Raw genomic sequence first — 72,089 nt, forward strand, 5'->3', positions numbered from 1 at the left:
ACTAACATGTCAATAGTTATTTACCAAAGCATGGATGAATCCATGGAAGGAGCTAGGCAATGGGAAGCCAAACTAAAGAACATAAAACTAAGAATATAGTAACTACTTCCCTTTTACATGCTATTTGGTTGATCTTTAATCATCTTGAAATACCTATCAATAAATTTTGCCAATAAACAATTCCAATAAAATGATTATTTCATTGAAAAATTAATGAAGTTATTCTCCACTGGCCTTCACAATTAGTGAGACTATAATAATGTCTAGCCCATACTTGAATATGAATATTTTCACTACTTATTTTAGAATTCAGAGTTAACAGCAAATAAGAACCTTAAAAATCTTTAAGGTATATCTCATAAAATATAACTATAATTTAGATACAATGATAAGATTTCACTATCAAATATAACTCATTTTAGTCTCATCATGGAGAGTTCATAACCTTGAAGCTAAATTCAGTTTGTTTTTACTATTTACAGAAATTAATAAATATAAATAAAGCTTTCGGGATTCTTTTATCAAATTAGGCTTTAATCTATTTTTGCATAAACACATGTCCTACAAAATCAAGACTTCTTATTCTAATCAGAATAATGTGAGTTAACATTTTAGTACACACACTAAATCAGGAGATATTTAACTAATTTCCCAATGTGGACAAAGGTTTATGGTGCTCTACATAGCTGTATAGCCAAGGATTTTACAATTAAAGAGATTAACATGTCATATCCTATTAGAAGACAGAATAGCAAAGATGCTTTTTTGCAGTTTACATGTAATAATGCCCTATGATAATTTTATTATTTTAACTAATAAGCTATACTACTTAATTGTAAAATGTACTGGTTTTCTTTGTGGGTAGAAGGTGGCCAGAATAATCCTAGTGATAATCATACTGTCCAATAACTTATTAGTGAAACCTATGGGGAATAATGAATGATTATAAGTATTAGTTTGAAAATTACAGAAACTTGGAACCTCAAGAAATTATCTTATCTAGTCGTCATTGTTAGGCTAGTGAGAGGCAAAGCATTCAGGACAAGTTGTTGAGTATTTTCCATGTTTTGAAAGATAATGTTTCCACATGCCCATGCATCTAGAACAAAAGTCTTAATTGAGATTGCTTTAGTTTAACTTAGGTCTTTTTTGAAGTATTTATGTGCATATATGATACATATGTACAGGTATTTCATAGTCCTTCAATAATTGTTTTTCATGGGACACTTGGGTGGCTCAGTGGTTGAGCATCTGCTTTTGGCTCAGAGTGTGATCCTCAGGCCTAGGGATGGAGCCCCGCATGGGGGTCCCTGCAAGGAGCCTGCTTCTTCCTCTGCCTATGTCTCTGCCTCTCTCTCTGTGTCTCTCATAAATAAATGAATAAAATCTTTTAAAAAAATAATGGGTTTTCATTATGTCTGTGGGAAAGTGGGTGTTAACTTTTACGTTTCTTCTAACTTCAGGAAAATTTGGAATTATAATTGTTTAAACATATATTCCATCATATAAGCAATATCTTCTGGGAGGCATAATTTTCTTCTGTGTCCCAGGGCTGTTTCAGCCTCATTATTTTCTCCTTCATCTGTGGACTGATTTCTCTTTCCTTTCCTTTGTGGCCCTTCCTTCCGTCATTACAGCCCTATTATTATAACCCTCCATCCCTCTAGGATAGGCCCGTTTTCATGATAGAGCCAGGTAAAAGTATTACCCCTACCTTACCATCATTCAAAACAGATACACACATCATGATGCCCCATAAGCTCTAATTAGGAGATGATTGTATAAATTCACGCTCACATAATAAAATCAAATAAAGTGATCCTAATTCAAAAGTTTTTTTTTCTGTACTTTTGTGTTATATTCACAAGTAAACCTGTGAATGAGGCAGAAATAATTTTAAGATCATTGTTTACAGAGCAGATCCCTACCTTTGTGAAAATGAAAATAACAACTATAGTAAAAACATATGGATCAGCAAATGTTCTCGTCTAAATATTCCTCTGGTGTTTATGCCACAAAATACCTCCCTGTTCTACTGTTCAGATTTTTTTTATAATAGCACATAGAGAAACCAGCTTGAAGAACCAAATAAGGCACCCATCCTGGAGGCAGCCCCAGTGGTTCAGCGGTTTAGCGCTGCCTTCAGCTCAGGGCATGATCCTGCAGACCGGGGACTGAGTCCCACATCAGGCTCCCTGCATGGAGCCTGCTTCTCCCTCTGCCTGTGTCTCTGCCCTCGCCCCTGTGTCTCCCATGCATAAATAAATAAAAATCTTAAAAAAAAAAAAAAAGTACCCATCCTGGGATCTAGTAGGAATCGAACAATGCCAGACCACTGGGTACCACACAGAGTTGTGTTAGTACTAATATCTTGATGTATAACTCTGGGGAAATCCAAAAGCCAAGGTTTCTGGCTCTACAAAAGTGCCTTTCCAGGATGCTTTTTGACTAGTGGGGAGTATTTCAAGTATAGGAAAGTGCTATAGTAAGTGTAAGAGAGCAGATTTTTTTTTCTATAAAATTTAATAATTCAAAAGGCAAAACGAAGTTTAGGGACCAATGTTTGAAATAAAGCAAAGATATCTAATAAAAGCAAATTACATTATTTAGAAGGATATATGAGGGAGCTCTAAATATTTTACAGGTTGAAATAAAACTTCAAGGCTATGCCAGTTTTTCCCCATCTCAATATAATTGCTAAAATTCTCTAAATATTAGTAAAAATAATGAAGCAATCAGATATGCCCTTTGAAACAAGTTCCATTGCCTTTGTAGAGTGGTTCTCTCCTGTGTCTCCATCTCCCTGCTGCTATGATTCTTCCTTCACAACTGGTACTTATACTGCCTGGTTTCAGTAGCATCAGACTGCCATTCCCATGGATGCAGATTTTTCACAGTCTCTGCTTCATAGGTTATCCTTCATAGGTTATCCAGGGGAAAAGGGGAATTGCTAAGACAGTGGAAAGAGGTAGGGAATGAAATAAGTGGCACCTTCCATTCTACTGAGACCCTGTCAGCCAGCCTCAGAACACATTGTTAAGTCCTACAATGATGACAGAGGCCATGATTCTCAATGAGATGCAAAACAGAGGTTCTGACCTCACACACCTGAACAGATTCCCAGCACTTTTTGACAAAGAAATGATTCTGTTATATTGGCCAGAATCCAGTATGGTAATTGCATTTCTGTTCACCTCTCTTCTCTCCCAACAGTTTTTTCTGTTATTGGAAATTCTTCTAATATATTGCAAAATAACCCAGAAAAATTTAGCTACCACATCCCAGGGAGAGTATGTTTCTAAAATAGGAACGGGGAAATTAACAATAATTTTTTGTTCTCGATATGTACCCATCTTTTTATGTTCCTGATGTTCTTTATTGTTACTAAGAAAAAATCTAAATAGGAAGTAAAGGTATTTACTCAAAGTGAAATGTGCAATCAGTAAAAAAAACCTCCAAATTAAGGTCATTTCAGAGGACTGAAAAAAATGAGAGTGCCTCTGCTTTAAGTTATTTGGAGAAAATGGATTATTTATCTAAAAGTATTATTTAATATCTAATATTTTAATTAGCTTTTGATTACATGAGAAATGCACAAATCCATTTTCCCTATTAAAAATAGCATACTATTACTTCTATTCTAATTCTCAGAGGAAACCAAAGCTATTAGTTTTATTTGTTTTAGAAAACATACATGTGGCATGATCCTATGTATACAAATATATAAAATATCACTTGTACGCATATAATTTTTCTTTGCACAAATGACACAAGATTTTATCTGGGTTCTATGTATTTTTCTTATTTAACAACATTTCTTTAAAATCCACTACATCCTGTGCATGTGCATTTGTTCTTCTCAGGCTAGTTACTGAAACAGAATTGCTGAATCAATAGACATGCAAAAGTTCACTCTATCTTTCAAACTATCTTTGGATGCACATTTGTTTTGATTCTTGTAAATTCCTGGGCCAATTGCCTTTACACCTTCATAGCTCTTGATATAGAGCACCCTGCCCAACTAATGCTACAAACTCACTTCACTCTTCAAAGGCACCTTCTATTGGAGGCATCCTATCTCCCAACTCTATTAGACCTTTCTCTCAGGTGAAATTGGACAGCAGTTTGTCTATTACAGACATAACACTTACTATGTGGATTATTGTATTTTAGCTATTTATATGCAGAACTTGTCCTACACCTTGTTCCTCACTGTAGCTCAGTTCTAAGGGTAGAAGTCATGCCATCATTTTTATATTTTAATACCTATGTCCAAAAAAAATTGATACCTATGTCCTGTGACTGTGTGGCTTGCATAGGTCATTCTTCTATAAATCTTTATTAAGGGAGAAGAAATGTGTGGGAAATATCAGAAAGGGAGACAGAACGTAAAGACTGCTAACTCTGGGAAACGAACTAGGGGTGGTAGAAGGGGAGGAGGGCGGGGGGTGGGAGTGAATGGGTGACGGGCACTGGGTGTTATTCTGTATGTTAGTAAATTGAACACCAATAAAAAAAAAAAAGAAAAAAAAAACAAAAACAAAAAAAAATAAATCTTTATTAAACAGATGAAAGGATGAATACATGGATGCATGATGTAGCACTTCATGTCAGGTCAGTGCCTAAAAAATCCTAGGCCATGTCTGTTGCATTACCTATTGCCTATTCCATGGAAGCTTTGGCTGCATTCTAGTTGACTTGTTTTATCTAAATACTTGCCCCCATAATGCATCAGATATTTCATCACTGATAATGGAAATGATCCTGTATACTTACAGGGTAGTCTTTGTTTTATTTGGATAAGAACCTTTGTAAACCTGTTCTGAATTGTCCCTTTCACTAGCACTCATCTTAGCTACAGTGAGAAATTAATTTGTTGTAGGTATCCCAAGTACTTATATTCCACCTGGTGACATGTCATCACAACACCTTGCTCTCTGCCCCCAACCCAATCCAGTTAGCAACTGTGACAATGAAAACCACTCACCATTTGGGTATCAAGAAGATATAGGCCTTGGCAAATGCATAGGAGCTCTTGCTCCTTTCTTCTTTCCCTTTCTCCTTTCCTTTATTCCTTCCTTTTTCTTCCCACCTTTCTTTTAACTCATTCTCTTTCTGTCTGAAACTAGAGCCTGTAGAAAAGGGTATGAATTTAGAATCCATTAAAATGTTATCATACTTACATTAAACCTAATGTATTATGGGCAACTTATATGATTTTTAAGGGAAAAACATTCTACCATTCAAAAACTCATGTATTGTACATATATAGCTATTAGCTAAAAATTTTATATACATATAAAGTATTTAAAACTAACTCAAATTAGTTTTAAGCAGACTAGCATCTTCCCATCTGTAATCTCTACTGAACCTTTCATTTCAAGGTTTTTAAATGACTTCTTGAAATAACTCTCACTAGTCTATCTATGGAAATGACAATAACTTATTTTTATTATGAAGCAGTCGATATTTGTTTAAGGACCTGTCTTAATTCTAGTTTTTATCCTTAAAGAAATTTCTACAATGTAATTTCAATAATATGTTTTAAATCTTAAAACTCTAATACTAAACCTTGCTTAAATGGTCCGTACATAATGGTGGCATTAATGCAGATCAAATTAGTTATTCTAGATCCCATTCTCTTCTCTAAATTTATTGCTGTCATTAAAACTCATTCAAATGAAATAGTTTTTCTATAGTGAGTATCTTAATTATGAAATTGTGCTAAAATGTTCTGCAGATAGGGACCACTCACAGACATGATCCTGAAGCATACATTAATTGAAGATTAGAATAAGCATTCTCTTATGTAAGAGATTTTCAAATGTTTTCTTCAATAGTTTTACAATTTTTATTAATAATAAGACTTTAAAGTGACAATAGTATTTCTGCTTTTTGTGGTGCTATTTTTTAAAAATAAAACATTTAATTTTTGAGATTCATTTCTTTCTTGTTTATGTACCAATTTCTCCAATTTATTTTTACTTTCCTAAAGAAATTTTGAAACATTCTCAACTAATGACAACATTGGCATTAAAACATCTTGTTACAAAAAACTTTCCTGTGTATTATGATAATTAGATCTTCAATTAGATTGGCTTAAAATTAATATTGTGCCAGTTTTCCACATTGCTAGTTTTAGAATCACAATATTCTACAACAATTCTGCCTAAGCATAAGTTAAAAGCTAGACATACATTATTTACAGAATGCTGCAATATATAAAAATTTTGAGTATATCAAAAGGGAAAAAAAGAGAAAAGAAACCACTTATTGCTTCAGGAGACTGGCCTTGCTCTTTCAAATATCTCTAGATATTTCTTGTTGTGAAATAATAGGTACGTATATACTGATATATACTGATATATATACGTATATATGATATCATATATATATATATATATATATATATATAATAGTAACATACATAGGAAATAATAGGAAATAGATATATATTCCCAGTTCCTGGCACAGGGCTCCTAAATCCCTTGAAATTTCCTGGGTGACAGGAATGTCTTTTGGTCTAATGTGGTGATTCTTGGTGGTAGTTTCATATTGGAGACTAGTCCCCAGAAAGACCAAGACATGATAAGAACTTTGGAACTTTCTACTTAATCCCACATCATCCAAGAGGAAGAGACTAGAAACTGAGTTAATGGTCGATCATGTCTGTATGAAGAAGTTTCCATTAAATTCCCGATGTACAGGATTCAGATTGCTTCTGGGTTGGTAAACACGTGGAAGTGCTTACAGAGAGGACATGGAAGCTACTTACACTATATATTTTGCCCTATATATCTCTTAATCTGGCTGTTCTTTTGTATCTGTTGTTATATCCTTATAATAAACTCATAAACATAAGCAAGAGTTTCCCTGAATTCTTTGAGTCATTTTAGTCAATTAGTTAAACCAAAGAGAGTGTTGTGGGAACTCTAATCTATAGCTAGTACAGGCAACAATCTGGGACTTGTGATCAGTTATCTGAAGTAGGAGCAGTCTTACATAACTAAGTCTGTAACTTGTGGGATCCCATGTTAATTTCATGTAGATTGTGTCAGAGTTGAACTGAATTATAGGATAGAGTCACAGCTAGTGCCACAAAAAATTGCTTGTGTGGGGAAAGCCCCTGACATATTGGGTATCCAGAGTGTCTGAAGTGAAATGGTCTTTGTGAGTAATAAAGGAGATAAACACGGGAATGTGTTTTTTCTTTGACCTGTGAAGTGTCTTATAGGAGGTAAGAGGAGTCTTCAAGTCAGGCCTCAAGCTAGTTTTTTTCAAGAACCTCATCTTTCAGACTCTTGACTTGGAAATTTGAGTAAGCACTAACCTTACTTAGCACAGGTCTCTGTTTATCTTAATAAAAACTTTCCTTTGAAATAAGGCCTGCCTTTACAGCAGCCAGAAATATTTTTCAAAAATATTTATTGACTGCTTTATAAGGTTAATTGAAATGGAAGGATGATATGCTTTCTCTTGAAAAATAGTGGGCTTTTGACCTCTGCTTGCAAAATAAATAATATATATTTTATGCTTTTTTGATTTATTAGACAGATGAAATGGTCTTCCCTTTCTTTTTAAAAGATATTTTTCCTCTTCTGGTGGAATCCCAAGTTTTAACCTGTATCTGCTTTTCATTGTTCATTGCCTTTGCAGGACAATTCTCTCTGCAACTGGTTGAATACTAGACTTTGTGTTACTGTTTAAAACAAAAGAGATTCTACTGTGGGGGCAATGTCTACAACTAAATTTAAACTTCTAGAGGAAGGAGCCAGAGTATATTATTCACTACTATAATGGCAACACAGACTTTGACTCATTCCAAAATACTAAACTATTTGCAACAACACTGGAGAAATATGGAGACTAAAAAAATAAATAAATAAGAGGTTATTATTGCAAGTGATACTGAAGGAAACAATTTGCATTTGGGATGGTTGGAAAAATCCTTGCCTTAGAAAATTTTGGAGAATGAGGAGAAATTGCAAGAATAAAGCATTCTTTCTACATCAAGTCTTAAATAAATTATCATATTTCCTTCCTCTTGGTTAGTTTTTCATCTATATAATGACTACTTTGGGTTAGTTATTACATGATATAGTTTCTCCCTCTTCCTTCCCATCACTTCATTTTGCTTCACCTTTTACCTCTCCTTCTTTCTAGCCATCCATTGTTCTCTGGTCCCATGTTAGGTAAAGTCTGACATCTTTACATGCTCTAGCTCGCTAAAACAACCACAGTGGTATAACATGACAAATACTTTATAAGAATTTACTTGCTCATTACTAGTGACAAAAATTAAACAAAACCCTGTGACAACATTTATTTTTTAAAAGGCAGGAATCCTATAATTCTACTTAGTTATAACTCCATTATTATATAATTAACTAAATATATTTATCTACTTTCTCATGTTTCCTGTCTTTCCAGCTATATCTTCTTATTCATGGGAAAAATAAAACATGATAGAGATATGAAACAGGGAAAACAATTATAGTTCCTGTATCCACTTATAATTTGTACGTTTTTCATATTTTTTTCAATGTACATTGACTTTTTGATTACATATTTTATGCAGTGTTTTGTCTAAATACATATCGAATATTTTGGATCACTATATATTGGGTGTTTTTGGATGAGTTCTAGTCTAATATAGTCAATGAGGTCATGGTTGTTGATTTAATTCAGTATGAGTAGCTCAAGTTTCAAAACCATATATATACTTAAGATTTTATTTATTTGACGGAGAGAGAAAGCACAAGCAGGGGGAGTGACAGGGAGAGGGAGAAACAGGCTCTGTCGGGAGCCTGATGTGGGACTTGATCCCAGGATCTGAGGATCATGATCTGAGCCTAAAGCAGACACTTAACTGAGCCACCTAGGTGTCCTGAAAACATATTTCTATCAAACGATTTGTAACTATCTGTATATAGATGACACATCTTATTTCCTTTTCAAGAAACTAATGTGAAGTACTATGTACTATACATTGGTATTAGGCACAATATTTTAAGGTTTTGGACATACATCTTTCATAGTTTTTCACTCAACTATAGATTTTCATATTTTATACCATAGGAAGTTGTCAACATTCTAATAATTTTTGTGAAAAGTTTGCAGACTGAAAGCATAAGTCTCATTGGGCTAAGTTTCTCATTTTGTTGCTGAATTTCTGTATCCTAGATATATGGTAGGGAATACATTGATATGTGAGGAAATTTCCAACCCATGATGTTAGTTCTGAGAAATCTAGCAACATGTGTTCTCTCCATACAAAGAATTTCATTGCCACAGCATTCCTTGAGGAAAAACAGAATTTGAGGTGTTTTTACCCAGCAACTTATAATAGTCACTACTGATTCACGTTATATTGCATCTTCTCTATAAAGTCACAGACTGCTCCCTCCCCCACTCCTACAGTCCTGTACACTGCTTGAGTTGGACACATGCTCAAGAACAATTTCAGTGCTGATTCTCAGTAACCTTTGTTATTTTTCTTTTTGTATCTAACTAATCGCTCCTTGAGCTGTGCTGTGAAACCATGAACTAATGTGTATAAAATGCTAATATTGTCAGGTGATATACCAACTGCTTGCATAAAATAAATAGTCTTTGACACATATGGTATGAAGGAGGAGGAAATACAAACAGAATTCAAAGACTAAATTATTAGAGAAAATTATATGCACTAGAACTTTTCTTCTGCTTCTTTTAATTTCATGCCATTGGCATCTCTGATATCATGACAATGCATTTGGAGCTGCATCCTCTTTAGAGTCCTTTACTGGACATTGCAGTTAAGTGATGTGGTCAGGTATTCCCACTTCAAGGGAACAGGACAGTTGAATTTATCAGGGCATGTCCTGGGAAGTAGGACAGGGAGAAGGTGGCATTGGGATGATTTCAGATAATCTGTTGTCTGGAAATCTATCTTCAAGGGTAATAATGTCTAAACCAATTTTAGAGACTAGAAATAACATGGGCATATTGACCAAATGACAAACCTTATACTGAATCACAAAGACGTATTTAATTAAAATAAAAGGAACCAATATATGTGTCAAAATATTTCAAAACCAATTGTTGGCTGTGAGACACCATTTTATCAATTAAAAGGGCCCACCTGACTTCCCACATGTAATGAACCTGTTGTCATCATCAAAAGAAAAGTAAACTAACTTCCTAAGAAATTGTTGCTGCTAGTTTCTCCATTTTGAGTTTTATAAACTATTTTTATTTATTATAATTTAACTAAACAGAAAAATATGACAACTATTAAAATTACTCTTGACTTCCATTTTAGTTGTGTAAGATTCCTTTGATTTATTGTGACTTTTATCTACTCTTATTAAATTCTAGATAAAACCTAGGAAATTATGACCACAAATCAGTTTCCTTACAAGGCCAGGTTGAAAATGCACTTGATTCATGGTGATCTCCACTTTTGTCAGCTCTCAAGGTTTTGATAAAATAGTTAATAGTTTGCCTTCTGAAGTGGGAAAAGTGTTACACATTTGAAAATAGGTTGAGTTCCTGGGGGGAAATTAGATCATGTTACAAAGCATTACTATATTATTTTTGGTAGTGGATTCATAACTGACACATTGCCATAAAAGATAATGAAGATTTTATATATATATATATATATATATATATATATATATATATATAGTATATATATAAAAGTAAAAGATAAAGTGAGACATGTGGCCTGAGATGATTTCTAATAACTAAAATGATAAATGACCAAGGAGGGATACTATTATTTTTCTCTTTCATTTCTTTCCTTACAATACTCAAATTCTTGCTTGAAAAGCAAGTCTCTTTCAACCCAATGAAGTTTATTATTAGCACTATATTTACCATAACTTTGTACCAAAAACCCTAAAGTAATTTTCTTTTTAAAAACCAGTAGCTGTGTTCCTGGAAACCTTTGGAGTGATTTTTAAAATATGTATATTATATTTGATCTTTAATCCCAAAGAGTTTAAGTAGTTTGTTGATAGTTATTTCATGAGAGTTCTACAGTGTAGCAGAATTGAATATTTAGAAAAAGCAAATGTGACTATCTTCATTGTATTTACTATTTTTACTTAATCTTTTTTCTCTCTCTTCAAGGACTTGCTGAGCTATCAAGACTTTACAATGTTGTTAGAAAACAGAGCTCACAGCCCTGGGACCTCATGATTTACTGGTGGATAAACAGTAACACAAATATATAGTTGACAATAAGCTTGGGATATACGTGTGTGTGTGTTTGTGTGTGTGTGTATGCTGTAAGGGGAAGTATTCTTCTACTCTACTGCCATGATGTCTGTTCAAGTCACTTTTCTCTGGACTCAATTGCTGCAACATGTTCTTACTGACTTTTTTGCTTTCCTCTCTTGCCTCTACCTCCATCATTTCTCCATTATTGCCATACAATCTTTCTAAAACACAACATATCTTACATATATTTACACTAATTGATCTCCAATTACTCCAATGTTAACTTTCCTTAACAAGAGTTGCAGGACCTTTCATTGTATGGCTCTCTCACATCTATCCCTTCTAAGCAGCTACCACCACTCCTCTTCTTTACTCCGCACACTTAATTCAATTACTCCTGAACATCTGAAGCCTTACCACATTCAGTCGCAGCATGAGTCATTCTCTGAGCAAAGTATTCTTCTTCTTCTCCAGCATTTGTCTAACTTAACGGGTATATTCTTAACATCTCAGCTTGTAGGAGTAGCCTTCCTTGAATATCACTGTTATACACACTCAAGCACACAAGGTAAATATTGGAGTGCTTCTCCCTTACGTGTCTTCTCATGGTATTCTCTATTACTCAGCAGTAGACCTCATTGCTTTATATTATTATTTCCTATTTACTCATCTGGATATGTCACTAGAGTATATGTCACTCAGTACAACGAGGTGAGAATAGCCTTGATCCTGTTTATCCTCATATATGTTATCTAGCACAGTACATAGCACATAGTAAAGTACAATAAATGTTTGTTAAATGAGTAAATGAAATATTTAGGCAGGTGTTATGTATAAGTCATATAATACTCATGGAAACAATTTGAGAAACTGTAATAGCATGATCCATTTTCTTAGTGAGAATTTTTAAGACAGAGAAGCTTGCAAGTGCAGGAGAATGAGGCCACATAAGTAATTCATGATTCTCAGGGCAAAGTTCATTATATGCCAACCTCTTCATGTAATTTGCATGGTAAAACTGTCTGCCAATAACTCCAAATCCAACCCTCCATTTCCTTACACCACAAGATACTATTATTTTGGTGTTCTGTTTTAGATATTTTGTGAAAATTTGCAGCATTCATATTTATAATGGCAAAACTAGATGGCACACTAACCTGTAATATTATCAATTAATGAAAGCTACAAATAAGCAGACACTGAAGAACTTAATAATGAAAGTGTTAATCTACAATTGCCTTGGAAAGTGCCTGTAAAATTTTCTCCTTCAAATTTTGCTACCAACAATATTATGAGAGAAATAACATGGTGTTACAATAAGAAAGGTTGTAAAATGTTATAGCCCTATATTTTAGAGTGTCCTGGGTTGTAAAAAGATACAAGGAATTTTCAAAACTTTTACTGCAATATACTGGGAGCTCTGTGTGAAATTGGTGAAGTATTACTGATAGAAAAGAAGATAGTTTCATTTTTTGTATGATGTTTGTGTAATTCTACCTGGCATTGATATTTAACTACATAACTCAGACTTATAAATATAATAGATGAATTATAAAAAGAACCACATTTCATTTTCCAGTTAGATTTGTTTTCCAAGATTTTGTAGTAGATTATCACATATCCTTCAGACTCAGAGTCTGTCATGTTTACCTCTTAGATCTCATAGCCTTGTGTATATTTCATGCACAATATATTTGTTCAATTAGGTTGAAATCAAATATACAATAAGAATTAAAAATGTTTCTACAATGATTTGGAATCTTTTAAAAATATATTTACAAAAATATTAAGAAAACATGACGTATGTGGTCTATACAACCCAGCAATTAAAACAGAGAAAATGGCCATCTGAAACAATGCACAAGTCTAGAGGATACATAAACCTAACTTGCAGCTTCCTCAAATGAAAAAGGGTAAATGTATTGATGTAGTTTGGATCATGGATACTGGAGTCTGATGACCTGGTTCTAATCCAAGCTCTGCCACTTAATAGGCAACTTTATAGTTTGTAAGTATCAGCTGCTTCATTTAAAATAAAAGTAAGGGGATCCCTGGGTGGCTCAGCAGTTTAGCACCTGCCTTTGGCCCAGGGCGCAATCCTGGGTTCCTGGGATCGAGTCCCACGTCAGGCTCCCGGCATGGAGCCTGCTTCTCCCTCTGCCTGTGTCTCTGCCTCTCTCTCTCTCTCTCTGTCTATCATGAATAAATAAATAAAATATTTTAAAAAAGATAAAAGTAAGTGTCCATCAATAGATAAACGGATAAAGAAGATGTGGTGTATATATATTCAATAGAATATTATTCAGCCATAAAAAGAATGAAATATTGTCATTTGTGACAAGACTTAGAGGGAATCATGCTAATGAAATACGTCAGACAGAGAAAGACAAATACTATATAATCTCACTTATATTTGGAATAAAAAACCAAACCAAAAAACCACCAACCAAGAAAAAGCAGAAACAGACTCATAAATATAGAGAACAAACTGGGCCAGAGGGGAAGAGGGTGGGAGAGATGGGCAAATGGGTTAAGGAGAGTGGGAGTTACAGGCTTCCAGTTATGCAATGAATAATGCATGGGAATGGGAGGTATATAGGCATAGGGAATATATAGTCAATGGTATTTTTTAAAAAATAATAGTACATGAACCCGACCCCATCCCATAGGTTTGTTCTGAGTAAAAATATAGTAATGAATGCAGTATGTTTAGCATAAGAAGTTGCTAGATATACTTGCTACTCAAGAAGTTGTTAGATATACTTGCTTTACTTCTTTCTTTTTCAACTTGTAGAAGGAAAGATGTCCATAAATATCAGAGGTAACAAAGGTATTGTGTAGCATGCAACATAATTTTGAGAGACAGGTGTCCTCATTAACATAAGTATTAATATCAGAATTTTTGAAGTCCAAACAAACAAAGAGACCTAAAATAAGTCACTTAAAGATTGTAATTTCCGTTATTTGGGTCAAAATAGCTATTTTGCCTAATTTAAGTAATTGCCATTAGAATTTTAAAGTATAAAGTATTAAACAAATGAAATGGACACAAAGCCCACTCTAGATTGTGCCAGTTTGTACTCAGTGACTTGCAATTTTAAATCACTATGATACCACAGGATATTGAAAATATGGAAGGTAAGAGCCAGATAAGTGGAAAATTAGTTCTTGAAATAATGTTTGTTCAGGTTGTTAAAGCAAGTTCATTTTTTCCCCTCAGGCAGATATTTTGAAGGTTGTACCAGCCTCATTTTCTAGAAACTGGTAGAGAACAGGAAGTTAATCATATCTGTTCATGTGTCATGTACCTTAGGAGCTGCTCAATAAATATTAATTGAGGAAAATGATATTGCAAGGACTACACTTTGTGCAATTGATTCATAGCACTCAGCCCTAGGTAGCTGTACCAATGTGATTGGATGTTTCTAGGATCTTTTATTTAGTTCTCTTTTTGCGAGATCATGTCAAAAGGCACATTTTCGATTGGGATCCTGAGCATTTTTTCCCTTCCTTCCTTTTCTCCTTCTGTTCCACTTTCCTTCCTACTTTCCCTCTCTTCTTCTTGCAATCTCCCATTCTCTTTCTGTCTCCATTCATTAACTGTTTATATAATGTAGAATGAAACCATAGTCCTAGAGGATGGAGAGAACAATTAAATCAGGTTTAAAACCTGTTGTCTCTTTATAATTAGCCCTTAAAATTCTTACCTCAAAAACCTAGAAAGTAGATGAAGAGACCTGAGCTAATGTTCTCTCATTCACAGTGACACCTAGCATTAACAGAAACTCAAGGTTCCAACAATCTTTCCAAAAATCTTACTTTGTGGGAAGTTACATGAATGTTACTACTTACAGACACCAGCAGTAGACACTCAGTCAGCATGGAGATAAGCTGGCCTAGAGGCTGGTCAGAACCTTTATTTCTTAAAAAAGTAGCCTGACTCCCTGGAACATCATCTCAGCCCAATCTGTGCTTGAACCACAGCCTGGAATAAATCCCTGCCTTATTTGGCTGCTTCATTATTCCATACCCCTTAGGCTCACACAAAAGGAATACTGATCTGAATAACTGCTTTTTAAACTTTTTTCTTTATCCCAAAGTTTTCTGTTTCATGAAATACAATTAATTAGAGAGGCCAGTCATAGAATTCCAGAGTAAAATGTCTACCATGAGGCTGTGGCCTTGGGTAGTGGACAAAATAAACCCTGGCTAGTAACATTATATTTAATTTTTATATAATTTTATACTGATTTTTGCTCATGTTTTTTCCTAAAAGCCTAGGTTTTTGCAGGTTTCTTGAATTATCAGCCATTTTTTGGAGCCCCAGATTTTTGCAATCACAAATATAAATCAACTCAGCAGACAGATTTGAGCCCAGTCTGAGTGCAAGGGATCAGCATGAAGAATGTAGCCTGAGAAGGGAGCTCAGGTGTGGAAAAGGAAGTCAGGTTCACAACTAACTATGATACCTAACAAAATGCTTCAGACCACAGGAACACTCCAAGTTTTCTAGAAGACCAAAAAAGAAGCATATACTGTTTTTAGTTTAGTCTAGTTTTCTCAGTAGTTCTTAGTAATAGAACTACTATCACTTTTTGTGGAGTATCTACTTGAAAATTTCTTTATTCACTCTATGGTAGTTTATCTTAGATTTTCTAGCTTGCTCTCTTCCAGCATGGAGTTTTTATGTGTGTAGATGTTGAGAATAGCCTATTTTTATTTCTTCCTGGATATGCAAGAATCTGTCTCTCTAGCTCTCTATGTCTGTCTGTCTGTCTCTCACACAGACATCTTCAAAATCGTAACTGTTTTACCAGGAAATATCTTGAAATTTATTATTTTGTATCAATTGTTCTGAAGACTGTTATATTCCTTCCTTCAAAGTTGGATTCAAATTTTCTTTACTTCTAGACAGCTTTCTCAATTACACATTAAAATATCGGTTGGTTTTTTCCAAACCATCATCTTTGTTGGGGGCCACATCTTTCATTTTATGCATTTTTAACTTCTTATTTGTTTTCAGTTATTTTGTTAAGTTTTTCTTAGTCTTGCTCTCTCTGGTGCTTAATATTCATTCAGTTGTGTAGTAGTCCTCTCTTTTTATATCTCAAAGAAATCTTCATTTCTGTGCCATTTTACTTTCTTCTTCACCTTCTTTTTAAGCAATGCCAGCTTATTTTTCATGTCATGAAAATGACATGCCATGTCAGTTTTGCTTTTTCTTTGTATGCTTGTTTGTGGTGTGTGTGTGTGTGTGTGTGTGTGTGTGTGTGTGTGTATGAGAGACAGAGATGGGGACAAAGAAAGAGGGAAGGTAGAGGAGCATGAGTGCTTTGGTTTGACTTTTCCTTATTCTAGAGATGTAGGAATTATTCATAGCTCCATCTCTTTTCCAGTTGGCTTCATCTTTGGATAAGCCCTTCAATGATGAGATGTCTGTAAATTCTTTATTTACCTTTAACCTGTAATATCTAATAGGATTCAGAGAACTTCACTCTACAGCCCATGTCCCTTGATATCATTGTTCCTAACAATGGTGTTGTTTCTGTCCCTCAAGGTAAAGCCCCTCATCTGGAACTCTTTGGGTTCTTCTAGTCTGTCTGTACTTGCACCATGTCTGGTCTAAGATGATCTAACAACTTGCCTCATACGTTGGGCCTATGGTTATAGTGAGTCCTAGTTTGATTGAAGTATTCATGTAAACATCTCGTGCTCCCTCTAAGTTCAGAGATGACAAGAGGATACACATCCTTATCCTGTCATCATAAAATGTAAAGACCCAAATATCTTTCCTTAAAGTTCTACCTATAATTTTGGGATAAAATGATAAAAACAGTTGTCAGTCTCTTTAGACAAAACTCTTCCCTAGGATTATTCATTTGTCTTGCATACTCTGCATGACACAAACACAATGCAATTAAAAATAATAGCAGCCATGGTGTCAGTGTGTTTAAAATACATCAAGGATTGTCCAAAGCCTTTACTTACTGAACTCATTCATTTTCACTTTCATCCTATCAAATAGATAAGATTTTAGGTTGAACTATCATTTAAGATTAAGAGAATAGATGGGTACTTGCAATGTGCAATGTAACAGAGATTGTGCTGTACTCAGAAACATAACTTGAGGGATGCCTGGGTGGCTCAGCGGTTGAGCACCTGCCTTCTGCCCAGGGAGTGATCCTGGAGTCCTGGGACTGAGTCCCATATCGGGCTCCCTGCATAGAGCCTGCTTCTCTCTCTGCCTCTCTCTCTCTATCTACCATGAATAAATAAATAAACATCTTTTAAAAAATAACTTGGTCAAAATTATGATTTAACTTTTATTATTGCTAAATATGTTTCTTTGAGTCAGATAAAGTGGTGGGATCAATAAAAAAATACACTTTCTCTTAGCAACTATTTTTTTTTAATAAACATGCCAATAAGTACCAGGCAAACTTGAAAATGGAGAGACCAGGGAATAGCTAGCGCTTTTGTAATTGACAGGAGCTACAGGGGTGAAGTTGTATGGGTCAGGCAAGTGCCTGTTGAATGTGTGCTTTGCTTTATCAGATAAATCTTTGGTGTACAACTCAGCTACTCATGATCTCCTTGATGGGAAAAAAACTACACAACTAAAACAGAGGCCTAGATCAGCATATTTCTGGTTTAATATATATTAATAACATCTAATATACCAACCATATCCCAATGGTCTCAGGATGATATTCTTCTACCTTGCGGTGAAAAATGAGCAATAAAGCAAAGAAGAGACTGGGTCTTTATTATGTATTCTTTTAAAATATTTCCATTTATTCACTGTAGCTGGTATAGAAGACTCCCCTCCTCTTTTAAATTAGATGCCTGGTGATTATAGGTGTTCAATTTGGTTGAAATTTTCAGGAAGTCCAGGAAAAATTAAAATTGACTCTCTGCACATGAAGTTAGCCCAGAAGCTATTCTGCAATATTTCTTTTCTGTGTTACTTTTAATATCAGATTCATGCTGATTCACGTGGTGCTTAGTGCAACTACTCTTACATAGTAGAAAAATCAATAAATGTGTAGTTATTTGATTGAATGCAAGTGACAGTATGGGATAATTTAAAGTACTGCTCTCTTTGTGGTATGCTGCCTAATCAGAATTTTTGAGAAAGGTAAGTATAAGACATCACCATTATATGGCAAGAGAAATGAAAACTTATTGAGGAAAGACCACAAATAACTTCTTAGACTTCTTGCTATAAGATCTAATGCAGATCTTAAGCTCATAGGCTTTAATATCAAGCTGACCATTGTTTAAATTCCAGATCTCCCATGCCTTATTGTGAGAATTTAGATGTGTTACCAAATTCTTATAGTCATTTTCTTCATCTCCATAGTAAGGTTAATAATATTCATCTCCAAGAACTTTATAAGGAGCATCAGTGGGAAAATGAACTAAAACACCTTTCACTGAGGTTATACATTTGCTAAGGGAATAAGAGAGAGGAATACTATCTAAAAGAACTTGAAGTTCAAATGTCTGAGCAGTTTAAGCTGAGAACAGAGTCAATGAACTTCTGCTAATGTCATTTTGCTTTTTATTGGGCTAGAAGCACTTTTTAATGGGTAAATCTAAGATCTCTTGCTATACCTTAAGTCATATATACCTGTTTGGTATAGGATAGGATGACCTATTTCAGTAGTAAAACACATACTACATCTATAAGGCAAATCAAAGTGTGTTCTTATAATAACCAAGGTATTGAGTAGATATATACTAGTGAGTGGGAGGGGAAAATGAAATATTAGACAAAATACAGAATTCATAGCCCTAGGTCTTAAGATAAAATATCCTCATAATCTCAGATATGATAGGCAATGCAAGTGGTCCTCTTATCTTCTCTTGGATCATGAACAGGCCTCTCTGGAGCTTAATCTAGAAGTTTCCAGGCCTTTATCTCCAAGAAAGCTGAAGAACATCTCCAACATCGATATATTGAGAGCTAGAGCTCTAATCCATAACAGATTAGTTCTTTCAGATCTGGTTCAGATCTGGTTCTTTCCATATCTGTTTTCTATTGCTGTTAGCAGAAATGGAATCTGTGAATCTCTAGTCCACCCAGCACAAGATTTCTTCAAAGAAAGTATAAATTTATTTTTTTTGAAAGTATAAACTTATTAATAATTAGCTTGTTAATACTTTTTTGTATATATTTTTAATTTTTTATTTATTTATGATAGTCACAGAGAGAGAGAGAGAGAGAGGCAGAGACATAGGCAGAGGGAGAAGCAGGCTCCAAGCACCGAGAGCCCGACGTGGGATTCGATCCCGGATCTCCAGGATTGCGCTCCGGGCCAAAGGCAGGCGCTAAACCGCTGCGCCACCCAGGGTTCCCACTTTTTTTGTATATTTTTTTATTGGAGTTCAATTTGTCAACATATAGCATAACACCCAGTGCTCATCCTGTCAAGTGCCCCCCTCAGTGCCTGTCATCCAATCACCCCAACCCCCTGCCCACCTCCCCTTCCACTACTCCTTGTTCATTTCCCAAACTTAGGAGTCTCCCATGTTCTGTCAACCTCACTGATATTTTCCACTCATAATCTCTCCTTTCCCCTTTATCTCCTTTCACTATTTTTTTTTATATTCCCCAAATGAATAAGACAATATAATGTTTGTCCTTCTCTGATTGACTTATTTCACTCAGCATAATACCCCCCAGTTCCATCCATGTCAAAGCAAATGACGGGTATTTGTCATTTCTAAGGCTGAGTAATATTCCATAGTATACATATACCACAGCTTCTTTATCCATTCATCTTTCGATGGGCACCGAGGCTCCTTCCACAGTTTGGCTATTGTGGACATTGCTGCTATGAACATTGGGGTGCAGGCGTCCTGCCATTTCACTGCATCTGTATCTTTGGGGTAAATCCCCAACAGTGCAATTGCTGGGTCGTAGGGCAGGTCTATTTTTAACTTTTTGAGGACCCTTCACACAGTTTTCCAGGGTGGCTGCACCAGTTCACATTCCCACCAACAGTGCAAGAAAGTTCATCTTTCGCCACATCCTCGCCAACATTTGTTATTTCCTGTCTTGTTAATTTTCACCATTCTCACCGGTATGAAGTGGTATCTCATTGTGGTTTTGATTTGTATTTCCCTGATGGCAAGTGATGCAGAGCATTTTCTCATGTGTTTGTTGGCCATGCCTATGTCTTCTTCTGTGAAATTTCTGTTCGTGTCTTTTGCTCACTTCATGATTGGATTGTTTGTTTCCTAGCTGTTGAGTTTAATAAGTTCTTTATAGATCTTGGATATTAGCCCTTTATCTGATACGTCATTCGCAAATATCTTCTCCCATTCTTTAGGTTGTCTTTCAGTTTTGTTGACTGTTTCTTTTGCTGTGCAGAAGTTTTTTATCTTGATTAAGTCCCAGTAGTTCATTTTTGCTTTTGTTTCTCTCGCCTTCATAGATGTATCTTGCAAAAAGTTGCTGTGGCCAAGTTCAAAAAGGGTCTTGCCTGTGTTCTCCTCTGGTTTCTGATGGAATCTGGTCTCACATTTAGATCTTTCATCCATTTTGAGTTTATCTTTGTGTAGTGTGTAAGGGAATGGTCTGGTTTCATTCTTCTGCACATGGATGTCCAATTTTCCCAGCACCATTTATTGAAGACTTTTTTCCAGTGGATAGTCTTTCCTGCTTTGTCGAATATTAGTTGACCATAAAGTTGAGGGTCCACTTCTGGATTCTCTATTTTGTTCCATTGATCTATGTGTCTGTTTTTGTGCCAGTACCACACTGTCTTGATGACCACAGCTTTGTAGTACAACCTGAAATCTGGCATTGTGATTCCCCTGGCTCTGGTTTTCTTTTTCAATATTCCCCGGGCTATTTGGGGTCTTTTCTGATTCCACATAAATCTCAAGATAATTTATTCCAACTCTCTGAAGAAAGTCCATAGTATTTTGATAGGGATTGCTTTAAATGTGTAAATTGCCCGGGTAGCATGGACATTTTCACAATATTGTTTCTTCCATTCCATGAGCATGGAATATTTTTCCATCTCTGTGTCTTCCTCAATTTCTTTCAGAAGTGTTCTGTAGTCTTTTGGGTATAGATCCTTTACCTCTTTGGTTAGGTTTATTCCTAGGTATCTTATGCTTTTGGGTGCAATTGTAAATGGGATTGACTCCTTAATTTCTCTTTCTTCAGTCTCATTGTTAGTGTATAGAAATGCCAGTGATTTCTGGGCATTGATTTTGTACCCTGCCACATTGCCGAATTGCTATATGAGTTCTAGCAATCTTGGGGAGGAGTCTTTTAGGTTTTCTATGTAGAGTATCATGTCATCTGCAAAGAAGGAGAGTTTGACTTCTTTGCCTGTTCGAATGCCTTTTATTTCTTTTTGCTGCCAGATTGCTGAGGCTAGGACTTCTAGTACTACGTTGAATAGCAGTGGTGAGAGTGGACTTTCTTGTCGTGTTCCTGATCTTCGGGGAAAAGCTCCCAGTGTTTCTCCATTGAGAATGATATTTGCTGTGGGCTTTTCATAGATGGCTTTTAAGATGCTGAGGAATGTTCCGTCTATCCCTGCACTCTGAAGAGTTTTGATCAGGAATGGATGTTGTATTTTGTCAAACGTTTTCTCTACATCTATTGAGAGGATTATATTGTTCTTGTTTTTTTTTTTTTTTCTTTCTCTGGTTGTTATGATCTATCACGTTGACTGTTTTACAAAAGTTGAATCATCCTTGCATCACAAGGATAAATCCCACTTGGTCATGATGAATAATCTTAATGTACCGTTAGATCCTATTGGCTAGTATCTTGTTGAGAATTTTCATGTCTGTGTTCATCAGGGATATTGGTCTATAATTCTTTTTGGTGGGGACTTTGTCGGGTTTTAGAATTAAGGTGATGCTGGCCTCCTAGAACGAGTTTGTAAGTATTCTTTCCCTTTCTATTTTCGGAACAGCTTTAGTGGAATAGGTATTGTTTCTTCTTTAAACGTTTGATAGAATTCCCCTGGGAAGCCATCTGGCCCTAGACTCTTGTGTTTTGGGAGGTTTTGGATGACTGCTTCAATTTCCTCCCTGGTTATTGGCTTGTTCAGGTTTTCTATTTCTTTCCTTTCCAGTTTTGGCAGTTTGTGCTTTTCTGGAAATGAGTCCATTTCTTCTAGATTGTCTAATTTATTGGTGTATAGTTCCTCATAATATGTTTTTAAAAGCATTTGTATTTCCTTGGTATTTGTGATGATCTCTCCTTTTTCATTCGTGATTTTATTAATTAGCGTCTTTTCTCTTTTGTTTTTAATAAGGCTGCCTAATGGTTTGTCTATCTTATTAATTCTTTCAAAAAACCAACTCCTGGTTTTGTTGATCTGTTCCACAGTACTTCTGGTCTCTATTTCACTGAATTGTGCTCGAATCTTTATTAACTTTCTTCTTCTGCTGGGTGTAGGATCTATTTCCTGTTATTTCTCCAGCCCCTTTAGATGCAAGGTTAGCTTTTGTATTTGAGTTCTTTCCAGTTTTTTGATGGATGCTTGTATTGTGATGTATTTCCCTCTCTGGACTGCTTTTGCTGTATCCAAAGATTTTGAACAGTTCTTTCTTCATTCTCATTAGTTTCCATGTGTCTTTTTAATTTTTCTGTAATTTCTGGTTGACCCTTTCATCTTTTAGCAGGATGCTCTTTAACCTCCATGTCTTTGAGTTTCTTCCAAATTTCTTCTTGTGATTGAGTTCATGTTCCAAAGCATTATGGTCTGAAAATAGGCAGGGGACAATCCCAATCTTTTGGTATCTTTTTTAAGACCTGATTTGTGACGCAGTATGTGCTCTATTCTGGAGAAAGTTCCATGTGCACTTGAGAAGAATATGTATTCAGTTGTGTTTGGCTGAAAAGTTCTGTAAATATCTGTGAAATCCATCTGGTCCAGTGTATCATTTAAAGCTATTGTTTCTTTGGAGATGTTGTGCTTAGAATATCTGTCATTTATAGAAAGTGTCGCGTTGAAGTCTCCCAGTATAAGTGTATTATTTTCTAAGTATGCCTCAACTTTGGTTTTTAATTGATTGATGTATCTGGCATCTCCCACATTAGGGACATAAATATTCATGATTGTTAGGTCCTCTTGTTGGATATATCCTTTAAGTATGATATAGTGTCCCTCTTCATCTCCTACTACAGTCTTTGGGATAAACTTTAATTTATCTGATATGAGGATGGCTACCCCTGCTTTCTTTTCAGGACCATTTGAATGGTAAATGGTTCTCCAACCTTTCATGTTCAGGCTATAGGTGTCCTTAAGTCTAAAATGAGTCTCTTGTAAACAGCAAATAGATGGGTCTGCTTTTTTATCCAGTCTGAATCCCTGCATCTTTTGATGGGATTATTAAGTCCTTTCACGTTCAGAGTTACTATTGAAAGATATGAATTTAGTGTCATCATAATACCTATTCAGTCCCTGTTTTTGTCGCATATTTCTTTGGGCTTCCTCTCTCTTTTACAGAGTCCCCCTTAATATTTCTTGCAAAGCTAGTTTGGTGGTCACATATTCTTTCAGTTTCTGCCTATCTTGGAAGCTCTTTATGTCTCCTTCTATTCTGAATGAGAGCCTTGCTGGATAGAGTATTCTTGGCTGCGGGTTCTTCTCATTTCTTCTCTTCTCTGAATATATCCTACCAGTCCTTTCTGGCCTGCCAGGTCTCTGTGGAAAGGTCTACTGTTAATTTAATACTTCTCACCATATAAGTTAGGGATCTCTGGTCTCTTGCTGCTTTAAGAATTTTCTCTTTATCTTTGGAAATTTCAAGTGTCACTATTAAATGTCAAGGTTTTGAATGGGTTTTATTGATTTGGGGGGGTCTCTCTATCTTCTGGATCTGAATGCCTGTTTCCTCCCTGTTAGGGAAGTTCTCAGCTCTTATTTGTTCAAATATGCTTTCTGGTCCTCTGTCCCTTTTGTCGTCCTCTGGGGCCCCAATTAAACATAGATTTATCCTTCGGAGGCTGTCATTTATTTCCCTTAACCTTATCTCATGGTCTTTATTTGCTTTTCTCTTTTTCCCTCAGCTTCCTTCCTTGCATTAACTTGTCGTCTATGTCACTCACTCTTTTTTTTACCACTTTAACCCTCATTGTTAGGACCTCCAGTTTGGATTGCAACTCATTTAATTGATTTTTAATTTTGACCTGATTAGATCTAAATTCTGCACTCATGAAGTCTCTTGAATCCTTTATGCTTTTTTTCCAGAGCCACCAGTAGCTTTATAATTGTGCTTCTGAATTGGATTTCTGACATCGAATTGTAATCCAAATTTTGTAACTCTGTGGCAGAGAGTACTGTTTCTGATTCTTTATTTTGTAGTGTGTTCTTCTTTCTAGTCATTTTGCTCAGTGCAGAGTGGCTAAAAACGAGTTGTACTTGTTAGAAGCACAAACTCTTCTCTCTATAGCATTCCAGCTGTTCTCTCTTTAAATCTCAGGTCGAATTTGTAGGTTTTCAGGATAATTTGAAAGTTGTCTAGGTAAGATGGTGGGGAGAGGTGACTTGGGGACCTTACTTCTTGGCCATATTGCCCCGCCCCCTCTAGCTTGTTTATTCTTAAGGAAAATTTATTATGGATACTTCATATGTTCACCATAGCTTTATCCTTTATTTTTTTTAAAAAACTTTATAATAAAAAACAAATATATATATATATATATATATATATATATATATATATATAATCCCTTGTTTCACAAGAGTATATTCTAAATATGTTTTTAGTCATCTCAAGAGTATCATTTCCTTTTTTTCTTTTGGTAGAATAATTATCATATACTCTTAAGATAGCTCTTTAATCCAAATCAAAATTTAATACCTGGCATTTAGGGCACCTTCAATTAAGAATAACTGTTTTTATTGTTACTTGGTGTTTTTAGTGATAGGGCATTAAATAGAAATGGTGCTCCTCTAACAGAAAACTAAGGTGATTTTTAAATCTTTTCCAAAATCACACTAAGAATAAACAAAGCAAAAAAGGAAAAGGAAAGAGGAAGAAGAGGAGGAGGAAGAGGAGGAGGAGGAGGAGGAGGAGGAGAAGAAGAAGAAGAAGAAGAAGAAAGAAGAAGAAGAAGAAGAAGAAGAAGAAGAAGAAGAAGAAGAAGAAGAAAGAAAGACAAAAAGAGAAAAAAAGGAAATCCCTAGATAAGTCACAGACAAGTTCAAAGTCAAGGTTTGTCACTTATCAGCACTTTGATCTTGGACAAGTGTCTTTACCAGTCTGAACTCCAATGGCCTCACCTAATGTGTCTGTAGACCAGGTATATTATAGTGATTAAATGAGATAGCCTATATGAGCCTTTATCACAGTGCTTAAGAAACACAGGCACACAACAAATCTTAGTTATTTTTATTTTGACCTCTCTCATCTTCTATAGCCATTGGCCATGACACTTGTAAAACTAGAAAAATATATCTATAAAAGCTTGGGACTCTTTTTACCCTAAATCCAAATAATCCATTTTAGATCTTGATGGGGGCAGGGGAGAGACATCTAAATGAGATGAGTCTAACTTAAAATTTCACCTATAATCATGGTGCCCAGAATGGATAATTTGATTGGATAGCATCAATTCAATGGGGACCAATTAAAGTCCCTTGCTGCTGAAATCATATACGTACACCAACAGTGTTGAACTTCCAGAAGGGAGGCAAGAAAACAACTGTGCTCCTCATCATAGGAAAAGAGAATATTAATAAGATTTCAGGGACTGTTTGAAAACAATTGTTACCAATGACTTTTAAATTTAATTCTATTGTTCTTTTTGTACCAAAGTTAATGATACATCTTATATTTATTCTGCATATCTTCTTACTGTGAAAAGCTGCTGGAAAATACCAGCTACCATAGACATCCAGATATTGGGAATAGAATGTCTTACAGAATTACTTGTATTGGGCTACTCTTGTCTTGAAACAATAGCCACAGACAAAGAAGTAAAAAAACCTTGGTCAATAAAAGCATACCAAGATCAACACTGATTTTAGCATCTCAGGCAGCTATAGAAAATATTACTCTTTAAAATATTACTCTTAAGAGTGCCATCCCTTTGACCTCAGGTATCATATGCCTGGATTTGGGAGAGCGGAACCAACCATGTCATTATATAACATCCCCAGTAGGTTCTGGAAAACTGATGGCAGGAAGTGACTGGGAAGAAAATGTCCTCAGGACAGTAATGTTGGCTCTTCTGTATCCTGACCATCAGCAACTTCACAAAAGGCAGTGCCATCAGCAAGAACAGTGACATCCTAAGGATCGGTAGCCCATCATTGCTTTAGATGTAGCATCACATAATTCTGAAGGAAAAGTAAAAAAAGTAGATTTCACACAATATACAAGAAAAGAATTTCACAGAGCAGTGAGGTGGTTTATGAAGGCTTTTAGTACATTTTAGAAAGAAGAATTTGATTGAGGCTGAACTTTTCACTCAGCATGAAGGGACAGACTTATGTCAATACCATTTAATATTCATTTTCATGCTTTCCTCTCAGATACATGTAGGAGAGGGAAACATTTTCTGAGAATATCTTAGGGTTCTTAGAGTAAACCTACAAAGGCAGATTAACAGAAAAGCACACACATTTATTTAATATATGTTTTATATGATAAGAAAGCCTTTATAAAAAAAAAATGAAGAACTAGAGAAGCAAGTGGACCTGAGTATTTTTATGCTAGGTTTGATGAAGAGTGAACATCATAGGAGAAGAGGAGACGTAAGGGAGTATGAGGTAAGCATAGTAAACTGGGTGAAACTTAGCAAGGCCTGTTTGTGAGGATTCTTCTGGGTGTCCCTTTGGATTCAAAGATAAGGAAGTTCCTCTGGGAATAGGTAGGGTACCTTTCCCAGGAAGAGTTTATGACCTGACTCAGGGAGGAAAGGCATGGAGGAAGGGTAAAAATGACCTGCCTGTTTCTACTATCTCCCCAAATTCCTTCAGCTTAAAATATTCAATTCAAAGGTGCCATATTTTGAGGTAGCATGTTCTGAATGCCATCACTTAAATCTACCCCTAGAACAACTTAAAAACAAAAAAACCCTTAAGTATGTTATAGTCTAAACTACCACATGATCTTTCAAGACTACATGTAGATGTACAAAAGTGGGCATTTCTGGTATTTATTAATTTGTTGTGTAAGAGAACATAGAGGAGAAAGAAAAATTAATTAAAAAGAAATACTTTAAAATGTACTTTTATTGCTATCACACCTTATACTTTTTAAAAGACTCTCAATACTAAATTTTACTTGGGAAAAAAATTAGTTAATCTAAAGCTAGTGGCTGCACTGCCAGAAGCACATTTGCCTTGCTTGGCAAGTAGCAAGTATTTCTCTTTAAGTGTTCACCAAACAGAACTATTTAGAGGGAGGAAGTAATTGACACTGCTTTTAAAACACGTTCTCAAATACATATTTTTAACACAAAGTCAATTTTTGTAAACTGAATTGTTTTTCTCCTTCTTTTGTAAAACTGAAATACAGATAATTGTCAGTTATTTTTAAATTTCATAAAAGAAAATGCCTTGTACTTTTTACAATAGAAAAGGCAGACATTCTCCAAACTCAAAGCAAGCTATACTGATTTCATTCCATCATTTTGAGACAATAGCAACAAATTTCAAATAATCAGTTATTTATGATGTACTTTTGTTTGCCAGTGACTTGAGTGCATTAATTGATGCTTTACTGCATATTATCTAGTGTGTCTATCGCTTTTAATATTTTGCTTGAAAATAAAAAATCCTGCCCCCAGAGAATAAGAAATGGTTATTTTAAGAGGGTAAAAATATTATATTCACTGTTCTATTCCTTATTTAAAAAACCTGTGATTTAGGGAAAAGTTTGCAGTGGATCATGGAATTCAATCTGCAAAATCAGGTCAATGAGACCTTGCAGAAGCCATAAAGGGTGCAGAAATCATATTATGGCTCAGATATAGTACAGATCTGTAGCAAAGTTTGTGAGATCATGTGGAATCTGTGTTAGTTTGAATCTGTGACTGGAGTTTTAACTTCATAATTTGAACTTTGTTTTCCTGTTAACTAGCACAGTGGTTAAGGGTGTAAGAATTCTAATTAAGTCCAAGCCTGACCTTTATTAGTTGTGTGTCCTCCAACTCACAAAGCATCAGTTTCCTTATCTCTACAATGGAATAAGAAAATGATAAGTATATCCCAGGGTTGTTATAAGCTTTACAGGAGTTACATAGCAGACAATGCTTTACATAGTTGTTTATACATTCAATGCTCAGGAAGTGTTAGCAATCGTGATACAGCAAGGGTATGAATCATGAAATAAAGATCCTCTGCCCATCGTGAGTATATCTTAACATCTCTCCCTTCATTCTAATGGGAGGATTTTCCCCTCTACTATCACAAAATAGGCTGCTTATCCCTCTTTTAGATGGCCGGTAATCTCATTAATTAAGAAGGAAATATAACAGGAAGAAATTCAGGTTTTATTTAGTTATTGATTAATTTTTTGTTTTTTAGGTGAACAGGAATAAATTAAATGAAAAATGTTGGCATTGGTTGTATTATGTTGGCAGTTCTTGCATGTGAAAAGAAAGGGAGAGACATGGGTTTCTAAACTGAATGCTGTAAGTGAGCTTTATCACTTGAAAAAATAACTTCCATGGCAGCAACAGATTAAAAATGAATGCGAACAGTGAGCATCTACATACATAAGTAGTCTTTCAACTTATAAATTAGTTTTCTCATGTATGACATCTTTTAATTCACATCCTTTCCAATTTAGCTATTATTATCATTCTTATTTACCAGATTAAAAAAAAAAGTGTGATTCTGAAGATTAAGTGACTGGCTCATCATCCCATAACTAGGGTTTTAACTTGAAATTCTATACTTTTCATAACTATATTATACATAATATGCATGAATATATATACATATTTCATATCTGTATTTAGTATGTGTATACATGCCTACATCTATCCATTTATGTGTGTGTGTACACATTAACTATGCACACACATCTATATATAAAGAGAGCATATACCATGTATACAAACATAGTGTATGTATACTGAATATATTTTGGCAAATGTGAACACAGGACTCGGGACTAGAATGAAGATGTTATTTGTAAAATAAATAATTCACATATAAAAATTGTATAGAAATTATTAAACTATTTTCCTAGGTGTCTTTGTCAAATGATTTGTAAAATTTCTTGTACATGATTCAGGTGATTCTCATATAGAAGCAAATGACTTATTAGTTTCGTTTTATTTGTATTCAACTTTCTCAAAGAATATAAGCAATTTTAATAAATTGAATTCATTACTTACTCCAAATTGAATTAAAATGATTTCTTACCCATCTTATGTGGAAGAGGTCACTGGGGTTTTCTTTCCTCTCAAACACAAGTTATGAATCCATTTTCTTTCTTAGTTGATTTTATGTGTAATGAAAGGCTTTGAAAAGAATTCAGAAAGCATCTCAAAAGAAAATTAACATTTAGATATTATTTTAAGTAAAAACATGAAATTCATTGCTACAATATGAAACGAAATTACAATTACTGAGCACTAATATGTGAGATGCTTTCACTTATATTGCCTAATTTAATCCTAACAACATAATACGGTAACTTTCATCCACATTTGCAAAAGAAGTCAGTAGCTAAGTTATTCACTGAGCATAAGTTAGCACAATCAGTAAATGTCAACTTGACATTCAGTTTCTTATTTCCTGACTCCAAGGCTGTGATTTTGTTTAAAAAAATTGCTAGCTTCCCTTTTATTTCAAATTACCAACACATACCCATTTTTATAAATCAAACAGATAAAGGATTACCGTTTTCATAGGGCTGCTTCTCTATTCTTTCTGGGTTTCCCACTCTGAGTTCTCAGCTCTTCAAGAATTTCTGAATCTTATTCAGTATTACAATGATATGTGGCAGTTGGAAACAAAACCCATTTAAGTTAAATTCATCCTATACCACTTACTAGATTGAGGACTCTGGAAATATTTCTAGATTTCTCTGAATAAGGGATCCCTGGGTGGCGCAGCGGTTTAGCTCCTGCCTTTGGCCCAGGGCGCGATCCTGGAGACCCGGGATGGAATCCCACATCGGGCTCCCGGTGCCTGGAGCCTGCTTCTCCCTCTGCCTGTGTCTCTGCCTCTCTCTCTCTCTCTCTCTCTCTCTCTGTGTGACTATAAAAAAAAAAAAAAAAAAAAAAAAGATTTCTCTGAATAAGAAAAAGAATTCTAGATTTCTCCGAACCTCAGTACTCTCAAAATTGTGATATTTCCCAGGGTCTAGGCTCATCTAACAATTTTGTCCCATATACACTATGAGTTTTATGTTTCTCACATGATTTACTTGGCTATACTTTATAAAGTAGATCCACCATTCCGAAACTTTTATTTTTTGTTTCAGTACTGCTATATTTCTTTCCATAATTACATTTACATTTTTTTTTCATTTATTTACTTTTTTTTTTTTTGTCTCCATGGGGTTAGGGACTTTGTATGATGATTATCCTATGCCCAGTGCTTTTTCTGGCATGAAATCAATACTCAAAAAATATTGAGTGAATAGAGAAATTATTGAAATTGCTGATGTCCAATTTGAGCCAAACAAAAGAGACAACATTAATAGATCATTTCTTTAATCTTATTTTGAGTGTGACACATAACTCATTTGTCTATAAGTGAGGTGAAACATGTGTATTGATTTAGAGTGTGATTTCCTTATGTAAATAGGTTCCTTTAGGGTGTGTGTGTCCACGCACACAAAAAAATTTCTAGATGTTCCATGAAAAAACAAAATTACCCAAGAAGTGATGTATAATACTATTGGTATCTCTTAGAAAAATAGAACAAAGAATTTAAAAAGACACAAGTTCTAAATAAAACTGATTTGTTATATTGAATAGAAACTATTGTTTGAGAGTGTATTTCTGACCAAAACTAAGTACACTCTTCAAGATATGGTAACAAGATATTAAAAAGCTTAATATTTTAAAGACTAGCAGGCACCATTTTATTTAACATAGTACTGGAAGTTCTAGGCAGAATAATTAAGCGAGACAAAGAAATAAAAGGCATCCAAATCAGAAAGGAAGAGGCAAAATTGTTATTATTTACAAATTATATAATCTTTATATAAAAAAAATTCCTGAATATCCAACCAAAAAACCATTTGGAACTCATCAGCAAATTCAGTAAAGTTGCAGAATATAAAATTAGCATTCAAAACCTAGTTGTGTTTCTATAAGGACTAAACACAAAATATGTAAAAAAGAAATAAAGGAAACTATCCAATTCACAATGACATCAAACCAATGAAATATATAGAAATAAATTTAACCAAAAAAGTGAAAGATTTTTATAATAAAAACTACAAGGCTTTAATGAAAGAAATTGAAGAAGACACAAATGAAAAGATATCTGTATTCATGGAACAGAAGAATTACTGTTAAAATGTCCATACCATTGAAAGCTGTCTATAGATTCAATGTAGTCTCTGTGAAAATTCCAATGATATTCTTTACAGAAATAGGAAAAAAAATCATAAAATTTGTATGGAATCACACACACACGAATAGCCAGAGCAATCCTGAGAAAGAAAGACAGGGCAGCCCAGGTGGCTCAGTGGTTTAGCACTGCCTTCAGCCCAGGGCCTGATCCTGGAGACCTGGGATTGAGTCCCACATCAGGCTCACTGCATGGAGCCTGCTTCTCTCTCTGCCTGTGTTTCTGCATCTGTGTGGCATTTGTGTATCTCATGAATAAATAAATAAAATCTTTTAAAAAAACAAAAAAGAAAAAAGAAAGACAAAGCCAGAGATAATATACTTTGTGAGTTCAAACTATATTACAAAGCCATAGTAATTAAAACGGTATGGTACTGGCATAAAAATAGACATACAGATCAACAGGACAGAGAGCTCAGAAATAAACACCGATATGTACAGTCAACTAATATTTGATAAGAGAATTGAGACCACTCAATGGGGAAAGGATAGAATCTTCAACATATGTGCTGAGAAAACTGGACACCCACTTGAAGAAAAATCAAATCAGACTCCTATCTTACACCACTCACAAAAATTAACTCAAAATGGATTAAAGACTTAGACATAAGACTGATCTGATAAAACTCTTAGAAAATAACAGTGAAGAATTTCCTTGACATTACTGATCTTGGCAATGACTTTTCAACTATGACATCAAAAGCAAAAGCAACAAAAGTAAAAATTTTAAAAATGGGACTACATCAGACTAAAAATCTTCTACACAGAAAAAGAATCAATAAAATAAAAAGACAACTTAAAGGAGAAAATTTTTGCAAAACATATATCAGAGAATGGGTCAATATCCAAAATATAGAAAGAATTAATACAACCCAATAACAAAGAAAGCAAACAATCCAATTAAAAACTAGGCAGAACTGAACAGACGTTTTGTTTTTGTTTTTGGTTTTGTTTTTTTTTCCAAAGAAGACATCCATTTCTCCAACAGGGCACACGATTAGATGCACAACATCACTAATCAAGAATGCAAATCAAAACCACAGTAAGATATCACCTCACAGCTGTTAGAATGCCTATCATCAAGAAGACAATAATGAGTGGAGAAAAGGGAGATTCCATGCACTATTGGTGGAAATGCAAATTGGTTCAGCCACTATGGGAAACAGTATGGAGGTTCCTCAAAAAATTAAAAGTAGAACTACCATATGATCCAACACCCCTATTTCTCAGTATATATCCAAAGGAAATGGAAATAAGATACTGAAAAGATATCTGAACTGTTATGCACACTGAAACATTATTTGTAAAAGCCAAGATACGGAAACATCCAAAGCATACATCAGTTGGTGAATGAGTAAAGAAAATGTGGTATATGTACAATGAAATATTATTTAGTGATAAGAAAGAAGGAAATCTTGCCATTTGCAGCAACATTAATGGATCTTGAGGGCATTATGGTAAGTCAGAGAAAGATAAATACTCTACAGTATCATTTATATGTGGAATCTAAAAAAGGACAACTCATTAAAACAGAATAAAATGGTGCTTATGGGAGGGAGATTTGAAGAGAGTTATTTAAGTCTACAAACTTGTAACTCGTAGGTAAGTCCAAGACCTAATACATAGCATAATGACCATAAATTTGGTAAGAGGCTAGATCTGAATTGTTCTCAACATACAAAAGAAGTGATAATTATCTGATGTGAGAGTGGTGTTAGCTAATGTTGTGATGGTAATCATATTGCAATATAAAAATGTATCAAAACCACATCTTGTATACCTCAGATAATGTTGTATATTAAGTAAATCTCAATTTGAAAAGATAATATTACCAGCATCTCTCAAATCATGAACAGTTGCTTTAAAATACTAAAGCTGTTCCTCAGAAAGTTAGCCAATTCAGTCAATAGATGTGTGGAATCATTTTTAGGACTACCTAAATAAAAGTAAATTCGAAGGCTTAAAGTATTAACCTGAAGCAAAACCAGAAGGAAACTTTATATTCTCAAAATCTGAAAGAAATAAGATGATTCCTCAGTAAATCTTTAATCCCAGTGTAGAAATGTCAATATGAATTCTAATGGGCTTAGCTTCTATTATTCTTCTGATATCAGTAGATTCATTTTCCCATAATTATTTTGGAAATTGAGCTAATTCTCAATTACTTATCAATTATTTCTTGAATAATATTTATTATAGGAAATCAAATATCAAATATCAAAATATCAGCTATACAATGATCAAAGGTAGAATTTTTCCTGGGGATTCTGTACACAATTTTTCAGTTAAATATTTTATTTGACAGGTTTAGTTGCAGAGTAAATCTCTTTAAAATTTGATAATAAAAAAATTTGATAATAAAGGTGATAGGTTAGTTTCATTGAAGAGAAAGAAGTATTGTGGTGGTAGGAATGACAGAAGGACAGTTAGAAGTTGAGACATGGAGGAGAATTTGGAATTATTAGAAAGTCAAATAACATATGTAGAAGCCCAAGAGATTTGCTTTTCCAACAATAGTGAGATTTATAGAAATAGTGGCACTTACACCCACAAGGAAAATACATTTGTATTGTTATTTCTTGGTAACTGAACAGAGAGGATTATTGAATGCTAAAACATTTACAACAGTGGAAGGTGTAGTAAATTAACACATTTTTGTATGTGCTAATACTGTTATTGGTTCTCCCAATGACCTTTTGCTTATAGAATCAATAAGTCTGAGAGTATGAAGGCCTTTTAAATTCTGTCTCTATTGGGGATCAATTGTTTATCTGAAAGGTGATATGTTATCTTAGATGCTAGCTTTTCAGTTTTTCTAGGTCTCTTCAAAAATATCCCATTACATTATGGAGATATGCCAGACTTATAATTTCCCATCTTGATTTAGCCATTTTGACAATATTCTCACTTTAGGTCTTGGATTATTTACAAAACTAGAGGATAGGGACCATTTCATGAGCCATTGGGTTTAAATCAGTACATTATCTGAAACTATCTTGAAGCCAACATTTGAAGTCTCTTACAGATTCTTCGATTCCTTGCTTGAAGCCTTACATTTTTTCCTCCAAAGTTCACTTGACAAAATTCAAGGAATAAATGTAACATGAAATATACACCCTGTTTTATCTCTCTTGAGGATTGTATATTTGGGATTATTAAATCCTTTTCAGTTTCTGACTCTGTAGCCTTTGACCAGTTTTATCCATCTGAGGGACTCACAAATAGATGTATTAATTTGTATGAATCTTTCAGCTCTAGAAAGTAGGTGTCAAATAGTACTTGAACTTCTGTGGCAAATTTTTTAATCTATTTTCTTTCTTCTGCTGTTGCTGCTTTGTGTCTGTATAGTTTTAGCTTTGCTGGTAATATTACATAAATGGATCATAGGATATATAGAATTTTGTATCTGGCTTCTTTCACTTAGTATAAGTTTTGGACTCACATTGTTGCATATATCAGTAGTTTGCTCATGTCTATCTCTAAGTCCTGTAACATTGTATGGATACTCCTATTTTGTTTATCTACTCACTTATTGATGGGCATTTGAATTTTTTCCAGATTTTGGCTATCACAAATAAAACTGTAAGAATTACTTGTTTATTAAAAGTCTTTGTATGAACATCTCCTTTCATTTACTTGGATAAAAATGAAGAAGGACTAGAATATTTGTTTCATGTGGTAGGTGAATGTTTAGCTTTTAATGAATTGCCAAAGTTGTTTTCCAACATAACTGTAACATTTTACATTCTAACTGGCAATGTATGAGGCTTCAGCTTCTCTTAGAAAACTTGACTTTGTCAGATTTTTGGTTATAGACATTCTAATGGGCATGGAGTGGTCTTAAAGCTTGATTTTAAGAGCAAATTAATTGGTCATTTTCTCATGTGTGTATTAACCACTCATATATATTCTTTGGCAAAATGTATTTTCAAAAGTTTCGTCTATTTAAAAAATGGCATGGTATGTTTCCTTACTCAGTTTTAAACTGTTTCATATACAGATAAGAGTTCTTCCTGAGATATGTGATTTGCCAATTTCTTTCAAGTGGTTCATCTTTTCATTTACTTAATAAAGTTTTTAAGGGAACAGAAGTTCTTAATTTTGATAAAGCACTATTTTCACATTTTAAAAAATAGTTTATGCTTTGGCAGCTTATCTAAGAACTTTTAGCCTAACCCAAGATCATTAAAATTTTCTCCTATGTTTTCTCCAAGAGGTTTTAAAATTTTAGTTAATATTTAGATCTTTGATTTTGGGTTAATTTTTATGTATGATTAAAAGTAAAAGCTTTTGCTCACAAAAGTATATTATTATTAAATGATGATATAAGCATAACAGGGAGATAATATTTATAAAATATTTCTCTGGGAAGGACTACTGTCCAGGATATAAAGGGAATTTCTACAACTCAGTATTAAAAGGCAAATAATAAGAAATGGACAGAAGATTTGAACAGATAATTCACTTAAGAATATGTATAAATGATGAACAAGCACAGGAAAAAGTCTTCAACTTTCACTAGTCCTCAGATAAGTATAGATTAGAATTGTCATGTCATGTACTTCCTGAAGGCACATATTCAATCTCCTATGCTTTGGGGGCTATTTTGATAGCGAAGTAAGAGAAAACCTGAAACTGCAACAAAAGATCAAGAATGGAATTATGTGAGAATTATGTGGAAATCTTCTAGTACAGATTTCATCTTAACATATACAGCTTGGTAGAAAAAGACACTTCTTTCCTCAGGCTCAGCCTGTGTTTCTGCGGGTGGCACTTTGATGTTAGACTTATTTGTTGTAGTTAAGACCATCCAGAAAGTTATTTAACATCTGGTTCCAAATAACACATGGTTCTGTTGTTATTGATTGTAAAATGTTATTGTTGCTCTGTGAGAGAATACATATAACTCAGCAAGAGAATCTGAAGTGATTTCAGCATATATAGTTGTAATAATTATTTTTGAAAAACAAGAACTATTGCAGAAATATTTAAATAGGTTGGATAGTATTTACTCTCTGAGATCAGAAATTGTAATTCCTGAACTCTGTAAATACAGTAGAAAACTAAACTTAGTGACCGTTCTCCAGAATCAAGCTCGTTCACCTCTTCCACCTTTTTGTGAAGTATGTCCAGTTAAGGGCAGGGGTGGACTAACAAGATAGAGAAGGATGGTGATATATATTTTTGCCCAAGCTGAGTTTGCATTTACACTCGGAAAGTAAAATCTAAAGTAGTTAAAAAACAGTCTAATTTTGGGGATACATACACACACACACACACACACACACACACACACACATACACACAGAATAGTTAAGTAAATATCAGCACATTACCTCTCACAAAAAAATACTGGTGGTAAAAAATAGATCCTTATTGTTCTTTGAGATTTAAGAAATAGTTAACATAAATATAATTGAAAAAGAATCACAGAATGAACTCTTTGTAAGACTAGAAGACAATGAATATAATAAAGCATCATGGCAAACACATGAAATTAGGGGGAGAAATAAAAGCAGATTAAAAATCCTAAGAACTACAGAGATTTACACAGGAAGAGGGCTGAGATAGAATCAATGAATTCAGCAAACTTTTACCCTTTGGGCAAGAGGAGGTTTGCTTAATTCTAAATCTTGAATTACCAATTATCTGTCTTTGGAACATTACTCTGCAGGTCTTAAAATTGTGCATAATAATTTCATTCCTAAATCATTAAATGATGACAATGCCAGTCTTGTCCAAGAGCTCACTCTGAGTTTTGCCCCTAGAAAGAAGTGCGGGAAAAGATATATGCTCTTTTTTTTGTGTAATAAGTCATCTCTCATAATTGAATTCAAGTTTGACATACATCTTTCAAGAAAAGTTAATTCAAACAGTGACATTCTTTAGGTTTTTACCAACCAGCTATCCCACCTTAAACATCCATTCCATTAATTTAATAAATTTGAGCCCAAAGGAAGGGGGAAACAAAGACAAAAACAATTCATATTGATAAATAACCGCCTATTAGTCCTTTATCTGGAACAACATTAGGTAACAAACAAAAAAGAAATTGTTTAAAAATGACTGCTCTAACATGTATCCATTTTCTGTTATAATAAAATGGAAGCCCATTTACCTATGGAATTCAGCAACTGCTTATCAAAAAAACAGCATTTATTTCAGTTTTTAAAGTGAATTTCCTCCAGTACTCCATATAAATGCTCATGCCAAAAAATTCTTGTCTCTACTAGATACACTCTAAAATAGAATAGTCTGTATTTGACAAATATTCCCATTCAAAGCAAACTCTTTCGATATTAACAACTATAAAACTAATGGCAGAATTAAAAAAAAAGCATTGTTAGTATTCTAAAAATGCAGAGGTTGGATTTCTCTAAAAGCGTTTTATACAATGCAAATCATGTGTGCCTGTGTTCAGTCATAACAATAAACAGGATATAGTGAGGCCTAGAAAATTATCTATTAAAATTCTCCTCAGCTTCTTTGTAAAGAACAATAATTTCTTATTTTCTTAAAGCCTTGTGATCAAAGGAGGCCCTGGTTAGGACACTACTGGGCACCATGAAAACTGAGGCTTTCTTATTGTGTACATTCATCATTTAAACACAAACTCAATTGATTTGTAATCCAGTCATCTAGTTCTCTTCTGTTTTTCTTTTCTATCTTTCCTTCTTGCCCTTCTTTTCCCTTTCTTTTTTTTCTTTTGACTAAGTTACTAAGCATCTGATGAATGCTTAAGGAATACGTAAGGAAACCAAGAATAATATTTTTAAAAGTCTAAATTAACAGCATTTGGTCAGAATTAATGCTGACAAATTTTGCAGAATTTAAAATTTGTGAATAGAATTTCCCTAATTTTCTCTACTTATATAGTCATATTTAGTTGAGTGTCATGTGTATTTGGCTGCAATGGACAGGGGTGGGTGAATTTTAGTTTCCTGCATATGCCCTTATATAATCTACTCTAAGTTCAAGTTCAACACCCTTAAAAATAAAAATTTTTATAACAAAATGCTTTTACCAAGCTAGACTTGTCACTTTTAATCAATATTTATTTTCTACATTTTCACTATTTTCTCATATTTAAATACTGTGTAATTTTTCCAGTTCCTTTTTATCTCCATTTTTTTGCCTCCATTTTTTCTGCCTCCTCAGAATGGAATGACCTTCATCATGACCTTCATCATTCCATCCTAAGATGACTAAAATATCTTATAAATAGGTCTGGCCAGAATCTCCCTCACTTTCACCTTCAAGTTAGTTTATGTATCTTCTATGGCCTATATTATCAGGGTAAAAAACACCTCATTCTATCGTTACACAATTTTAGTGATCTCATTTCTTAAAGAAAACAATTCAAACCATAAGTTTTACAACTTCCACTAATAATAAAGGCTCTTAAAAGAGTGGGTTTAGAAGGAACAGATCTCAACATAATGAAGGCTATATATGGAAAAGTCCCCAGCTAACATACTCAATGGTGAAAAACTGAAAGACTTTCATCAAAGGTCAGCAAAAGGACAAGGATTTCACTCTTATAAGCTTTATTCAACAGAGAAGTCCAAGCCACAGAATCAGACAAGAAAAATAAATAAAAGGCATCCAAAATGGTAAGAAGAAGTAAAACTCTATTTTTGTACTATATACAAAAAAACAAAAAACAAAAAACAAAACAACCCTGAAGCCTCCAACAAAATAATAAACTATTAGAATAAATGAATTCAGTGAAGTTATGGATGTAAAATTAATATACAGAAATCTGTTACATTTATATACAATAATAACAAAGTAGAAGAAACTAAAAAAAATTCCATTTACACTTGTACCAAATGAGTAAATATCTAGGAATAAATTTAACCAAAGAGGTGAAAGATCTATACTTTAAAAACTATAAGACATTCATGAAAGAAATTAAAGATAACACAAACAAATGAAAAGATATACCATGCCCATGGCTAGAAAAATAAATGTCATTAAAATGTCCATACTACCCAAGGAACTTACGGATTCAATGCAACCCCTATCAAAATACCGATAGTAATTTTCACAGAACTAGAATAAATAAACCTAAAAATTATATAGAACCGCAGAAGGCCTTGAATAGTTACTCAATCTTGAGAAAGAACAAAGTTGGAGGTAGCATAATCCCATATTTTCAGATGTACTACAAAGCTGTTGCAATCAAAACAATAAGGTACTGGCATAAAAGTGGACACGTAGATTGATGGAAGAGGATAAAAAGCTCATAAAAAAAACCCTAGACCTATATGATCAATTAATCAATGACATAGGAGGCAGAATTATACAATGGGAAAAGAGTGTTTTTAGTAAAGTGGTATTGGGAAAATTAGACAGCTATATGCAAAAGAATGAAACTACACCACTGTTTTCTACCATACACAAAAACAAACTCAAAATGTGAAACCTGAAACCATAAAACTCCTTAAAGTAAACATAGGCAATCATCTCTTGGACATCACCTTTAACAACATATTTATGGAAATTTCTCCTTAGGAAAGAGAAACAAAAGCAAAAATAAACAACTGGGACTACACCAAAATAAAAAGCTCTTCTTTCCCCATGAATCCTTCATTAATATACCTATCTTCCAAAAATTTTGCAGAAAATTCTAATCTTGGGTGTTTGTTAACAAGGTCATGGGGTGAATAATGGATAGGTTAAGATGGGGGATGACATCGGACTTGTGATTCCTCTTCAATGCTGCCACTCACCCAGTGTGATACTGACCATGGTTACTCATTCAGCAATATTGCTCCTACCTCCACATTCTGATATTTTATTCCTTTAATGTAAAGACCTCATTCAAATTGTCCTTAAAGATGGTAGATTGAACACACACATTAGATTCCACTCTTTGTAAATTACAATCTAATCAAAACTATAATAGATCTATCTTTGGAGGATGGAAGAATGGGAAATTTAGGTTTCTATAATGAGTGTGCATATGTTTATGTGTATGTGTGAAGGGTAAAATTCATGAAAGAAAACAAAATCTCCAGTTTTTGATAGATAATCACTAAAACTGAAAAATAAAGAAGTGGTAATATAGACATTTTGCTTAGAGAAACAGAGGCAAATACAACAAAATTAAAAGATGTAGAAGAAGGCACCTGGGTGGCTCAGTGGTTGAGCATCTGCCCTTGGCTCAGTGATTCCAGGGTCCTGGGATTGAGTCCAACATCAGGCTCCCTGCAGGGACTCTGCTTCTCCCTTCTGCCTCTGTCTCTCTCTCTGTATCTCTCATGAATAAATAAAATAAAATCTTAAAAAAAGAAAGATTAAAAAGAGCTGCTGACCACTTGGCAGTAGCCAAAGTATGTGGCGCACAGAAAAATGACTTTTGAACTTTTTATGAGCTTTATAAAAATAAATACTAAATACAAAATTATAAAATATCTGAATTTAGAAAATAACAATGTTAGAAAAATATGCACACATAAACACATACGACACAGATGTGATTCATGTTGGGAAATATTGGACAGCTTCCAAAACTGACAGTATGGCCAACTGTGGTCAGAGTATCATGGTACAAGATCTGGCCCTCAGCATTACAACCTATGATTCCCCAACATGCCAAAAGTAGATATCATTCTCAATGGCAGATTCAGGTGAAACAAATTCATGAAACTGATGTATAAAATCCAAATGCTGCTTTTTAAATATGCCATGAGAAGTATATAGCCTGTGAAGGAAGAAAAAATTTGAATCCATATAACCAGATGTTCTCTTCTTATACCCATATTCACCTGCAAAATCGTCTGCAATAAGAATGTCACTCAAGTAATGTACAATAAAAAATACAGGGGGGTGGGAGTGGACATTGATGTTTTACATTCATACAGACCAGGGATGTCTAAAGTAATTATAATATGATCCACAAATCTGTACACAGGAGCCACATATGTAACTATAAAATCTTCAGAGGCCATATTAGAAATTAAGAAATAGGGGAGCCTAAGTGGCTCACTCTGTTAAGTGCTGCCTTTAGCTCAGGTGGCAACCCCAGGGACCTGGGAACAAACCCCATATGGATCCCCTTGTCTGTCTTGCATCGCAGTAGGGAGCCTGCTTCTTCCTCTCCCTCTTCTCCCCCTGCTTGTGCTTTTTCACATATTGTCTCTCCTTCAAATAAAAATAAATAAATAAATAAATAAATAAATAAATAAATAAATAAATATTTAAAAAATAGGTGAAATGAATTTTAATGCTATATTAACCCAATATGTGAAAGATATTATAATTTCAAAGAAAATTAAACTTCAACATACAACCAATAAAAAGTTATTAATAAGATAATTAGCTCTTGTACTATGACTTTGAAATACACTGTGTTCATTTACTGCACATCTTATCATGGACCAGCCACAGTTTCAAGTGGTCAACAGCAACATATGGCTAGTAACTACCGTATCAGACAGACCTATTGCAAGATTCTTCTTGCAAGCATAAAACAAGAGAATTGAAGAGCAGAAGGTGGCTTTTCAATCTTGGATTAAGAACCCCAGGAGTTATAAAATATGGATGTTTACTTGTCTCAGGCTAAGGTAACAAAGCATACATTATCTCTACAATAAGTATATGTCTTTCCTGGGAACACCACAGTTTAGTGCTTGAACCAGGGCTGTCTCTTCTCTAAATAGTATCTGACTGGATGCAGTTCATGTTCATCTTAATGATTTTCCTTTTTCTTTTTTTTTTTTTCTAAGTAAGCCAACTAGTCTGTTGGACGAGACATTCTTTCTTTAAATATGCTAATCCTTTGCATCAGATTAGAGCTAATTTCTTCTTACCTAAAGTTTGCTTCTTTTAACCGACCTTGCATATCTTTCATATATTCCACCATGTTTCATCTGTAGAGAAGAAATTCCCTTTCCTCTTATTTTCATATTTTTCGGAAGCATTTTATTGCAGCCCTCAAATACAGGTTAATAGAATACACATTCCATGCACTTGATGGTTGCATCACCATACAACTTCCTGTAGATATAAATCTCTAATTTAGCAAGTTAGCAAGCTAAAGATTATATGTCCTCACAAATCTTATATTTGAAAACACCAATTATATTTTAAGTCCTGCCATAGCAAATATTTTATGTTTATTAATAAAGCATACTCTTTGAATATTTAAAACATAATTTATTTAAAACCTATATAAAATAATAATTGCTCTGTACAAATATTCTGGAATTCAATGAGATAATATGCAAGATACATAAGTTATGAAAAGTATCTTATAAATGGATTTAAACCTCTATACATTTGTTTTATGTTTATAAAAAAAGTACAAAATTGTAATGTAAAGGACAGTGCCATTGGCATTTGTCAGCAGAGTGTTTCTAGATCAGTAATATATACACAATAAATAAAAGTTATAATTGACAAGAAGCTCCTTTAAGAGATGGCAAACATTATACAGCAAACATTCCTGATTAAAACTCTTCAAAGTGTAGGAATAGAGGGAACATTCCTCAATATCATAAAAGCCATTTATGAAAAGCCCACAGCAAATATCATTCTCAATGGGGAAACACTGGGAGCCTTTCCCCTAAGATCAGGAACACGACACGGATGTCCACTCTCACCACTGTTATTCAACATAGTACTAGAAGTCCTAGCCTCAGCAATCAGGAAACAAAAAGAAATAAAAGGCATTCAAAATGGCAAAAAAGAAGTAAAACACTCCCTCTTTGCAGATGACATGATACTGTACATAGAAAACCCCAAAGACTCCACCCCAAGATTGCTAGAACTCATACAGCAATTCAGCAATGTGGTAGGATACAAAATCAATGCCCAGAAATCAGTGGCATTTCTATGTGACACTAACAATGAGCCTGAAGAAAGAGAAATTAAGGAGTCAATCCCATTTACAATTGCACCCAAAAGCATAAGATACCTAGGAATAAACCCAACCAAAGAAGTAAAGGATCTATACACAAAAAACTACAGAACACTTCTGACAGTAACCAAGGAAGGCACAAAGAGATGGAAAAGTATTCCATGCTAATGGATTGGAAGAATAATCTAAAACATTTTTTTTTACCTATCTATTCATGAGAGACAGAGAGAGAGAGAGAGGCAGAGACACAGGCAGAGGGAGAAGCAGGCTCCATGTAGGGAGCCTGATGTGGGACTTGATCCTGGGTCTCCAAGATCACACCCTGGGCTGAAGATGGTGCTAAACCTCTGAGCCACCCAGGCTTCAGGCTTCCAGGCTGCCTGGAAGAATAAATATTAAAATGTGTATGCTACCCAGGGCAATTTACACATTTAATGCAATCCCTATCAAAATACCATGGATTTTCTTCACAGAATTGGAACAAATAATCTTAAGGTTTGTATGGAATCAGAAAAGACAAAAAATAGCCAGAGAAATATTGAAAAAGACAGTCAATGGTGGGGGCTTCACAATGCCAGATTTCAAGCTATATTTACTAAGCTGTGATCATCAAGACAGTGTGGTACGCACAAAAACAGACACATAGATCAATGGAACAGAATAGAGAATCCAGAAATGCACCCTCAACTCTATGGTCAACTAATATTTGACAAAGCAGGAAAGACTATCCACTGGAAAAAGGACAGTCTCTTCAATATCCAGCTGGGAAAATTGGACAGTCACCTGCAGAAGAATGAAACTAGACCATTCTCTTATACCATACACAAAGATAAACTCAAAATGGATGAATGATCTAAATGTTAGACAAGAAACCATCAAAATACTAGAGGATAATATATATACTAGAGGATATATATACATACACACACACATACACACAATGGAATATTACTCAGCCATCAGAAAGGACAAATACCCAACATTTGCTTTGATTTGGATGGAACTGGAGGGTATTATGCTGAGTGAAATAAGTCAATCAGAGGTCAATCATCATGTTTTCACTCATATGTGGAATATAAGAAATAGTGAAAGGGATTATGAGGGAAAGGAGGGGAACTGAGTGGGGAAAAATTAGAGAGGGAGACAAATCATGAGAGACTCCTAACTCTGGGAAACAAACAAAGGGTTGCGGAAGGGGAGGTGTGTGGGGGGATGGGGTAACTGGGTGATGGGCACTAAGGAGGACACTCAATGGGATGAGCAGTGGGTGTTATACTATATATTGGCAAATTGAATTTAAATTTAAAAAAATCTAAAAAAACTAATAAAGTTACTAACATTAAAAAATAAAAATAGATGGCAAAAATTTATAGTTTTAATAAATACATGAAATTGTAAACACAAAATTTTTCCATTAGGCTTCATTTCTCAATTTCTTGTCAGTTATTTCCAAAACAAATTTTTCAGTAGGACACTTTTCTACATTATATTTGATGAATAATATAGAGTTTTTTTGTACTGATGAAATTATTGATTAGGGGATCTGGCTTTAGGGGCTCTCCTAGTATAAATTAGGAAAGATTTTTTTTTTTTTTTTTAATTTTTTTTTTTATTTATTTATGATAGTCACAGAGAGAGAGAGAGGCGCAGATACACAGGCAGAGGGAGAAGCAGGCTCCATGCACCTGGAGCCCGACGTGGGATTCGATCCCGGGTCTCCAGGATCGCGCCCTGGGCCAAAGGCAGGCGCCAAACCGCTGCGCCACCCAGGGATCCCAAGATTTTTTTTTTAAAGATTTTATTTATTTATTCATGAGAGACAGAGAGAGAGAGAGGCAGAGACACAGGCAGAGGGAGGGCAGGCTCCCTGCAGGGAGCCGGATGTGGGACTCAATCCTGGGACTCCAGGATCATGCCCTGAACCTAAGGCAGAAGCTTAACTGCTGAGCCACCCAGGCGTCCCAGTAAATATTTTTTCAACATCTGCAAAATGGGAGATCAGACAAAATGATCCTTAGGCTCTTCTTGAGCTCTATCATACAGACAGACAAATTTACTACTGGGCTGAACAGGTTCTTTACCCTCACTGTGGCTATCCCTTTGAAACTTAGTCAAGATTTTATACAGCCACTGAAAGAATACTCCAACTCTGGGAATAATGCAAATTCATAAATATAACTATGAATCTAGAGCTTTCAAGGCCCCAGAAAATCAGAAGTCCTGGATATGAGTTCTGCTTGTATTAAGTATCAGACCCTGGACAAATTGCTTAATATCCTTGTACTTTAAAAATCCTCTTGAATTAAATGGAGATGATGGTTGCTGTCCTGCCCTGCCCTTCTCACATGGTTGTTGAAATGTATGTATGTGTATATATGTGCAAGTATGTGGGCATGTAAGTATTTTTTTCTTTTTTTTTATTGAAGTTCAATTTACCAACATATAGTATATCACCCAGTGTGGCATATAAGTATTAAAGCTAAGTAATAATCAAATGAATAATATTAGTATATTTTCTCCAAATATAAAAGCATTCCTTCATTTTTACTGTCAGCTATGAGCCAGATGTGATGTTATCCCTGTGAGGTAACACTGCTATTCTCATTTTATAGATGAAGAAAATGAAATTTGAATTGTCAAATAATTGCCTAAAATTACAAAGACTGTAGATAGCAGAGAAGGGATTTAAAAATGGGAGTCTATTCTAACTTCAAGGCATAATTTGTTTGTTTTGTTTTAAAGACATTTTCTTACTTCTTTAAGTACACTTACACTCATTTCAAAAAGCAATTACTCAGTTCAGCAATGAGCTAGTTTTGTATAAAATAATTCTGAAAGTGTCACAGCAATTTAGGACTTGGACTGATTCTAGGTAATGTGAAAAAAAATGCACACCACAAACTATCTATTACTTAGGATTCTGTGACTCCATTTATCCGGAGTGTCCTCCAACATTTTTGCCTGTTTTGTCTATGGCTCTCTGAGCTTCCATTATCCTATCTGCTAAATTATATAACAGGATTAGAGTCCCTCTAAGGTTCTTTGCCAATGTAAACAGCTATTTTTCTTTTCCCTTGGTTGATTTAGGTCTCTATATCACTGTCTTCTAGCACTAAATATTCTCTGAGTTTAGGCTATGGTGTTACTTTCCTGTTTATTGTCTTTCTATATCCCTTTGTCTTTTCTTTCCCCATCCAATTCCATTCCAACCCACTATCTATCTTTCACCTCTACAGTAACAATAACTGAACCTTCATGCACCACCATCCAAAAATCACATCCAAAGGCCTCCATTTTTTAAAATCTCTAACTTTGGAGTACCTGGGTGGTACAGTCAGTTGACCATCCTACTCTTGGTTTGGGCTCAGGTCGTGATCTCACTGAACCCCGCATTGGGCTCCATGCTCGGCATGGAGTCTACTTAAAGTTTCTCTCTCCCTCTCCTTATGCCCCTACCCTCTGATCCCTTTCTCTCTAAAATAAATTAATTATAAAAATAAAATCTGTTAAAAAATAAAATCTCTAATTGTGTTCTAGAAAGATTTCTACAGTTAATGCCTCCACACCTCCATCACATTACATTAAGTTTTCATTCTGCATTTTTTCCCTTCCATTGCACTTGAAATTACTCTGTCATTGTTAACAATGGTTTGTGAAAGGCTAACTCCACTCAGCTTCCTCCTCTTTCAGTTTATTTAAACTTTCTGTGGAAATTAGCACTGTTAGTCTCCCTTTCCTTCTTAGAAATCTCTACTGTCAACTATTGCAAATCCCTAAATCTCCTCCTAATTTCTACTTTCAATAATCTTCACTGAGTTACCTGTTCCTACTTGATCCTTTAAATAAAGAAGGACAAAAGGAAGACTGGGTGATGTGGAAAGAAAGGAAGACCACCTAAATGGGAACCTGTATAAGCTATTTATTCAGAGCTTGGAAAAGCAAAGAAATCAGCCACCATTACTCGTGTCTGGTGGAAACTCAAAGGCAGGCAGGCAAGTGGGAAAGCTTTACAATGGGGTAGAGGGGGAGGCAACACTTCAGGTATGCCCTAATTGCCTCACTGGAGGAGGTTGGAGTGCATAATCTGGAGCTAACTAAAAACCTGATATCCTATGCAATTAGTGTAAAGAGTGTCATTGGCTTTCTCTGGTTGATCCTGAGTTGGAAGCAAGAATGAGGGAATAAAATTTTGAGAAGCTGACAGTCACTGACTAAGTCTGGACTATTTTGGGTCCATTGCCACAGTGGTTGTTTAGCTTCCCAGAATGGTGGCTATAGGACTGTGGTCAGAACACTATTTTTTTTTTTTTTATTGGTGTTCAATTTGCCAACATATAGAATAATACCCAGTGCTCATTCCATCAAGTGCCCCCCTCAGTGCCCATCACCCAGTCACCCCCACCCCTGCCCACCTCCCTTTCTACCACCCCTTGTTTGTTTCCCAGTTCTCATGTTCTGTCACCCTTTCTGATATTTCCCACATCCTCTCCAACATTTGTTGTTTCCTGCCCTGTTAATTTTCCCCATTCTCACTGGTGTGAGATGGTATCTCATTGTGGTTTTGATTTGTATTTCCCTGATGGCAAGTGATGCGGAGCACTTTCTCATGTGCATGTTGGCCATGTCTATGTCTTCCTCTGCGAGATTTCTGTTCATGTCTTTTGCCCATTTCATGATTGGATTGTTTCGTTGGTGTTGAGTTGAATAAGTTCTTTATAGATCTTGGAAACTAGCCCTTTATCTGATACGTCATTTTCAAATATCTTCTCCCATTCTGTAGGTTTTCCTTTAGTTTTGTTGACTGTTTCTTTTGCTGTGCAAAAGCTTCTTATCTTGATGAAGTCCCAATAGTTCATATTTGCTTTTGTTTCCCTTGCCTTCATGGATGTACCTTGCAAGAAGTTACTGTGGCCAAGTTCACAAAGGGTGTTTCTTGTGTTCTCCTCTAGGATTTTGATGGAATCTTGTCTCACATTAAGATCTTTCATCCATTTTGAGTTTATCTTTGTGTATGGTGTAAGAGAATGGTCCAGTTTCATTCTTCTGCACGTGGATGTCCAATTTTCCCAGCACTATTTATTGAAGAGACTGTCTTTTTTCCAGTGGATAGTCTTTCTTCCTTTGTCGAATATTAGTTGACCATAAAGTTAAGGGTCCACTTCTGGATTCTCTATTCTGTTCCATTGATCTATGTGTCTGTTTTTGTGCCAGTACCATGCTGTCTTTTTGACCACAGCTTTGTAGTACAACCTGAAATCTGGCATTGTGATGCCCCCAGCTATGATTTTCTTTTTTAATATTCCCCTGGCTACTTGGGGTCTTTTCTGATTCCTCACAAATCTTAAGATGATTTGTTCCAACTCTCTGAAGAAAGTCCATGGTATTTTGACAGGGATTGCATTAGATGTGTAAGTTACCCTCGGTAACATGGTAACATTGACATTTTCACAATATTAATTCTTCAAATACATGAGCATTGAATATTTTTCCATCTCTTTGTGTCTTCCTCAATTTCTTTCTAAAGTGAGAACATTATTTTTATGTATGACCTGACCACTGTTCAGTGGTGTTTCACCTTAAATTCCTAAAAAAGGCTACATTTGTAAACTAGCTCCTGCTTCTAGCCATGCTTTCTACCACACACTGTGTGTCTACCAAAGAGGGGCTGCGTAGATATTTCCCCTTCTTAACCATCTTCAAATAAGGATCTATTAATGGAACAGCATGTTTATTGTCATCTACACAGTTACTGGGTGGTCACATGAGGAGAGGGCTTCTCAAATTTATGGTAAGGCCATTTTATTCCCACAGTGGTTTTTAAGGTAGATGTATAAGTTAAAATAATAGTTTTCCAAATATTTTTTCTCCTCATTTACATACATCCGAAGACTCCTTAGAAAAATTAGATCAATTACTTTTCCCTCTCTACTTTGACTTCTTTTTCTCCAGAATAATTTCATTTTTCTTCTATCCTTTAACACCTGCTTCACAGAGAGTGAAGCATTTCCATTTTGAAATCTATATTTTGTCACCTGGACCAGGTATACCACAGTGATTCGAATCAAGAAACAGATAAATCATGTGTGATTGATAACAGAGTTATATGCTAGCAATGGAAAATGAATTACAATAAAGAATAATCGGCCCTGTCGAGCTAGAAGGCAGGTATTGTGGGGCTTAATGTTGTATAAATATAAGGCCTTAAGATTTTAGAATTTTATGCAGTGCTGCAATAAATCATGGCAGAAAACAATCCTGTATTTTACAGATCATGCACAAACTATTTTTTTTATCATTTGAAAGATGTATTTCAAGATTCATTAGGCTAGCTTCTGCTGTACCTCTGTGAGCAAAATGTGTCCTACTCTTATGTAATCCAAAGAGAGGACAGTGTTTCAACAAGCCACATATCAAACCCCTGAAGAACTTGGTTAACCTCAAAAACTGAGGACAGAGCAAGCTATAATTTTTTCATTCAATGCTACCAACCCTTTTGTTGAACAAGTACCACAAAATTATTATTTTTATTTTTAAGATATAATTTGCATGCAGTAAAATGTTTAGATATTAAGCTTATGATATTAGACATGGGCTTACGATATTATCAGTAAAATTAACATATAGAACATTTCTATACTTGGAAAATTCCTTCATACAATTTATCAATCCCCCCTCAAATCCTTGTCAGAAGTCTACTACTGTTCTGATTTCAATGAGCATATATTAGTTTTGTCTGTTTCTTAACTTGGAATAAATTAGATCATAGGTTGTATACTCTTTTGTGTGTGACTTCTTTCATACAACATGTTTTTGACATTTTGGGGGGAGTTTATCAGTTCCTTCTTATTACTAAATAAAATTCTATTGTATTAACATGCCACACTGTAACTATTCTATGGATAGGATTTTGGATTGTCTTTATTTTTTAATCTCATGAAAAAAACTACTAAAGATGTTGCTTTAAGTCTTTGTGTGTATATATATACCCATGTTTCTCTAAGATATACCAAGGAGTGATATTGCTGGGTCATGAAATAGGCATATTTTAGGATGATAAGAAACTGCCCAAAAGTTTTCCAAAACGGCTGTCCCATTTCACATTCTAACCAGCAATATATAAAAATTTCTACTACTCCACATCATCCCTAACTCTTGGTACTGTCCATCTATACCTCTTTGGATGGATGTGAAATGTTAACTGGTAGCGGCTCTAAGTCACATTTCCCCTTTGACCAATGATGTTGAGTACCTTTTTCATGTGTTTAGTGGCTGTTCGTGCATCTTCTAAGTGTGTGTTTCTTCTATTTTTTAAATTTTATTTATTTATAAGAGAGAGAGAGAGAGAGGCAGAAACACGGGCAGAGAGAGAAGCTGGCTCCATGCAGGGAGCCCGACATGGGACTCGATCCCGAGACTCCAGGATCACGCCCTCGGCCGAAAGCAGGCACTAAACCGCTAAGCCATCCAGGGGTCCCTGTTTCTTCTATTTTTAATAAGCTTTTGTCTTTTTTATAATTCATTTATAAGTGCTCTTTATATTTTCTGGATAATTATTTTTTGTCCTCAAAGTTGCTTTTGACCAATGTCTCTACTAGATATCTAACTACATTTAAAAGTTTTGTTATTAAAAAAAGATTTCATACAAAAATTCACTGAGTGATATAATAAACATTCACAATTGAAGTTATACTTAAATTACAGTTAAGTCATGAACACTGGATTCATGAGATAGGAAACTTTATATATCTGACTAAATAAAAGGAATTACTCTGTAGCTGTACAATAAAAAATCCCCACATAATTAAATGTTAGAGAAATAGCATATGCAATAAAGGAGGAATTTAATTATGCATAAGTGTGTGATTATTGGTCCGTCCTGAGTTTCAGAATCAAATATAATCGTCAATTTATGATCGACTCTTAGTGCCTAGAAAAATTAACGAGACTTTTCTTCCATGATCTTGTCCTTCTGTATTTTTCCCATTTCATTAAATGACACAGCCAAATTCCGACTTGTTTAAATTAAAATCTTGTCATTTATCTCTGATTTTTCTCATTGTTTCAATCCCTATATCTAATAAACTAACAAATATTAATAATTCTATATCCAAAACATATCCCCAAACTAACCACCTTTCTCATCTTCATTGTCATTATCTAGTTGATACTACCTTCATCTCTCTGAGGGCCTACTCTAATATCTTCCTAATTGTTTCCATGTGTCTACAATTATTTCTGCAAACTACAGCCAAAAAATTATATATATATATATATCTTATGTAAAAATATATATTAAAAAGATATATATCTTATGTAATTATTTCTACAAACTACAGCAAAAATTATATATGTATATATATCCTATGTAAGAAGATATAGAGATAGATAGATGATAGATAGATAATATATGTATGTGTGTATATATATATATATATATATATATATATATATTTTATGTAAAAAAAAATCGTCTTTCTCTCTTATGCTTAAAGTCTTCTAAAGTACATACCCAGGCTATAAGATCCTGAAAAGAAGTAACATCTTTGCCTACTTCTTTGATGTTATCTTGTACTCTTAATTTCATTGCTCCAACCCCAATCAAACTGACTTCCTTTTTCTCAAACACCTTGAGCTTGTGCCTGCTCCAGGATCTATGCTCTTGCCCCTCTGTGCATAAAGAGCTCTTCTTCTAGATCTTCTTATAGATGCCTCCTTTTTATCATCCATGTTCCAACTTATTTGTAACCTTCTCAAAAAAGACACTCTTTACATGCTTCCTTAAAGCAATATGTTCTCAACCTAATTTTCTATCACAGCAGCCTCCCTTATCATTGTAATATTAAACCCAATAAAAATCAAATAAGTACTAATGGAAAGTTAAATTATCAGTTATATTGGTTAGAATTTGAATATTAATATTAATTATATATTTATCACATTTCCATGTGATTATTGCATGTCTACATCTACAGATTTTTGAGTGACATCTTCGGAATATATACATAAGAAAAAATGTACTGGGTCCTAAGTAAGGTGGCACATTACTTTCTGCTTGCTTGAAACAGATTTGGTTTAAGTTTGTCGTCTTAGAGTAAACATAAAGCATCTCTTCACTCTCGAAATTATATATTCTCCATAACCATAGATCATATGTGTATTTAAATAACTATTTTGAAGATATTTTTCAGAATGACTATCAGTCCACACTCTTTTTAGCACCTTCAGAGTTCCTATATGTCCACAACATTGCTAGCTTGCTAGCAACAAGGAAGTATCTACATATCAAAATTTTAGCCAAATAGATATAAAGTGATAATTCATTATGGGTTTAATTTATTTCTGTGATTATTAATAAGTTTGAGAACATCTTGCTATGTTGCTAGCTTTCGAGATTTCTTATTTTGTAAACTACTTGTTTGTATTATCCATATTTTTTTATGTGTTCAATATTCCTAGCTGATTTTCATAATTGAAAACAAAATATTAGCTTCTAAGAAGCAACTACATATTGGAACTATAAAAACACTTAAGTCAAAACAAATACTGATTTGATAATAGAATTCCTAACTTTTTAAGTGTATTTAATAAATTGATTGTTGGTTATCAAGTATGACCTATATTCACTTTCTACATGATAAATTTTCTTTTCTTTTCAGATATGCATATATTTTATTTTAGTAGAGAAGAAATGTTCCTTTTTACCTGGTTCCATTATCCTTCTGACATTTCATTTGAGGTTAGGGAGTACAACAAATAGGGAAATGGGAAAGACAGCTCCAGCCTTATCTTAGAATAGAAAGACTAATTCTGGGTATGCCATAAGTTACAGAACTAGCTGTATGTAGCTGAGTTTGATCATCTGTTAGATGTCCTTGTTAAAGTCAGCTCCCCCAAGAGATTTAACATTTAAGAAATGAAATGTAATTTCAATCTACCTCATTCAGACTCCAAGGCAGTAGTTTTAAAAATAAGGTTCCATAAATTTTGTATAGTTACAAAGAAAAATAATATTTCTTACTCATATTTATTTCAAAATTAATTATAAAAATCACCAGATAAATTAATTGTAATCTGTCAGGTCAGACAACCAGAATTTTACAAGTTCCTAAGTCTCTTCCAAGTGTTAAGTTACTTTTTTTTGGAAGATGGATTCACTTCTTCAGGAGTTAGCTTAAAATTAGCATACAGTATGATTAAATATCTTTTGTACTGGAAGCATTCTATAATTCAAATTCAAAAAGGCACTTTCAAATGAATAATTCTATTAGCATTGCTGACCATCAAGATTGTACTCAAGAGATGTAAGAAGCTGGCATAAATAATTATATGTAACTTTCCTTTATTTGAGCATCAACTGGGGAACTATCTATTTATTCTATTTTTCATTATGCCACATCTTGATAATGACTTTCCCTTTACATTAAAAAAAATGTTAGACTGTTGCATGGTCAGTTTTATGTTTAGCTACCTTAATGACTTATTAATATTACTTCCCTGTTGGCTAGATTTATAGCTGAGCCATCAGTCTTTAATATGACCCCAAATTCCAAATCGAGCATGTTATGCTCGATTTGGTAGGGCAATTTTGACACTGCTGGTATGGATACTAAATTTTTGTCAGTCTCACTGTGTCCTTGGTCAGTTCATTAAATTTTCGGGTGGATGAATACCTTCCTCTATTAAGTTGATATTCTATTTGTCAAGAATGAAGGAATAAAGAACTAATTAATAGTATGAAAGGCCTTTTAATACTAACAAGTATAAAATAAATGGTAAGTTGAACAGTTAAACCATAATACTTGTACTACATGACTATGAAATATAATTAGTTACAATGTTTATTTTACTTTTTACCCCCAAATATTTGCAATTTGATTATACAAGGCAAATAATATAGATAAAATTTTGATTCAGGCTATAAACCATGTTGTTCTTATCTTTAACCAGGAATAAAAAAAGGAAGGAATACGGTTGATGAAAATCTTGGAAGAGTAGGCTCAAGATATATTATTCATTAGGCTAATGGAAATAATTATGAACATATGAACTATGAGTTTTTAACATTTTTTAAATACCAAGCTGTAATTCATATAGTTGGTTGCTTAACCAATCCACACTTTCTCTAAAATAATCTGATTTTGGCTCCTACTGTAATCTCTTCCTCGTTCATCACATACCTTCCACATCCAATTTCCAACTCTAAGCTTAGCTCTGACTGGTAAAAAAGTAAATGCTAACACTAGTAAAAGTAATGAATTAGGAACTCTAAACCAATAAGCTAATGGCATTTCTCTGGTCATTTCAGAAATGAGCATGCAACACAAATCATACCAATCTAAAAAGGAGTAGATTTGCTAGTATTTCTGTGAAATAAATTTCCTTTAAGAAATACAGCTTAAGTCATCACAAGAAATAGAAAGTTTTAATTTTCAGCTGTCTCAGGATATCATAGTGTATGGCTGTGAATCTTGAAACAGTTACAGACATTTGTAGTGATGAGAAATGCTATCCAGAAACTGAAAAAAACGTATGGTTATGGGGATGCAGTGCAGGCAAAAGATCTGGAAGCACAACTATAAGAATTAAGCCAAGCTTGACTTTCCTCTACCTCTGGACCTCCAGTTAAATAAATCAATACCAGGTTTATTGTTCAAGATCTAGATCCTCTGCATGCATACTGTACAGTTGTTTTCTACAAAACCCAGTGGATGCTATTCACATTGACCTCAATTGCTCCTGGGTTGTTTCCAATGATGGTCCTAATTATGTTACACAAGGAAAAGCAACCAAAAGCATGCAATGATCTATTTATTTTTATTTAAATTTAATTAACCAGCATATAGTACGTCATTATTTTCAGCTGCAGAATTTAGTAATTCATCCGTTGTTTATAACACCCAGTGCTCTTCACATCACATGCCCTCCTCAGTGTTCATCACCCAATTACCCCATACCTCCATCCACCTCCCCTCCAGCAAATCGAAGTTTCTTTCCTATGGTTAAGTCTCTCACGATTTATGATAACCTTACAGATAAGGCTCTTTGCAGACTGTAACACTGTTATATGTTTTATTTACTATGTTTTAACTGTTAAAAGGGTTAAAACTATTTGGACAATGGTAATATTAGAAAAGTTTAAGTAATAACCATACTATAATTATATTAATCTTGATTCACTTAACTTTTTTGTTGAGCATCTACTATGTGAAAAGCCATATATTAGATGGCATAAAGGATACAAACTCAGTAAATATAGTTCCTGCCTTCAGGGATTTTTTTTTTTTTACATAGTATGTTAAAATATACCGCAATAAAAATAGCCAAGTGCTTGGTAGGAGACACAAAAAAGTGATAAATGATATCCAATTTATTGTAGGGACTCATTCACTAAAGAATTGGGAGTTAATTGTGTCTTAAAAAACAGAGCTGAAATATTTTGATAGATTTCAATGCAGAAGTGGTATTTTGCAAGCAGAGATAAAAGCTAAAGGGAAAAAGAAACAGGAAATTCTGATATTAGAAAGTTTAATAGCTGATGTGAAGAAATCATTAGAGGATCTCAACAGCAAATTTGAGATGGCAGGAGAAAAAAAATCCAGTAAATTTGAATACAGATCAATAGAAAATATGCATTCCAAAGAGTAAGAAAAGAGATTAAGGAGATATAAATACTTAGATACCCTGAGACAACACAAACATTCCAATAGACATGTAATGGAAGTCTGAAAAACAAGAGAACAATGGGCAGGAAAATTTTGAAAAACAGCAGTCAAGACTTCCTACATAAAAAAAATCATTAATCCCACAAATCCAAATAGGATAGACACAACACAATCCATACCTAGACACATCAGAGTCAAACTTATGAACAACAAAACAAAGGAGAAATCTTGAGAGATTACTTAGTGGGGAACAATATTACATGTAAAGGCTGACTACTCATAATACCAATGATGGAGATCAAATGGCAGAGGGATGACAAGTTCACAGTGTGTGTGCAAGGGTGTCCAGTAGGAATGAAACATTATTAACCAAAACTTTGGTATCTAGAAAAATTACACTTTAAAAATAAAGGTGAAAACAAAAGATAAGCTCTGATGAACAAAACCTGAGAAAATCCATTGCTAGTCAACTTACTTTAATGAAAACAAAGTTCTTCAGCTCCAACAAAAGACAGGAGATTTATTTTAAATCCACAGAAGTATAAAGAAATAACACTCATTCTTGCATTTATAAGATAGAATGATAGAACACTAATAGTGAAAAGGACAAAAGAGATGTGTTCAAATAATTCTCTATTATACTAAAATTAAGTTAGTATTAATCTGAATAGATTGCAATAAACCAGCTGCATATTATCTATAGAGCAATCACTAAGCACATACAAAAAAATATAGTTGAGGGGCACCTGGGTGGCTCAGTCAGCTAAGTGTCTGCCTTGGCTCAGGTCACTCACTATCCCAGGGTCTTGAGATGGAGTGGGAAGCCTGCTTTTCCCTCTCCCTCTGCCCTTCCCCCCACTAGTGCTTGCTCTCTCTCACAAATAAATAAAATCTTAAAAATATATATAGTTGAAAAATCAACAGAGAAATTTAAAATGGTTCACTTATTTATTCAGCACAATAGTAGAGAGAAATAAGGAACAGAGGAACAGAAACAACATGAGACATAATGAATAAAAGCTATGAGGATTTACTTTTCCTTTGAGTAAGGCCAATTAGCAAACACTGAAGGCCTGCAATCTTTTTGACAGTTATTTTTACAACTTGGAGCAAGGTGCCCACCTATGTCTCTATAGAGACTAGGAGATAGTCCTATCTTACTTGATAATTACTTTTCAAAGGGATAGTAACTCAGGTCCTTGAGAAAGAGTGTCCTGGGTTGTAAAAACTGGCAGGAGACTTTTAAAAAAATTTACATCTCAAAGGGGCAGATGAAGAATTTACAACTACAATTTTTTTTTTAAAAGGAAATGCTTTCAGGAAAGTGAGATCAGGGGGTATAGAGATAGGAAAAAGTCAGTTTCAGGTTTGGTCTAGCTGAGGGGAATGTTAAGGTTGTGTTGGTCAATAGCACAGTATTAAGAAGAGAAAAAGATTATGCAACATTACCAAGAGGGATTTATGTCAGGCATTCAAAGTTTTAATATCTGAAATTCAGTTAAAGTAATCCACCATGTTAATAGGATAAAGCAAAAAAAAAAGTCTCAGGATCATCACAATAGACACAAAGAAAGCATTTGACAAAATCCAAAACCCATAAAAACTATTGCTAAACAAGGAATAAAAGCAAGTTTTCTCAACCTGATAAATGGTATCCATGAAAAACCTATACTTAAAGAAGAAAGACCAAATGCTTTCTTTCAAAGACTGGTTAAAAGCAACATCTCTGTTACTTCCATTTCTATGCATCACTGAAAAGGAGGTTCCAGTCAAGTGAAATAAGGCAACATTAATAAATGTAAATACATATATACATATACAGTCTCAGTGAGAGACATTTAGGCAATTTCTTTAAAAATTTAAGTTCCACTCTTAGGTATGAAGCCTAAAGTAATAAAAACATATGTTAGCAGAAAGATTTAAATATGAATATTTATAGCAGCATTATTTGTAATAGCTCAAAAATGGAATCAATCCTAACTTCATCAGTTGGTGAATGGGCAAAAAAGATATGATATATATCTGTACAATGCAGTATTATTCAGTAATACAAATAAATGAATTGCTGAATTATGCTGAAGCATGGATTGCTTCAAATATGTTGTACTGATCAAGAGAATCCAGGCAAATGTATGATTCCATTTACATGAAATGTCCAGAATAGACAAAATTATAGATATATACAACAAAACAGCAATTTTCTAGGCCTGACAGTAAGAACAGGAATAGATTGAAAATAGGAATGTGGGAATTTGAGGGGATAATAGAAATGTTTAAAAATTGGATTTCAGTGGTGATTGGCAAAATAGTATGAATTTACTAAAAATCTTGGAATTATATCTTTACCATCTGAATTTTGCAGCATGGAAATTATAAGCCAATAAAAGTGTTTACAAAAGGAACCAATGAGACCATGATCTAAGATGTTCTTTGGTACATGGATAAGTCACTTACGTGTTAGAACTTCATCTGTGACATTCTACAAAGGATTACATAGTTTGAACAAAAATGAGGAAAAGCTGAAAGAGGAAGCCACTTTCTAAAAAGTGGGAAATTAATCATCTTAATGATCAACAGTCTTTTGGGTAGATAGCACTGATGAATCAGGCAGTTAATGAATATGGAGATGCTTGGCGATAGGTGGAAACACTGCATTATAGACTAAAACATGGATCAGGGCTAGAGATCTAGATTTTGGAGTCCTATTCATACGCGTGTGTGTGTGTGTGTGTGTGTGTGTGTGTGTGTAGCTATATATACATATATGCTGAATACTAAAGTCACCTACCATATAAATTAACTGGTCAATGTTACAGATAACCAATCATTCAAGAACAAAACTAATCTTATAGATGATTTTTTTCTGCTACAACTTCTCATCAAATGAATGCCATAAAACATTGCTCTGCTTACTCAGAGTAAATAAGATTGCATAAGCACTGCTGATGCCAAGATCTTTTGGATCTTAGTATCCGCATCTCAGACGCTAGCCAGGACTTCTATAATGTACATGCTTATGCGTCTGTATTTGCTTAAGTTGAACATATCCATAATATATAACTAGAATTAGCAATCTGTGGCTTGTCAGCCAAATATGGCCTACTGCCCACTTCTTAAAAATAAAGTTTTATTAGAGTACAATCACATTCATTTATTTATATACCATCTAAGGATTTTCTCAGGTTACAACAACAAAGTTGAGTAGTTGTGATAGTGACTGAATGGTCAAGCCATGCTATGTAGCATTTACTATTTCTCAATGGTCTGTAATTAAATTAGCATATTAGATTACAATAAGTACTCTAAACTCATCATTTTTCTGTTTAGAAAACATCATTCTATTTTTTAATTTAAATTCAATTAGCCAACATAGAGTATACCATTGGTTTCTGATGTAGAGCTCAATAATTCATCAGCTGCATAGAATGCCCAGTGTTCATAACATCACATGCTCTCTTTAATGCTTATCAATCAATTACCCCATCCCCACACCTCCCCTCTCACAGCCTTCAGTTTCCTATGTTAAGAGTCTCATGGTTTTTCTCCCTCTCTGATGACTTCCCATTAAGTTTTCTGTCCCTTCCCTAAGATCCTCTGTGCTGTTCCACATATGAGTAACACCATATGATACTCTCTGACATTTTAATTATTTGATGTTAACAAGTACATAACTTTCTGGCCTTTTAGTTTTTGAAAAGCATAATGAAAACTTGGCAAGTTATGTTTAGATAACATTTCTTATAGGATGTGGCTAAAGTGGCTAAAGAAGTACTGAGACGGAAAATCATTACATTAAATTCTTATATATTGGAGACAAAGATGAAGCTTAAATCAGTAACCTAGACTTTTCTCTTAAAAAATGAGAAAAAGTAGGGCACCTGGGTGGCTCAGCAGTTGAGCATCTGTCTTCAGCTCAGGGCATGATCCTGGGGTCCTGGGATCGAGTCCCTCATCAGGCTCTCTGTGGGGAGCCTGCATCACCCTCTGCCTTTGTCTCTGCCTCTCTCTGTGTGTCTCTCCTGAATAAATAAAATCTTTTTAAAAATCTCTTTCTTTTTCACACACTTCTTCTCAACACTTGGCACTTTGTTTCACATTTGATCCTACATTATCATCTCTATCTTCATCCACAAAAAGCATTTGTAATAAGGTTTTCATGGGTTTAACTATCTTAAGTATTTCCCCCCTTCAAATAATGAATAAATGACAACTAAAATTTTAAAGTATTTATTACAAATCTATACTATATTATCTTTAATGTGCTTGGTAAAATAAAATACATAATTCTTTGTGATCAATCTCTTTAAAATTACTACTTTAATCCTGCCCTTCAGAGATCCCTGGGTGGTACAGCAGTTTAGTGCCTGCCTTTGGCCCAGGGTGCGATCCTGGAGACCTGGGATCGAATCCCATGTCAGGCTCCCTGTGCATGGAGCCTGCTTCTCCCTCTACCTGTGTCTCTGCCTCTCTCTCTCTTTCTCTGTGTGTGACTATCATAGATAATAAATAAAAATTTAAAAAAATCCTGCCCTTCAGCTATTTAAAGATTTGACAAGAAATTTTATTTGTAAAAATAAAAGTTATGATTCTTAGAGTATCATTTTTGTTTTGTTTCTGTTTTTCCTCCCTTTTGGGGGCCACTGTTATTCTTCTTAACTGACCTCCTTCTGTCTCCCATTGTTTACTGAATAGTAACCAAACTTGAAAGCCCCATTCAAAAACTATTGAACATCTCTGTAAAGATATTCTCTTTTGTTTTTAGTATTTTATTTATTTATTTGAGAGAGAGAGAGAGAGAGAGAGAGAGAGAGAGAGAGTGATGGTGAGGGGCAAAGTGAGTGGGAGGGAGAGAGAGAAGCACGCTCCCACTGAGCAGGAAGCCTGACACAGGGATTCATCCCATGACTCTTAGATCATGACCTAAGCCAAAGGCAGACACTTAGCCAACTGAGCTGCCCAGGTACCCTCATAAAGATATTCTTGATAATAAAAACCAAAATATGTCCTGGAATTGACTTCTTGGACTACTTATACATTTTACATGCATGTCACATATATAAGGTTTAATACAACTACTGTTTCAATCAGCATGGTTAAATGAAGTTTAGCAAAAATAATCTCATATTGTTTTATAGAGACTTAAACTTGCTGTTGCACATAATGAGCACAGGAAATACTGAAGTGAACGTAAGACATTCTTGGTGTTCATAGCACTTAGAGTAGCCCTGGTAGCATGTTTAAAATCAAGTTTTGACATAATCTAGAATCCTGAGAGCAACTAGGTAATATAGCATCAGTATTAAAACAAAATCACCTCAGGTTCAAAGACTCCTTAACAAGACTATGGCTTCAAAGACAATCTCTGGTTTTCCGAGCTTTAATGCAGATCAATTGGCTTAACTCTGCCTTCAAGCAAAACTATCATGAATGGAAGGAAAGTTGGTTTATTTTGAATGCCTTTGGGTATAGAAATCATTTATGTCATTCTACATGTTTCTAGTCCCATGTCTGAAACACAGATGAATTCTCATTAAAATACAGGAAATTCTAAGAAAACATGTATCTTCAGAGTTCTCACAACCGTTCAAAAGATTCCACAATTAGTAAAGATTCTAGAGCATTCTCAATAGCAGTAAATATTCTGGTCTTGTGTGTGAAGTGTGTTAAGAAGGGAATTCAAGGGAATTCACTTTCCCTTGCAATTAGTGAATATATAACATACAAAAAATTGTGTATTTTCCTGGTTTTTTAAAATTAACTTCTCTCCAGAAGCACCTGAGTGACTCAGTCAGTTAAGTGTCCTCCTTCAGCTCAGATCATGCTCTCAGGGTCCTGGGGTGGAGCCCTGCATTGGGCTATGTGTTCAGTGAGGAATCTGCTTCTCCCTCTCCTTCTGTAATCTCTCTCTCGTTCTCTCTCTCAAATAAATAAATAAAATATTTGAAAAACTAAATGGAACTAATTAAAAATAAAATTAATAAAATTAACTTCTGTCCAAATATCTAAACTTAGGAATCATCAATGAACTTTAAAAATCACTGGTAGCTACTCTCAATTTTTAATTAAACAATATTTCTATATGTTCTTAGAGACTAGTTCTAATAAAAGAATTTGGCTTATATCTCAACAGATAGGACTTACTTTTGGGGGCATCATAAACCACTTGAAAACTATTTTTGAATTCATAACTCTTTATTGGATAGACATAGTAAGAAGTATGGAATCATTTATTCACCCTGCATTGAGATGAGGATCTCATTGTGATTTGAAAAACTGAATTAACTTTTTCTTTTTCTTTTTTTTACTAAATGTTATAAAATTAAATTTAATGATAATCTTTCTCTTTTAAGAGATCCAACTAATTATAAATGAAGTTTAAAATGGCATTTTATAAAAAGGAATCATAAAAGCAGGCAGTACATTATTTGTAGTTTTCTTTAAAGTGAAGACACGTTTTCTGTGCATTTGTTGCTTCTAATCAAACAATGAGCTCACAAGTACAACTACATAGAACAGATGGCAAAACCTTTTCACTTTAGACTTTATATCTGAAAAAGAGACACTTTATTTTAAAATTGCCACTTGGGAACATAAAGTGCTCTCATGAGAAAAACACATTTTACACTTTAAAGGCAGTCCATAAAGTAAAGGCAGATGTTTAAATGACTTCTTAATTAACACAAAACAAACATTTACCTACACTGTGGGGATGAAGCACTGCAATTAAGATGAACCCTTTAAAACAGTCTGGGACACATTTTTTTTTTTTTGCAAAGGAATAACAAACGTTTTATCTTTTAGGAATTTTTTTTTGTCTTTTGTTAAGAAATGAATAATTACTATTTATCTTCAATTCATTAATTTGAAACCGTTATAAAAATAATAGCTGTTGCTTTCAAGTTTGATTAAAATGTTTTTAAAAATGTGCTTGAGTTTGAAGCCTATTATAGCTACAAATATTATTTTCAACTAATTATACAATTATGTTACCCCTTTAGCATTGAACGCTTCTATTATCCAAGGAAACATTCATTAAGGGATTAGAGAGATGGGGATATTTTCCAAAATGCTCTCATACAAAAAGTATGCAGAACATACTGCTTAAAAAATAATCACAGGTAGCATAAATGCTCTGATAGTCATATGGAACAAAGAAAAGAGTAAACATAAATCATTTTTACTCACAAGAAACATATTTTTGGGGAAAAAAAGCATGTTGACATATTTTTGTTGGCTTAAGGTGACATGATACAAGGGAACATCATACAAGGTGATAGTGGTCAATTGTACTTATGTGCACAGGATTGGCCTACTCTTTTAGATCTCAAAATAAAAGTTTAGAAGTACTGTAAGAAATAATAAAACCCAGAATGCATAGGTTTGTTCCAAATTCTATTAATGTCAATAAGTTTTCTATGTTTTGTTAAAGGCAAGAGTAGCAAGGAAATGACAGTGCTCTATTTGAGATAGTTGAAATTAATGCAAAGAGGTCATACAGAGAAAGACGTCCTTCTGAACATTCAGAGGGTTTTTCTTCTCTTCTATAATAACAAAAAATGATCTAAGACTGAAAGAATAAATATTATAAAAGAGAATCAATACCAAAGAGGAGTAGGGAAGAAATTGAATGGTTATTAAACAGAAAGAGGATAACATATAAAGTAAAATAAAATGACAATAAAATTATAGAACACCTTATTGAATTGATAGAGACAGCAAATCATTAACTATCGAGTATGATAAATACAAGTTTTCTGTTTATATGACAATATGTGAGTTCCAAAATGACTACCAGATTTTGTGATCATGAAAAGTACTTAAAACATTCACCTTGCCAAAACCAAGCATTATATTTTATAAAATGTTCATTATAAACATTAAACATTTATTATATACCATCTATTAGCTACTATGCTAAGAGCATGAATGAAACAATGAAACAAGAAAAATATCCTTCCATTTAGCAAATAGTTGGGAAGATAAAACACAAATTATAAAGCATGCTATACTAAAAATATTTAATGAAAAACTACAGAGAATATTATGAAATTTTTCAATGGGTGAAATAGGAAGCTTGTTTATAGCAATCAGTAATGACATCAGAAGTTTCTAATCTTTGTCTTGAAAAATCAGTTGGCATAAATTTTATTTTATGTTTTATTTTTTATTTTTATTTTTCTTAACGATTTTATTTATTCATGAAAGACAAAGAGAGAGAGAGAGAGGCAAAGACACAGGCAGAGGAAGAAGCAGGCTCCATGCAGGGAGCCCGAGGTGGGACTCGATTCCAGGAGACTCCAGGATTACGCCCTGGGCTGAAGGTAGGTGCTAAACTGCTGAGCCATCCAGGGATCCCTATTTTTATTTTTTTTAAGTATTAGCCTGGAGGTCACTTCAAGATTTCTGTTTTTTTTTTTTTTTTACATTTGTTTTTATTGAAGTTTGATTTGCCAACATATAGTATACACACCCAATACTCATTACGCCAAGTCCCTCCTCAGTGCCCATCACCCAGTTGTCCCATCCCCCTTTAATATTTCTTGTAGAGCCAGTTTGGTGGTCATATTCTTTCAGTTTCTGCCTATCCTGGAAGCTCTTTATCTCTCCTTCTATTCTGAATTACAGCCTTGCTGAATAAAGTATTCTTGGCTACATGTTCTTCTCATTTAGTACTCTGTATATATCATGCCAGCCCTTTCTGGCCTGCCAGGTCTCTGTGGAGAGGTTTGCTGTTAATCTGATATTTCTCCCCATATAAATTAAGAATCTCTTGTTTCAAGCTGCTTTAAGAATTTTCTCTTTATCTTTGAAATTTGCAAGTTTCACTATTCAATGTTGAGGTGTTGAATGGTTTTTATTGATTTTTTGGGGGAGGGGGCACCTCTCTATCTCTTGGATCTGAATGCCTGTTTCTTTCCCCAGATTTGGGAAGTTCTCAGCTATGATTTGTTCAAATATACTTTGTTGTCCTTTCTCTCTCTTTCAGCCTCTTCTGGAATCCTAATTAGATGTTTATTCTTCCTTCTCAAACTATCATTTATTTCCCTAAGCCTTTCTTAATGGGTTCTTAATTGTTTTTCACTTTTTTTTCTTCAGCTTCCTTCCTTACCATCAACTTGTCTTCTGTATCATTCACTCTCTCTTCCACCTCATTAACCCTAGCAGTTAGAGCATCCAGTTTGGACTGCATCTCATTTAATCTATTTTTAATTTTGACCTGAGTAGATCTCAACCCTGCAATAAGAAGTCTCTAGAGTCCTTTGCACTTTTTTCCAGAGCCACCAGCAGCTTTATAATTGTACCTCTGAATTGAATTTTTGACATTGTATTGAAATCCAAATTCTGTAACTCTGTGGCAGAGAGTATTGTTTCTGGTTCTTTCTTCTGTGGTGAATTCTTCCTTCTAGTCATTTTGTATACTGCAGACTGGCTGTATGAGCAGGTAGAGTCAAAAATATCAACCACAACTAAGTAAAGGACACGCTAGATGATTCCAAAGAGGTCAAAGACTAGAAAAGAAAAGAAAAAGAAGAACAGAACAAAATAAACAAAAGGACCATTAAAGTGAAAAACAAAATTTAAAACAAAGTAGTAAAAATATAAAGACAAAAACCAAAAACAAAGAAAAAAAAAAGATAGAAAAGTAAAAAAAAAAAAAGAGAGAGAGAGAGAGAAAAGGGGATGGTTGTGTTGAGGAAGTGGTAGTGGAGAGAGAATGTAGTCTACCTAAGGGGTGCTAGAGGGTGATCCTCTTTGTTTTGAGTATATTTTGTTCTGTATGTTAGAAGATACCCAATCCCAAATTTATATAAACCAGCAATACTTATATAATACCCTAACATTGACCACAAAAACATAAACAAGATAAAAGAGGGGGGGCAGAATGAAAGGGGGAAGGAAGAGAGAATATAATCTCACATAATACCAACACAGTGTTCCACGTGGTTCTGGGTGTATTTTGGTCATGTGTTAGAAGGTACTAACTTCCACCATTGTAAAAATGAGGCAGAAAAAAAATATCCATATCTCGTATATCTACCAAAATTAAACTGAATACATTGAAGGGAATCCAGAAGTGAAAAATATATCTAAGGCATGTAGTTGAAGAAATATGAAAGTAAAAAAAGGAAAAAAAAATTAAAAATGAAGAACCAGTAAAATATTGTAGTTCAAAAATTATTGGTAATTTTTAGTCTGATATAAAAATGAGTCATAATGGAAAAAGGAAAAAAAAAAAGGAAAAGGAAAAGGGACCCTCCAGTTCTACATACTATTTTCTTTCAGTCCTGGAGCTTTCCAGTGCTGCTTGTTCATTAAACTTGTGTTTCCCTTGTTCTTCCAGCGCTTCCTCTTGGGGAGGGGTCTGCTGTGCTGATTCTCAGGTGTCTGTGCCTGGGCAGAGATGCCCTGCCCGTTGCCAGGTGCTGGGCTCAGTGTGAGCTGTTTATCCTGTGAGGCCTTTGTTCCCTAGAGGCCCTGCCTCTCCCAGGCACAAGGTGAAACAAAGAGAAAAAAAAAAAAAAAAAAAAAATGGTGGCACCAGATTACTAGCTCTGGAGTCAAACTTCCTGCGAGTAACTAACCGCAGCCTCCCAGTCCACACTGGTCCTGGGGGCAGATGCCGGTGCACTGATCTGCACCGCTTGCCAGGCACCCAGCAAGTTCTCGCTTTCCTGTGCCCTCCCTACTTCGGCCTATCCCAAGGGGAAAGGAGGATCGCCAGCTTTGTCTGCTTGGGCGCCCTGGGATCTGGGGCCCTGTGCTGCTGGACCATTGCTCCCGGGGACCGCCTCTTCTGAAAGGAACAGAGTACAGCCATCTCTTTCTGTTGCTGGTCACTAGTGTAAAGGCCACTCCAGAGCCTGCCTGCCTGCCTGCCTGCCTGGCTTCTCCCAAATGCCCTAGAGGGCTGCAGTGCTCCAGCCCTTTACCAATATCGGACCACAGTGTGCAATGAGCTTTCCCCTGGGTGCCCCTACTCTTATAGTAACTCTGGGAATCTTGAGGCTTTACTGCCCCTCCTGTGATTCTGCCCAATTTCTCTGCTAATCCCATTTCCATCAGGGAAAACTCTGGCCTGGACTTTTAAAGTTCCCTCTTCTCAAGGGCTGGGGTTTCATGCCCTAGAGGCTTTCATGGCTCCACTTTAGCCCTGCTAGTCACTGTTCCCCTCCCCTACTTTATTTATTTATTTATTTTTCACTTTCCTTCCTTGTTAGAGGCAAAAACTTTTCTCTCTGTAGCATTCTAGCTGTTTTCTCTTTAAATCTCAGGTCAAATTCATAGGTGTTCAGGTTTTTGGAAAGTTATCTAGGTGATTTTGTGGGACCAGATGAGTTGAGGACCCCTACTCTTCTGCCATCTTGCCACTCCCTCAGTTGGCATGAATTTTAAATCAATTGTTTATGTGTCTTAAAAATATTTAAGAAGTAAATATAAAAGCAAAGGAATTTTTAAAGATAATTGTGCTTCTTTTTAAAAAATTATTTGGGAAAATTGTATATTTTATATGCATTTTATGAATGTATTCAGAAAAATATATCATGATTTACTTATGGCCTAAATATTAAAAAATGGGTTAGAGCATATTACATTGGTTTTACAGTTATACCTAAAATATTAATTGATTCCTTGTTAAAATTATAGCTATGGTCTTTGGTTTAAAATGTAGTTTGTCTAATATAAGTATTGCTACTCCAGCTTTCTTTTGCTGTCCATTTGCATGGCAAAGTTTTCTCCATTCCCTCACCTTCTTTAAAAATTTTATTTTATGTTAAGATTTTATTTATTTATTCATGAGTGACACACAGAGAGAGAGGCAGTGACACAGGTAGAGGGAGAAGCAGGCTCCATGCAGGGAGCCTGATATGGGGCTTGATCCCGGGACTCTGGGATCATGCACTGAACCAAAGGCAGATGCTCAACCACTGAGCCACCCAGGTATCCCATCCATTCCCTCACTTTCATCTGTAGTGTCTTTAGGTCTAAAATTAGTCTCTTGTAAGCAGCATATAAATAGGTCTTGTGTTTTTAGCCATTCTGACACCCAATGTCTTTTGACTGGAGCATTTAGTTCATTTACTTTCAGAGTAATTATTTTTTTTTAATTTTTTTTATTTTTCTTTAATTTTTTTATTTATTTATGATAGGCACACAGTGAGAGAGAGAGAGGCAGAGACACAGGCAGAGGGAGAAGCAGGCTCCATGCACCGGGAGCCCGACGTGGGATTCGATCCCGGGTCTCCAGGGTCACGCCCTGGGCCAAAGGCAGGCGCCAAACCGCTGCGCCACCCAGGGATCCCCCTCAGAGTAATTATTGATATAAATTTAATACCATTTTAATTATTTGTTTTATCATTGTTTCTGGAGATTTTCTTTGTTCCTTTCTAGACTTTGTTACTTTTGGTCTTTCCTTTCCACTTAAAGAATCCTCTTTAATATTTTTTGCAGGGTGTATTGGTGGTCATGAATTCTTTTAGTTTTTGTTTGGAGAAATTCTTTATCTCTCCTTCAAGATAAAAAGCTTCTGCACAGTGAAGGGGAAAATAAAAAAATAACAAACTAAAAGGCATCCTACAGAATCAGAGAAGATATGTGCAAATGACACTTCTGATACAGTCTCCAAAATATATAAAGGTCTTATCAAACTAAACATCCAAAAAATAAATCCAGTTTTTAAAAATGGGCAGAAGACATGAACAGAAATATTTCCAAAGAGGATACACAGATGGCCAACAGACACTTGAAAAGATCCTCAACATCAGTCATCATCAAGGAAATACAAATCTAAACTACAGTGAGGTATTACCTCACACCCAGCAGAGTGGGTAAAATCAACAGCACAGGAAATAACAGGTGATGGCCAGGATACAAAGAAAGGGAACCCTTTTACAGAGCTGGTGGGAATGCAAAGTGGTGCAGCCACTCTGGAAAACAGTATGGTGGTTCATCAAAAAGTTAAAAATAGACCTACCCCATGATCCAGCCATGTCACTACTAGGTATTTAACCCAACAGATACAAAAATACTGTTTTCAAACAACTCAAAAGTTCATCAACAAGTAAGTGGATAAACAAATAGTGGTGTATACATACAGAGCAATATAATGAAATGGCTATATTAAAAAGGCTATTACTGATACAACAGCATGAATGAATCTCTACGGATGTCGCTATAAAACATACTAGATGACTCAGTTTACATTACATAGAAAGCATAAATCAATCTATATTATGGAAAATTGATCAGTTGTCTGGGGATACAAGAAAGGAAGAGCAAGAGGCAGAGATTGCAAAAGCATACAAGGAAACTTTAGGTTATGATACAGAGAACTTAGTTCTCTCGATTGTGATAATTGTTCCTCATCAGATTACATGCTTTAAGTATTCACTGCTTATGTCAGTTATCTCAAAACAAAAACTATTTTAAAAGTAAACTAGTCATAATTCAACTAAGGCGTGCACGAGTGGAGTATGTGTTGAGTATGTAATGGATGTTATATGGGAGTCTACATACAAAACAAGGACTTAAGAATTTACCAACCCACTTCAACCACCCTAAATTTTTGTAGTTAGGAGGCTTTCTGGCAGTGTAAAAGAGATTTTTTTTTTTTTTTTTTTTTACTACAGACACTCTGGGCCTTCAAGAGTTTGAATTCACGATGCTTAGAGCTGTCTCTGAAAAGGTATCTCATGTTCACTTTTCTCCTTTCTTTCTCCAAGTGCAGTGAAGGAAATGACAACATAGAAGTCCTTTCTTTCCTTTTACATAGGTTGACTTTTTTGTTTATTAAATGATTATTTCTTAAGTTACTACTACTTGCCAGATATTGGCAAAATGTGAGTCCAATTGAGGAATATCATCTCAAATATTGTAATATGGGCAATGAAATAAAGAATAGAAACATCTTAAACATCAAATAGTTTAGTATGTTTGGTTGGCCTAAGGATGGTCCCAGGGGTAAAGGAAAGGAATGCTTTCAATTCTCTGACTTCTTACTCCTTTTCCTCTCCATTCCTTAAAACTCTTCCTCCTGCCCTTTTATGTAACACTGATACTTTGCACAGTGTGAGGCATTACTAGCTGCCAGAGGATGAAGTTATTTTTTCAGCTCACTGTAGTAGTTGCTTCTAAGCCTTTAACTGGCAGGCTATGTACTCCTTGAAACCTTATTTCTTGCTCCTTTACCACCAAAGCCATTGGCTCTAGACTGGTTTTAAAACAGAAAACTGAACAAGATAGTAAATTATCCTGGAGGTTTAGTTGTTATCTGTTTCTAAATAGCAACAAGAACATTGTTGATGTTCCTTATTAATTCCTTCCTGCTAACTGGAACTGGTTTAATCTAATAAAATACTCATATTCCCAACTAATTGAAATAGCTTTTAAGTGAGGATGGTCTTTTGAAGGGCAGATTTCTTGTACACTTAAGATTGATCAACCATTCCTTAAGCAGGAATTCATGATCATTAGATTCTATTTTTGCTTGTATCTTGAACTGATAAATTAACAAATCAAACTAAATAATTATTCAGCACATGTAATAAATCAAATTATGTAAACAAACAGCTAGAAGAAATAAATTCAGTCAGCTAAGAAAATGTAGGAGGTTTCTGCTTAAAAATAAAATTATTTGGGGTGCCTTGGTGGCTCAGTGGTTGAGCATCTACCTTTGCCTCAGGGTGTGATCCTGGGGTCCTGGGGTTGAGTCCTACATCAAGCTCCCTGTGGAAGCTTACTTCTCCCTTTGCCTATGTCTCTGCCTCTCTCTTTCTCTGTCTCTCTCATAAATAAATAAATAAATAAAATCTTTTTAAAAAATCAAATTATTTTTAATACATTGTACGATGAAATAACTCCCCTCTCCCACTACAGAGTATTTAAAATAGGTGGCTGAGAATGTCATTTTTATAAATTATTTTTTTTCTTTTTAAGTTTTTAAAGACTCTGCTTAGTCCTTTTTTTAAAATAGCATATTGTTCAATTGATGCAGTGCTTTCATTTAGTTGCTGTGGTAACAAAAATCAGGCCTGAATTAAGCCCCTAGGCAGTCAAATTAGTCAAAGTTTTGCAAAAGGAAACTTTCCTTTCTTTATTTTGATTGTTTCTTAGTAAACTGAGGTAAATTTAGCATATCAGTGAGTTCTCAAAACCAGTTTTAAAGTTTAAAGTTTAATGAATATTTAGAAATAAGGTAAAACTTTATTCTGAGAAAAATGAGATTTTACAACTTAAGATGATTTATTAAATTGCTGAAATTGAGAGAAACAATGTTTTCATTATATGCTTGCCAGTACAGATTTTATTTGTATGTATTCATTGCAATAGATTGTTCTAATGTCTTAATTTTTACAATAGATACTTCTAATGCCTTCTTTGATTGTTCTTCTGTCTTAGAATACAGTAATAAATTCAATAGAACTATGCTAAGTATAACTTTGGTTGCATCTGTCATTTGTAGAATGGAAGACATGGAAGCATTATGGCTCCACAATTCCATGGTTATACATGTCTAGGTAGACAGGCAATAACTGAAAATTTCACCTGTATCTTAAAACCATGTTTTTCTGTGTAGTTAATATGGCTCCTGTGAATTGAGAATGTTGAGTAGGTGTTTGAATGAGCTCAGTACTCCTAGGTTCCAGATAGTACCTTTATATGCCATTAAAATCTTATTTTTTTTAAAAAAATGATTTACTTATTTATTAAAGGTATGTATTTGTTTATTCATGAGAGACACACGGAGAGAGAGAGAGGCAGAGACACAGGCAGAGGGAGAAGCAGGCTCCATGCAGGGAGCCCGATGTGGGGATCAGGGATTCCA

The sequence above is a fragment of the Canis lupus genome, chromosome 17, assembly GCF_003254725.2.
Source record: "Canis lupus dingo isolate Sandy chromosome 17, ASM325472v2, whole genome shotgun sequence".
Classification (NCBI taxonomy): domain Eukaryota; kingdom Metazoa; phylum Chordata; class Mammalia; order Carnivora; family Canidae; genus Canis; species Canis lupus.